The sequence below is a fragment of the Coturnix japonica genome, chromosome 4 (genome assembly GCF_054131305.1).
Source record: "Coturnix japonica strain WE chromosome 4, WE-NBRP24, whole genome shotgun sequence".
Classification (NCBI taxonomy): Eukaryota; Metazoa; Chordata; class Aves; order Galliformes; family Phasianidae; genus Coturnix; species Coturnix japonica.
Window position 1 is genome coordinate 60,421,549 of NC_140666.1, and position 60,948 is coordinate 60,482,496.

At 39.0% G+C, this 60,948-nt stretch overlaps 1 protein-coding gene across 1 annotated transcript; it reads right to left on the reverse strand.

Moving 5' to 3' along the window:
• Positions 1 to 4,088: 4,088 nt before the first annotated feature.
• On the reverse strand, positions 4,089 to 40,879 carry ENPEP (glutamyl aminopeptidase). The gene is made up of 20 exons (XM_015861991.3): positions 36,375 to 40,879; positions 31,815 to 31,956; positions 29,310 to 29,441; positions 25,947 to 26,067; positions 23,765 to 23,919; positions 23,015 to 23,128; positions 21,356 to 21,490; positions 18,002 to 18,067; positions 16,085 to 16,150; positions 14,754 to 14,905; positions 11,151 to 11,230; positions 10,690 to 10,817; positions 10,489 to 10,544; positions 9,534 to 9,684; positions 8,691 to 8,764; positions 8,487 to 8,588; positions 8,212 to 8,382; positions 6,285 to 6,425; positions 5,211 to 5,289; positions 4,089 to 4,996 (listed from the first exon to the last, which is right to left on the reverse strand). Exons 1-20 carry the CDS (start codon positions 36,989 to 36,991, stop codon positions 4,847 to 4,849), a joined length of 2,832 nt encoding a protein of 943 aa, XP_015717477.2. The 5' UTR covers positions 36,992 to 40,879; the 3' UTR covers positions 4,089 to 4,846.
• Positions 40,880 to 60,948: the final 20,069 nt, after the last annotated feature.

Genomic DNA, 60,948 nt, shown 5'->3' on the forward strand with positions numbered 1-60,948 from the left:
CTGTGATTTTGTACTTTTAAGCACACAGTGTTTTCTCCATCTGAAGTTGCTTAACAGATGTGGGTGGGCCTTAATTTCAGTTTGATGAAAGAGACTATTTGCTAAAATAAATGAATCAATCTGCTTTTGGCTACCCACCAGACACCTGCAAAATTTGCTTCCTAGATTGCCACAACGACTATTTCAGCTCATGTGAACTTGACCAGTGGCATAACAAGTTCTTATAATGATGTTGTGAAACTTTTGCTCTGGCTGATGGCTACACTGTTTTCTGGAGAGCACCCTGCTCAAGGTGCAGACCTGCTACAGATATGAGACCTGTAGCTCTGGGGTATGTAGTCCCTGGTTGGATTGACTTCTTCACCAAAATGCAGTTTGCGAGTTCACCTAACAGCAGACAACACAGAATGGGAACGTTGTTGTGACAGGACCGCATATGCACTTGGCCTTGCACTCCCTGGAAGAAAATATATCCGCGATCAATTTCTTGCTCACTTCAAACTGCTTAAAAAACCCAAAAGTGCTGGAAAGGATTCTTAGAGGCCATTTCATCCATCTTCAAAGCAAAGCTAGCATGGATGGTTAAGTTCGAGTGAAAGTTGTATCACATATACAACTGCAGCATCTATTTCAAATTGAGGTTTCATTCTTACTAAGAAGATAAATCCTATACCCTTAGCCTTTCTCTTGCAGAGTTAGGCTCCAATCTTCTCTCATGTCTGGATCTCTTCCTTTCCCTGCCTGCCTGTTCTTTAGATGACCTGTACACATTGCTTCAGCATCATTATATCATCTGTAGGCAGGTGTTAGCTGACAGCAATCCCTGGACATCAATGTGTGAAGAAGAGAGTTGATATGGAGAGGTTTTCTGTATGTGAGGGATTACTAAAACAACTACTTAGGAGCAGGATTTCTCAGACAGTACATCACGACTGTGTTTTTCAGGGTTTGTTCCTCACTTACAACTTGGAATATATTCCAGGAATCCAAAACCTCTCTGACAAACTTTCATAGTGAACACACATAGCACAAGATGAAGTCTTAGCTTGGAAGTATAGTATTGCTGCTAATAGCAATGGCATGAGGCCCCGTCCTTCTGACCCTGCTGGGCTGGTCTCTCCTTTGCCTGCTATGAACTGATTTCCACCTTAAATCCTCAAAGCTGCTGGAAGATGCCATCACCCAAAACAGGGTTAGGTAGGAAATAGCTCTGATCGCTATAGGATTATTGTAGGGATACTTCCTAATAATGTCCTATTTCAACAGTGAGACATAGGTATATGATATTTCTTTCTGTCTGAACACATTGTAGAGATCTTAACTGCTGTCTTGGAAATGGCTTAGCTGAGGAGTTGTAGACCTCATGGAATTTTCATCGTTGCTATTCATTTTATGTTTTCTTCTGTGAGGTAATATAATTCTGTGGGGTTTCAGTTATTTCTTTACCTGAATCATCAAGATAGAGCATTTTCCTGTGCCTATCATGTTTATGGTCTCTTGAGGTCACAGGCTTTATAGGACACGCAGCTGTAGCTGATAGGAAAAAGATTTGCAAGGCTGGGGTAAGGCAACACTGGAACAGTCACAACAGTGGCCCCTCTTAAACTCCACATCGCACTTAGGTTACTCAAAGCATTTCTCTACTTCTCTGTGTGCAATAGTTTTCACTCTGGTACAACAGGAGCAGCAGAGCCTCCAAAAGCTGTGTGGGTCTAAGGGGCCAGCCAGTTCTGCATTCCCTCACTTGACTTTATCAGTGGAAATTCCTTCCTTGCTGATCGAATGACCAAGGCAAAATTATCTCTTTTTAAAACAGTTCACATTTCTTTGGATTCAGTTTCAAATTGGCATTCTTAAGCTTATCACAGACCATTTGTAAATGCACTAGTTCCTGACCGAAAGATTTAGCATGTACCAGATTTGTTATCCATCTAGGACAAACAGTCTGAAAGAGACACATGCCATACAGAACATTCTCCATGAACCATTTAGAGGTAGCAACAGCACCGCATAATCTAGAGAACATTATTTAAAATTGACAGGATCTTTATCCTGCTGTAAAAGCAGCCTTCTTCTGGGGCTTTTGGATTTGCTTCCACATTCACCTACCCACTTAAGATCAATGCAGACATCCAACAAACCTTTCTGTAACATCAAAAGCAGCCAAGTACTTGCCTAACATCTCTCTGATCCAGCACCACTCAGACACAAACACTGCACATGGTCCTCTTGTTCTCTTGAGTAGAGCAGGACTCTAAAGATGGGAGGCCATTGCTTAGTCTGGTACTTTAAATCCCCTTCTCCCTTTCAACACAGCAAGGTCATATGCTCAGTACTTGCTCAGGCTTGTCCTCAGCTCCCTGCTCCCAATTTGCCTTGGTGGTATTTTTCTGTCTTTCCAATTGACTTTTTTTTATTGTTGTTCTTTCCTTTTTTTTTTTTTTTTGTTTCCTACAACAGTGATACATAATACTGCCAATATGTGCCCAGTGGTATGTCTGTGGGATTTGCTTGAAGGCTTCTTTTGCTGGAGCTTTCCAGCACTGCAGTAAATCTTCCTGACTGCTTTCCCTGATGACAGCTTCCTACTGTAGCTAACGAGGTTGGCAAGCTTGATCCTACTCCATGGTAGTAGGATCTACATATAACAAAGGACAGAAATCTTTGGAAGTAACTATTTAATCTTACCTAATTCCCATAGTATCTCATACATTTCTTCCTATAGGGAATTGTGGCAAAAGCATAGGGAAGGCTGTAGGATCAGTCATTTCTGTCAAATTTCATTGTCTTTACTTAAAGGGGAAACTACTGATTTACATGCTTGAGCATCTTCATCTCAGTTCTGTATTATTACATGTCATGCTTGGCTGGAGTTAAAAACCTGCAGTCAAAGCATACAGCGCTGGTAGTACAAAGGAAATTTCTGTTAGCTGATCATACACTCTGCTGTAGAGTCACAACCTTGCAACATGCCAATAGCATTACAATGTGGGGCAACCAAACCCGTTTGTGACCTTGAAACCAAGAGAGGTGCCTTCTGTTGTTTCAATTCACTCCCTGGAAGAAGGAAACGATGAAAGTGAATTGCCATGTCTCTTCTGGAGCAGGTAGCTGAACAGGGCCAGCCCTCTCCCTACATCCTGACCTGCTGGTAGCTTGCATCTAGGTAGCTGCTTCACTCACGGTTCTCTACGTGTCAGAGTGAGCTGTTACAAAAGCTGGAAGAAATTGCTTGGCCCTTTGCTGACTCTTTGCCAGAGAAAAGAAGCTGGCGTTTACATTAAGTTGTTACTGTTCTTAGTCAACACCCTTTTGTATTTTGTTTACATTAGGTAAATGGCTACTGACATTTTCCTTTCACAGAATAACTGGCTTGGTCACCAGGTCTGTCTGGACTTGTCACAGCTGTTTGAGTATCTTGGGAGAGGCCCAAATCTATACCAGCCTGAAATCTCCTGGAGGAGTGGGGTGAAGTCTTTCCATCTGGGCCTATATATGCTTCTCTTGTACCCCAGAATTTCTTTACATTAGAGCCATCTCTTCAGTGCTATCCCTTGGAATGGAAAAAGGAAAGACAAGTGTTATTCCATGCTTCTATCATCCCATCCCCCCATAGTTTCCAGACAGCTGTGCCTCACCTCTCTCAGATCTATGAAAAGGAAGATACTTACAGGCCTGCTCCCAGGGCACTCAGACAGGGGCCAACTCAAGCTGGCTCACTCCTGCTGCTTCTTTCCACTCAGAAGAGCAGGGAAGAAGGCCATGAAGATGGTGCTGATGCTGATGTGTGCTACTTGTGCCATGTCAGAACACAACCCAGGGCAGGCAGGCAGAGATGCCCCTGTGCCTTCTCCAGACTAGCAGTTGACAGAGGGACTGGGAATGGAGAGTCATTTGTTTGCTTCCTTTGCTTCTGCAGTGGACTGAATTGCTCCCCCTACCTCATTTTGCTGTATTTACAGTTCTTCAGAGACAATAATTTTTTCCCCCTTTAAAGTCACTACAGCTGTATGTATCATAAGCTGGGCTATGAAACAGTTGCTTTTCTGCATGCTTTTCCTATTATTAGAAAAAGGCAAAATTCTGGATAGATTTTTAAATTTTATTTTTCCTTAAGAAAAGAGACAAAGTACCATCTATCTTGTTTGCAGTAATGGCTGCCACAAGTTTTTTTTAACAAGACTTAGAAATAAGACAAAAATAACCAAGACAACTGCTTCCCTAAGCTACAGAATTTCAACTAATAACATTGAAAAAGAAGCTGATAATATTGATCATTTGTGTACCTGTAGTTAAACTTCCAAAATTGGTGGAGGAGGAAGCTTAACTGGCCCTTCTGTAGTATAAGAAGGCAGAGCTAAATTCCAAATGCAAAATTTGTATGGATATAAATATAGGGGATGATTTTCAAGCGAAGTTAATATTGCTGCTTAATATCCAAAGGTCCCACAAGGTGCATTTGGAAAGGAATCCCTGAGTGTAGTAGATAAACTTCTGTATGAACCAAGAAGTAGATTTTCAGAGTGGTTCATGGAAGGTCTGAGACCAGCTTGATCAGCAAGGACCCCTTGCTGCCATCACTTCTGCCTTGAATAACTCGAAATATTTGTCCTATTTGTTCTGGAAAATTGATATCTCAAAATATAAAGGTATTCATGTGCACAAGTACTGGCAGGATCCAGGATCAGCAGCTATACAAACACTGCTCTGGCAGTGGTCTCCTGAGTGTCTGTAGAAAAAATAATAGACCTTGGTCCTCTAAGTTGCCTAGTTGAGAAATCCACATTGCTAAATATCTGAGGATCTGCATGCCCAGAATGAGTGCCTGATGTTTTTAACAAAGACTTCAAGGGCCTGTCCATGCCTCCAGCCACATTTGTATCTCCTCCTTGTTTTCTTTCAGCCACTGAATATTGTTCTTGACCTGCTCGATTGATTGACTCCTGGGCAATTCTCCTGCCCCAGCATTAGGATATTTCTCAAAGAAATTTTCCATCTGGAAAAGAGAGAGAAAAAGAACTGACATGAAGAAAATCATACTACTGTTGGGCAAGTAGGTTTTGGCTAAGTGAAATATTGAAGCTCAGGCTTGTAATACTGGATATAATTCATACTGCTGTACACACTTAGTGGATAAAAAAATCAAGCTTTCCAACTAGTAGGTTTCAAAATATGCCTTCGTAAAACTGAGAGAAATGCTGGCACCGTACCTGCCAAAGCTGGAGGTCAGTGTTGAAGTTCTGGCTGATAGTTACTATGCGGCCAAGGTTTCTATCATTGATAGTGAATCTAGGAAAACAGAACAAAACATCAAACAACATTTGATGCAAAACTGTTCAAGATAAATGGCACAATCAGTTATCCGAAGCTTAAACTTCTAAATGCAATATAACAGAACATGCACCCAAATTTTGGTATTTTTGGAAATACTTGAAAAATGGTGCTCCTACAGAATACCTGTACTGTTCTGAAATATGTCAACTAATGGAATGATCTTTTCTGTTTGTTTTATTTTGTTTTCTTTTTAATTTTACAGCCAGTAGCTTATTGTTTCACATTGGAAATTGTGTGTTTAAAGACTTTTTTTTCCTCTCAGGACTTCCCACTGTTTTGGAACCAAACTGCTGAGCAGCAGAAATGCAGTCAGGTTCACAGCTCTAGGCTGGCAGGTGTGTTTGGCTTCTGTGCCTTCACACATTGTTTAAAAGGGGAAGGAAGGAGAGTGAAGAGCAAAACTAAATGGTTCACTCGTAATTCAGCTGCTCATCTTTACCTATGCTGCTTGCTATCACCATCAGGAGGAATTTTAATATTACCTCTCTGTACACCATCTTCTTGTTATGAAATTTATAAAAAGAAAACTCTACATCAGCGTGAACACATGACTATTGCAGAGTATTTCTGTCCAATTGCAAGATTTCTACACACTGGTAGAACTTTCTATACTTTTTTAATCACTGCTTCTTGATAGCGGTTATTTAGGGAAATAATGGATTCTAAGCTAGCAACAAAATATTTTTTCATAGCAGGTGGCTACAATTATGTTGCATATGCTTTTTGGTTTCCATAATAAATAGGAGCTGACTATAAGAATCATTTGCTTTTATAGAAATTAAAGAACAATGTCAAACTTTGTCTTTCCATAAATAAATAAATAAATAAATAAATAAATAAATAAATAAAAGAAGGCAGTGATTATAGCTGTATAGCTGAAAATATAGAGTGGCCTGGCATATGAGAAGATGCACAAGTGAATGTAGATCCAAATGAGTTCCTTCACATACCTGCCAACTAAGTATTCCCAGTTAAGACGAATCCAGTCCCAGGCCATTGTTTTTCCATACATGTTATAGGAAATGTATCTCAGAACTGTGAACACATCTTGGCTTTTGATAAGGCTGGAGTTGTAGACGTATTTCAGATACCTAAGAGAAATCCCATAAGGATCAGTGTGAACCTTTTGTGAACGCCCAGGGAAAGCAAGTAGTAACTTAACACTTTCAATGGAGACTTAGCTGAGGAGAATGAAAAATAATGCAATGTTAGTATCTACATCTGCCAAGTTTTTGCCACCTCATTCAACAGCTTGTTTACAAGTAGTGATACTATTTTTGTCTAGAGCATCTGAAAGTTGAACTATGCTAATCTAAAATGTAACTATCTATATGTTGAGAACTGTATAATGAGATAATAGTATACTGAAAGAAACCTGAAGAATTAGACATCTCTTTAGGAAAGAAGCAGAACTTATACATCTTAAGCTTCTTTGAAATACCTAAAATCCAGTAGTATTTCAGTATTTTAATCATGTAGTGAAAACAATGTTGGAGCAGTCAGCAGCCCATCCAAACATCAAAAGTAGAATCACAGAATCATAGAATTACCCAGGTTGGAAAAGACCACAAAGATCATCAAGTCCAACCACAGCCTAACCATAGTACCCTAACAAAATGTAGCAGTCCAGGCTATAAAGATCTTTTAGGAACATGAGGACATGTGCTCATGCTGAAATCTGGGCTGTTGCTTTGTTTCTGAAATCCTTATTTACACAAATGAATTAGTCTGGGCACAGCCTGTCTGCATGTGCTGCAGTTATTCTCCCACTCACAGCACAAATAATTCTGGCTGGCAGAGGAGGGGGCCCTTACCATGCACATGTGCAGGGTGATAAGGACCATGGTCTTAGCTTCACAGTGGCAGCTATAGAAGATCACCCTTTGGCTGTTATGTGCTGGGATTAAGGCTGTTTTTTTTTTCTTTCCTATTTGCTAATAGGAAAGGCACAATTTTATCAACCTGTTTGCTCTGTTTCCCTCCTTTACTGTTTTAATAGTAAATTAATATATACATTCTCCCTAATTTAGGAGCAGGTCTTTATTTTCAGCAAATTTAGGTTGATATAGATTATTAATTTATATCCTCATCATGACAGTGATTAGTTATCAGTTGCATTTAGGTTGTGGCTGTTCTGGCTACAAAAATTATGAATAGAGTTGCATCCTACCACTATTCTAATTATCTTTTATATTAACTATTCCTGTATCTCCTATATTTTCTTATTCCATCTTGTCTGAACTTTCAAGCAGACTGCTCCATTTCATGATATTTAAACAAGGCTCCAACAAAGTGGTAAATGGCTTCAGTGAGGACATTTGCCAGCAGATCTGCTCTATGGTGCAACTACATGCCAAATTGTGAGATACACTTAAAGGAGTTGGTGCATCCCAGCAGAGTGGCAGGCTGGGGAGATGCTCGCTTGGTCTGACAGCTGCACAGACCAGTATATCCAGATTCCCCACTGCTGAATGAAGTTTTTCCCACTGATGGGAACCCATACCTGGCCTGGGATGAACAGTCATGTCTTTCTTTTCAGATTATAGAGGAAATGTAGAATAGGAATCTTCTCCTGATGCCTCACTATTAGGCAGCTAAAATTACACAAGGTAAAGGTACTGATGGAAAAGCTGAAGGCTTTTGATTGTTTGCAGAAACTACCGTGTGTTCATTATCTGTCCACTAAAGTAGCAAGGCTTTTTTCTCCTATAATGCAATCTCAGAGGTGGGTGTTAAATAAATGTTCTAGAGAATGTGTTGCATTCTGCATATTGTAATCTGACAAAGATGACTGCACAGGAAAGAAGAGAAATGAAAGAGTAAACAGTGAATAGTTGCAGCTCTAGGGAAAGAATAATCTTTGTGTATAGAAATCACCTGTCCAAAAGGGTGATGTTAGTCACTGATGCCAGGCCATACAGGAGTTTTTCTTTTTCTTGTGCTAATGGAGTTTCCTGGTATTTCTCAAACATGTAATTCCATGATGACTCATTGCCTGAATTCTGCATCCCATAGCGATATACCAGGAGTCTGAGATTTACAGCAATGCTAGGAAAAAAAAAAAGTGTTCCAATATTTTTCCCACTTTTCCTGATGGAGATTTGTGACCAAGTCACACGCAGTGTCCTTTGCCAGGACACATGAGAACTCACGTTTGTCCTTGTAGCCATTGCTCGAATTGTTGAGAAGCATTTTTAAGAGATTCTGCATCATTCATACTGCACGCAAAGTCTAGAACAGATGCACGAAGAAGCCTTTAAAAGAGGGGGGAAGAGAGATAGAAAGATTTCCCTTCTGCTTAGCACTCCTTGAATCCAACAATTATATGATCAAGAAAAGTAAAAAGATTGTTCAACCTGTCCAGATGGCTTCCAGTATCACTCCAGCTCAGTTTATTCACAATGGGTTTTACTAGATAGCGAAAGTATTCCTGGGGTAGAAAAAGAGATGGTTGTTTGTATAGATTTCATTAAATGGCAGTATATTTACATTTATAATTTATTTCCTTTCATTTTCCAAGAACTACCATATCTTAAACGAACAGGGATATAAACATGCACACACACACGATCTTTCCAGCTCACCATGACACGTCAAATCTGAACGTGTTCATGCATTTTTTCTTGTAACACTGATATGCTGGTAGAACAAAAGCCAGCTTGCTTCTTTCCAGCTTTGTCTTTGCCCCAGAATGGAAGCCAGCGTATAGCAAGGGCACACTGCCATAACTTTTTCCCAAAGGTAAACTTGACTTGAGGACATAGTTATTTTAGTGACCATTAAATCATGTTCAGCTTCAGGTCAACTGTCAAATCTTCTGACTGCCATATTGAGATACAGTCATCCTTCGTGCTGAGGACAGGTGTCAGAGCTCTTGCTGCCCTGTACGTACTTATTTGTTGTATGCAGGGCAGCCTTGACAAACAAATCTCTGTACTGTGACTTATGGTGGTTGATTATAAGAGTAAGCAGGCATAATTTATTTCCTCCAAATACAAAGACCTGAATTGGCAGTTCAGATAATTCAGAAATCAGTGCTAAGCAGTTTTTAGCATTTGTTTAAGAGTACAGTAACAAAAACAAATTACTGATAGCTCAGCAACACTGAAAATCAATCAAACTTCAATATTATTGCCATTACAGATTCTCAACTGTCAGATCCACTGATCCCATGCAGGAATGTATTTTTGCTTCATCACCTGAAACCGGAGATAGAGATTTGTATCATCTTCAAGCATGTCTGCAATGTAAGTCACAGCTGATATAGCTCGGTGCCAAGGTAAATAATGTGTTTCATTTATTAGGTATCTTGTGAGATCCAGGGGAACAGAGTAATCCACAAGTCCAGCTCTGAGAAGTGAGAAAACAGAACTTCTTTTATTTTAATGGATTTGGAGAACTTGCTTCTTTAAAGATGCTAAAACATTACTCACTTTAGAATGTCTGAAATAATAAATTTTAGGAGGGGGAAAATAGTCTGGAATGGAATCTAGAGGTCTTTTCCAAAGACACCACTGAGAATCGCTGTTGGTCAGTGTCTAATTGCAGAAGCTCTTGCTGTAATGAGGAAGTTGCCCATATTATATGGGTCCAGAGCTCCCAGAATTGAGTAGCCCTTAACTGACTACATTAACACCAGCCATATAGAAGAAATTGCTAGTTCTGTAGACATCCCGAAGTGCTGAGGAGCTTCAGACTTAGTAGTTGTTAACATTGCTCACCCAAAGTTTATCTGCATCAGTGAGGCCAGGTACAAGAGCTAGGAGTTTCCAAGCATGATTCTAAGGAAGATAGCTTATGTGGTGGTAAGTTCCTAATGTCAATCTATGTGTTCTAGGCATGCTTCTGATATTCTGGATACATAGCATCTTCTGAAGTACTTCTATAATCATTTCCTACATGATAAAAGTACCCCTTTCTGAAACCTCTGCAATTAAAGACATCTTTTTTCCTCCACTGAGTAGAGAGGGAGCATTGCTCTTGACTATATTGACACTGCAAGTTACTCTTATTTGCTCCTTTGAAAGGGAAACATAAGGTAAAAAGCAATTAAGAGCAATTCAGAAAATTTCTTTTAGCCACTCAAGTCAATTCTAGTTAATGAAAAATGGAAACTGAAAAACATCTGCTGGACTCTGCAGGGAATTAGTTTACCTTGCTAAGGAAAAGGCATCATCCAAAATCCCTGCACGGTCAGCAGCTGAAAAAGTCTGTACAGAAAGAGGATGAGAGTCATCAAAAATACATGGATTATTTGCAGAACTCCCCCTTTCCCTCCCCCCCCCAAAAAAAGAAGCCTGCCTTTATAAACCTCTGTTAGAGACAGACCAGACAGGTTAATACTGTCACACTCACTTCATGGTTGTTGACCAGACTTGTGCTTAATGTGGCCCAATTTTGACTATCGTATTTCACACGATAGAATCCAATGTGGTCTGGATTAACGTTCAGAAAGGAATTAGCAGTTGATGTTATTGTAATTCCTGAAAACAAACAAACAGTGATTAGTTGGTGCATCTTAAATAACACAGAACTCACTGGAGATGCCTTAATTCCAAAAGTAATATTTGGTTTTAATGAGTATCAAAACAAGATCCAAGTCTCAACTTAGTTATTTTTTTTCTTAAGTGGCTTTGAGTCTTTATGAGTTAGTGTGGGCATTATGGACTGGATACCGGCACTTGTGTTAAAATGATGAGTTACACTGGGGCAGCTGGTTTGTTAAATTTAAAATGGAGACCTCTGTGATTAGGCTGAAAAATGATACTGAAAATCTTTATTTATTTATTACTCATAAAAGAATCAAGGAAGTTTACCTGCAGAATCAGAGGTGTTGTAGAACATGTAATTTGTTGAATTCCCCAGTCCCCATTTCACTGGTATATTCCATTTGTAGCTGAAATTATTTAAAGGGAAAAATAATCAAATTATATTTGAAAGCAAAAGCTAAAAATAAAACTCCAGCGTATACTTGTATTGGGCTAAATGTGTACATCATGTCTTATGAAGCAACATATTCATCTACTAAATATCTCTCATAACTTGCCCTCCCAAGCATTTTACCATTAGCTGTTGTCTATGTTACAAAGACATTTCTGTACTGTGATAGTCTATTCAGAGAACAAAATGTCAGACATTGCTGTGGTATGATTGGGGCAGTTATACTCCCTGAAAAGCAAACTAAAAAGCATGAAATGTCTGAGTGTGTTCATGTTCTAGAGATGGAGAATAAAAAATAGCTTCTCTTTGTATTTATAGAAAGTTCTCAAAATGCGACTGGTGAACTAAGAAAGAGAGTAGAGTAAGGTTTTGTCCAGAGTCCAACGTTGATGTGTTAGTCTAAGTTACTATGGTATGTTGTTGATTATATGTCTACAGAGAATCATTTCTTTTTTTATTTTTAGAAAATCAGTATAAGCGTTAGGGCCATATCCTTCTGAATACAGCCTCCCCCTCTTGGTGACTATGCTGGAGAGGGTAATTACCCACAATCAGAGACTGTGCAGATGAATTTCTGGTGTGTTATGCTGTGTAGCTTATTACCATAACACTGGAACGTGCAGCTCTTTTAAGTACCATCTTCATGTCATGTCAGATAATAACAAGGAGTACAGCAATTAATTTAGTAAAAGATGATTGTACGTGGATGATTCATGTCAGTGTTAATATGTCCAGGGCTCTGTGCAGACACCAGTTAATCTTCACAGTGCTCACTTGAAACAAGTGGCTAAGTGTTATTAACAAGTGGTTAAGTGTTATTAAACCTTTTTAACAGATGAGAAAACTGAAATACCAAATGCGACCTTACTTCTCACTCCTTACATGCACGAGTAGCCACAGTGGCTAGATGCGGGCTTCTCAGTCTGGGCTGTGTCCCATAACCAACTGTGTTGAGAACAGTCTGGAGGTTAGACAATAGGGCTGTAAGAGAGCCACAGCACAGTCTGACCAAGACTGTGAAGGGTCAGTCAGGGGGACAGGATGGCAGAGCATGCTGTGAGCATACTTGCACAACAACCTACGTAGTGCTGCTGAAATTAAGCCCTTTTGAGTAATCATCTGCTGTTCCATGTTAGCATATTACAGTCCAACTCAGGGAGACTTTTCTATATAAACACCTTTGTGACAAGTGCTATAGGAGAACTTGCTTACAACTCTGTATTAAATGATTGGTTGTTAATTTTCAGGAAATGCCAAAATGAAGGTAATTGTATGTCTTGTCTCCAGGAAGAAACATCAGCTAATGTTTCGTATCTTCTAAAAAATATTTAATGGGACTTTTTGAGTTTTTATGAGTCCTTTTCTGGAGCTTATTCCCATAAAATTTAGAGAGGTTATTGTTTGGCCAGAATCCATAGTATTGTGTTTCCTCGAGAAAAAGCACATAAAAGATTATTTTTTTAAGTGGCTTTTAAATGCATTTAATGGGGGAGAGGAGAGGGATTTTATTTGGTTTTCATTATGTGGTCTTGGGATTGCACACAGAAATGCTTTTTCCGAGCGTCAGATATAATATCTGTGTTCTCCCAACTGTGCGTGTTGTGCTCACGTTCCTGATGTGCTATACTGCAGCTATATATTTGCTCAGTAGCACTATTTTAAGAGCACAAGGTTTCAACCTTCTTTTTCTTTCGAGTGTCAGCATTCAGGGGAGGACTCTTTCAAGCCAAACAAGCTTGAAACAAGCAGGCAGATCAGGGTACTGCACATGAAGTTTTCAGAGGATAAAGCATATACAAGACTTAAGAGTTTTCACTGCTTAAATCAAAACCCAGAATCCAGACAAATAAGTGGGCCTGTCCCATTTTTGGGGTAGAATCTCTTCAGGACCTTCCTCATTCCTTCATCTGTGAGGCTGGAAGTGGGAGGTACTTGCTTTTAGGCAAGAGATTAAGCCTGTCCCGAGATAGATAATATCAGTATTATGATATATATCATTACAGTTTCTTTTGAAGCCATTTATAAACATTGCACAGTCAAAACCAAATTCCGAGCTCACTTTAGGAATGGCAGGTACAGTACAAAGCTCAGCTTCCTGATAGGTTAAAGCAGGAAACATGTTGGGATTTCTACTCAACAAATGACAAGGCATTCCAAGTCTTGAAGTCAGGCAAAAGTAGGATTCCTGAGTCTACTCTCTCAGATCTTAGTGCAGTAAGTCAAGATTTTAACACAAAGAAGTATTGTTTGCCTGTGTAGTCTGCAACACCACTCTTCATATGGCACAAGACTGGAGTCTGCAGCTTCAAAACACTGCAATTTTTTTTGCTTATGTTGGGAGAAGAACAACATCATAAATACTTGGGTAATAATCTCATCCTAACTCTTTTCATGTCTGTCCAAAACCGCCAATACTGGGGGACTTCTATTGCTTAAGTACTTTCTTTTTCATAAAAAAAAACAAACAAAAAAACCCCACAACTGTTTCTTCATTTTCTCCTTGTTCCTGCTCTTTATGTAAAAATAGCTAGCAGCAGGTAGTGGGAAGGTGTATTTGGACAGACTTAATTGCTGTCCATACAGGCAAGTTTTACTGATTTTGTTCTATCAGTCTGACTGAAGGAATTAAACCTTCCTAATACGGGTTAATTTCAATACCTTTTGCTAACTACTAGAAAAATTGTGCTGCCTAAAAATTGGGACTAAGAATAAATAGAGTTATTCACTTTTCAGTGCTGTCTCTCCAATCCCCAGGCAGGATTAATCTCCCTGTAAATTAATAATCTGATAACCAATACACTTTCCTATAGTATCCCACCTGTTCTGAATAGATGATAAGTGTCTACATCTGGTTGTCTGGCTACATATGAGCCTGAGATGTCTACCCTTGTTTCTTTCAGATGGCTGTTTGACACTTAGCCTGAGCTAAACAGGAAAAAAACAACTCTGGATAAGACTCAGTATTACTTATTAATGACTAATTATTTCACAGTGATTTGTGCTTTTAAGAGATGTAGAGAATACCCTGTATTGTATTACGTTATACATCCTACATCATGTAGGAAAAGGAATAAGTTTATGTAGTACAAAATATCTGGATCATGATATCTGATTTCTGGGTAGAGACAATTTTTGTGGCAGTTTTCTTAATTCTGACAGACTGTAATTTGTAGTTATTCAGCAGATGCTTTGCAATCATCTGAGCTGTCTGAGTATGGAAATGAAGTCTTGTGAGAGACCCTGTCCAATTTCATTCTGTGGTGATTGATGATGAAGCCCTGAGACAAAGGGCTGAGGCTGTCCTAAATTTGTAATATTTGCATCTAAATTCCTGCTTTATTTATTTATTTATTTTAAACATGCACTGGGAGTAAGTTTACCAAGAGGGAGAATAATGCTGCCTATTTGTATGTCAGTAAGAGAGGGTATCTGTACAGGATTTCTACCTGGTTTGGACAGATATTTACAGAGGGTCTTACCCGAGATCAGAAGGAGGAGAAGAAATATCTGCATTGGGATCCAAGAGAAAACGTTTCTGTGTGAATACTGAATTATTTCCCATCTCCAAAACAGGGTAGCCCATCTGCCTTGTCCATGTGTCCATGACTTCACTTACAGGTTTATTACTTGCCTGTGAATGATGGGAGAAGGTTGCAGGGCAAAAGCAAACTCATGACCAAGAGAAAAACAACAACAACAAAATAATTTTAATAGAAAGAATTATCTAGAAACTTGAACTCAGACAGAGGAAATAAGAATTATGTGGGAAGGAGAATGGCTGGTAACATGGGCAAGAAATACTGAGGGTTCTTTGAGGGGGGCACCTTGCATGCTGCAAGCTAGCACTCTTTTTTTATTTAAAGAAAGTGATAGAACAGGACAGGAAGAATGTAAAAAGACTTCTCAAAGCTAGAAGTTGCATTGCAGCATGCTTTGTTTCAACTGTAAATGGGGAGCCGCTGTTATCACCCGCAACTAAACTAATGTAAAATTGGTCTCTTCTGTGGATCAGGAATTTCTGTTCTAAAGGCGGAAGCTGGAGAAAGTTGCTTCTATCTCCTTGGACTGCTGAGTGTGAGGGAAGGATTATGCTCTGCATACTTTTTCAGATAAAGCCGGTGATGTGAAGATGCAGAGAACCAGAGAGAGGACATAGCTGAGGAGGAAGAAGCATGACATCAAGGAGAAAAAGGGAACTATAAAGGGAACACCTGGGTGCAACTTGGGTTGGATGAGTGTGCACCCTGAGGGAAGGGAAGGGAATCAATAGCATTAGGGAAGAACCTGGTCATATCTATGTGGGCTTCTAGAGGATAATGAGATAGGAAGAAACAGGTCTGCCATAAAGAAAGGGAAAGATCAGAAAGTGGTGTGGCATGGAACAAGCCTGCTGAAAATTGGAAAACAGAGCTTTATAATATTGAGAGCTTTCAAACATACGAAATTGGTTAGAGATGACTGAGAGTGTGGTGTGTGTGTGGTGAATGAGGAGTGTTTTCACCCATCAAGTGAGTTTGGAGGGCAGAAGGGATGTTTCAGAAGCAGGTTATTTGTTAACAAGGCCTCCTTTTCTTTTTTCTTTCTTTTTTTTTTTTTTTTTTTTTTCTTATTCCACTCCCCACACTCTTCTGCAAAAAAATGAAGAAATAATATAAAGTTTCAAGAAAGAAGTGATGTTGTAATATTCTGGGAGGCTGCCGAGCTTATGATCTCTTGTTGACAGAATAGCTATAGAATATAAAATGTTTAGGAAACTGAAATCAGTAGAGTGAGAACTGAAACTTGTGTAGGTGACAGCATGGGTACGTACCATTTCCAGAGCTTCCCAAAAATGTTGTGTCTTGGCATTCTGGAAATGGTGGTTCTTCAAATATGCCTAGAAAAGGTAGAAGACTGTAAAAATATGATCTTTTTTTTTAAATTGTTGCCTGTGAAAACAGTACATGTATTCAAGTAGGATCGGTTGCGTGGAGTATCTGTGGGTGACATTTTATTGAATCTGGAGGGACTTTGAGCAATTTGTACACTGGTCTATTTCTCCATCTTTACAGGCAGCATTTACCACAACACTGTTCTAGTACAATGCCCCAGGAATGTTTTAATCTGTTCTAAAAAAGGAGATCTGTTGCCTTAATTTCATGAGTACAGGATACAAACAGTTGCTCTAAGCAATGCTTCTAGCTTTGCCTAAGGTGAAAATGTGGAGAGGTTCCTCAGAAATACTGAAAAGGTCTGTTAAATAAAAAAGAAGCATTTTCTAGTGATAACGTTGTAGGTGGGAAAGTACTGAAATACTTTAAATCACTCATAAAACATTATGATTATCTATATACACACACCTACACATATATCTACATATATTTTCCAGATGAGAACTTTGCATCTTATGAACAACTGTGTTAAGTGTATCCGTCTCAAGGAGAAAGCCAGCAAAGTCAAAAAATAGCATTAGGGAAAATAAAGTTGCTCACTGAAGATATGTTTCTGAGCATAAAGGTCCCTGATACATCTATCTTGTATTAACACAATTAAATGAGTCCATATTCATCTGATAAACTTCCTTTGTATGTATCCCATAACGCTGAAAGTCAGCAGGTTTGTGTGTTCTTTGTATTTCATTTGAATGGACAGCAGCATGTGCTAGTGCAGTTTTCTGTATAATGAAAGAGGTTGTTATAATAGGGAAGTTATTTCAGGAGATTTAACTGGCTGTGGAAGCAGGGAATCCTGGTCACCTCTAAGATGTGATCAAAATGGTATAGTAAAAATAGCGTTATAAGAAATAATGGTATGTCTGCCTGCTTTAAACACTGCTCCTGTCCTGCATGTTTTTTATCAGTTTAATTTGTGCTTCCCTACCCTGTTAACTGGACCTGGTGAGGTTTAGTCAGTAGATGGTGCTGTTTGTCTCATTGTTGGCTACAGCTACCTAATTTGTTGTTTTGAAACCTCTGAGTAAAGAAGCAGCATTTATCTTTTGTGGACAAGGTGGTTTTCCTATATTGTAGGACTGTCCTGATTGAATATATGGAAGGAAAAAACGAGGAAAATACGACTTTCCTGTAGCTGCTCATAAATGTGCTTTCTAGAAGAGGAAGAACTAAGTGCATTTGGTAAATCTCCACTGTAACTTTCCAGAGACATCAGATATTGATTCAGAGGAAAGAGCAGATAACTTTATTTCTGGATGGTGTCCTCTATGCTATTTTCCATTTTTGTAGCTTAGTAGTACCACATTTTTTTCCTTCAAGAGAGAAAACTATGAACTAGACAATGTCTCCCTTTTCTACTCCCAGTTACCTCTGCTCCCTTATGCTGGTGCTCCAGCATCAGGTCATCTTAGGGCACGGAGCAGCTTACATCTGTAAGAATTTCCCTGCAAAGCTGGCTGGGTTCAGTTGGTCGCATAAAGCTGCCGACATGCTTTACAGCTGAAAGAGGGAATTCTAGCTAACAACAGGATGAACTCCACAGTCTAAGAGGCTTCTTTGCTATCAGTCATAAATTTTGGTCCTCATTGGCAAACTATCAAATGTTGCTGCAGTTTGCATTCCTGTTTTGTGGGAGAGTGGAACTTTTCCTTGAAACTGTCCACTCAGCACTGAAATAAGCTGAATGTTTCTCCTATTAATAGCAGATTTTTTTATATTCACTTTTTGAATAATGGCTTTGCTCCTGCCCCATGAGGAAGGGCTGCCCTCCTGGCATGTTTTGGTGCCGCTCATACCTGACACCCTTTCTGGAAAAGTTCTGGTGTAATCCAGTCTCGAAGCATCCTGAGAATCGATGCACCCTGAAGGGAAAGGAAAGAAGGTCATTTCACACTGTTTTAGTATTTCTTTAGTATTTCTATTCATCTGAAAAGCAACGTATGAATGAATATTTTAGAAAGCAAAAGTAGAAACTATCCATCTGATAAAGGAAGTGTTTTATCTCATTCCTTTGCAGCATTGCCTGCACAAACCTGATTGAGCGTGTGAGAGTTGGTCTTTAGTATTGATCAGATTCCTACTGCTGGGGGTGACTCTCTCACCACTCTGCCAGTTCATACAGGTGGGGCTCCCTGTTGAACTTCAAACAGGAGCCAGTCTCATCCAGCCCAGCAGCTTGAGTAAGGAAGCGAGGGAAGTTCTATTCAATGCCTAGCAGGTAGGGAACTAGAACACTGCAAGTCTGGGAGCATCACATATTGGGGGTGTCAGCTCCGTGTTCAGAATGAGTTTTGCTGATCACTGATGTAAGAGCTTTAGTATCAGAAGCAGGATAGGACTGGGATCAGAGGAGTAACTGACTCTGGTGTCACAGAAATAACTAGAACCTCAAAAGAAGAAAGGAACAAAGGGAATACAGATAAGAGAGACAGAGAACAGTGAGGGTCGAAGAACAGTGTAGGCAAAAAATTAGGAAAGCAAAAAGCAATGCAACACAAATCTAAAATGCAAAATATGATTTGGGGATCAGTGCATTTTCATTTTCCCAACTCAATCAAAGGGCAGCTGAAAGCCTAATTCTATGAATGGTTTCAAAATCCAGTTGTCCCATGAAAACACAATGTTATATGAGTTCCTGGTCAATCTTATCTCCCTTATTTACGTGCCTGAGAATAAAAACTTGGCTGCAAATATTTCAGGAGAGTAACTGAAGAGATATGCCTTAGAATGCTTTCCAGCTATTGTTGTGAAGTCAGGGTGGTTAGTAGATGACACTTTCTGATATAGTAACTTAATATACTTTATGTCAAATAGATTCAGTAAATGGTTGAATAAAACTTAACTTCTAATGGATGTCTGTTCTATCATAAGGCCACCAATGATTAACAGTGATCAAAAGGCTGTGTGTACAGTAGGGTATCTCACCTTTATCAGCTGCTTCTTATGTGATATAACCTCTTATCCCCCTCCCATTTATATTAAAAATCAGAGGAGAATTATGCACTCGTGCAAATATTTGGGCCAGTGGAGTTTTATTTTCCTTTAAATTGTAATGTGTAGTTAGTTGCTGTATCTTAATGCAGTTACTTTCCAGTCTTTTCTCATTTCCATCCTTTAAAGTTAATAACAGAGTGCATTTGAGGAAAAACCCATGCTAACAAAATTACTAGTTATAGGAACCCCAGTGTTTTCTGAACTTCTCTGTATTTCAAATATTTAGGCAGATTCAGAGAACAGCCTTAACTTGAATATCTGACATCTGATGATGTCTCTGCTTCTTTGATAGAGTTGGAGTGATTGCCAAATGTATGGTTGGACTACATATAGTGGAAATGTGGAACTTTTAATCCTAGGCTTCTTTGGCTGGGAGGTTCTAAAACTGTGGGGCTCCCACAGAACTCTTAAGTATTTGTTTTCTAGAAAGGTAATCAATACTTGAATTACAAAGGTTTTTTTTTTTTTTAAATAATTATTTTAACACAGTCTTCTGCATTAAGAGTGATGATTAAACTGGAATGCAATTATTTGTATTCAGCATTCACCTGGCTCTGTTCTAGTATGGTTTTCCCAGTGCATAATACTGTCCTGATCATGCAGCAGCTAGAAGTTCATTTACAGAACAGACTGCAATGGCTCCACAGACCCTGAGGCATTTCATTAGACTTCTAGGATCGCATAAGCCTTGTAATTGCTCTGGTAAAACCCAGAGAACATTCCAAGTTATGCTTTATTTGTTTATTGATGTATATTATCACGAGGAGATTGTTTTTCTAAGAAAAATGCTAAATAGAAGCCAAAATAAGACCAAAAAGAAACAAGTTAATTTTGCCACGCATTTATATATAAATACCAACAGTAATTTGAGCTAAATCTAAGTGAAGTCTTTCTCATTCAAGCCAAATTATATCCCAAGCCAAATTATATCCTAAGCAGACTGTTCCCAAACAATGCATGAGTCCTCAAGTGTTTTTGCTATAAAAATTATAAAATAAAATTTCATGTAGCAATTATCTGGGCACAAAGAGATGAGTTAAAGCTATGATTTTTTTTCTCCATTGTGGTCTTTTTTTTTTTTTTTTTTTCAGACTGCACAAAAATGTGCCTCTTGCTTAGGCAATAAAATGCATTTTGGTCCAGTGTATTTGATATAACTCTGGATGTTTTCTTGACTTTCGTTAGCTTGATTTAAGAACATCAGTGTTGCACAACACAGGTTTTCATATGGTTTATGATTTGAGTGTGAGGAATTTATGATGCAATAAATACTGATTGTATTGTTGGATAGAGGATTTAACAGTTGAAAACAGAAAACTGATGGAAATGGATGGATCAAGTCTAGCTAATAAAAGTAATACCTACAGCTATAGATTTCAGCTGAAGCACGAGTAAGCTAAGATCAATGAAATGCATTCTGTGATTCTGTGATACTTTTTCTCTAGTTAGTAAAGAGTACTTGCAGAGAAACAAGTAGGATTTAATAGTGGTGGATTTTGCATGTTCAGTGAAAACATCAGATAAAAACCACAGACAGTCATAAGGAAGCTGTCAGTACAACCATGTTTTTCAGCATCATATGCAACACGGTATGGGAGATGGCTGGCTGAGCTCCACAACGCTCAATGGGCTGTGAATTTAACATCTTCCAGTTTAGAGACAATGCTTTTAGGGTCTGGGGATAACCCATATTTGTTCAGACTTCTAGGGTGCCTGGGATCTTTTGAGTAACACAAGATAAAAAATTACTTTCCTGCTTTCACTGCTTGATTCCCTTCCTTGCTTCCTAAAAATAGAAGTTACGATGTCCCAAAGTTGCCCTAGGTAAGATAGTGGACACGTGGACATCTGCCCTTGTATTATACTGTATCTTAACTGGGCTGCATCAACACACAAGGTGATGGGAGAAAAAGCTGCTTAGTGACCGGCTTAATATAATTATTACTAGTAGCAGATACTGCTAGTATCAGTGGCTACTCTCACCATCACTTTTGATTAAATCATCAGTGACAGCAGGAAATATCCCACAGAAAAGTTTTGAGCAAACACAACCCCCGCTGGCTTAGGAACTCTGGCATGAACTCCTCCGACTTTTATCTCCCCTCCTAAGCCTCCACTTCCTTTGCAGCTGAAGTCACTGCAGGAGGATGTCTTACCTTACTGTAGGATATCCCATCAAACACAGAGGTAATTTCAGCTGGGGTTGATACGTCAACCACAATTGGGTGGGAAGAAAGCAAAGAGTCATCCTTCATTACAGGAAGCACATCATCAATTAAAACCTGTTCAAGCTGAAAAAGAGAAAATGTTAAGAAATGAACAAAGCAGGACTGTATACTTCAAAACAGAAGTAGTTTGAGCTGCAGCTTCTCTACGGGGAGGCATTTGGAATTGGAATGAAATGTCACATCCTTTAAAGAGGACTTGCAAATTCATACTTCACCTCTGAGATGGCAGGGATATATTTTTTTTCCTTAACTATGATAAATCACCTTTTGCAAATCCTATTTCCCATGTGAATCATACAACAGTAAAGCTCCCAGTAGGCATAAAAAGTCTCTGTTACGGATTTGAGCAGTGTGACGGTATCTTAAAGCATTAGGGGTTCCTCTTGCAAAAATGGAGCTGGGAGGGAAGCAGGCTTCTCCATTGTGCTAGTGATGATCATTTCATTAAGATAAAGTAACCTGCAAGCAAAATCCCCTTACTTCTTAACTGATATTGGTACAGGACTAAATTTCAAATTGGTTTTCCTCTTTCAGTGCTCAGTAGGATGAAAATGTTGAAATGGTGCTCAGTCTTAAATGAGCATGACATCTGCATATGAAAAGGGCTGTTGAATTCTAGGCTCAGTAATGAATTTTTTTTTTCTTACAAAAGCAGAACAACAGATCTCTTACTTCAAAGTTCAAAAGAAGTGCAAGAATGATTTTTGTCCTCACTCTCATATAATTCAATAAGAAGATATATTTGTGGAGTAGCAGGTAGATGCTGCCTGCTCCAAACATCACTAGTCTTGATGATTGTCTCAACCTCTGCAGCACCTACCCAAGTTCCTTACAGGGTATGTGTTGTTCCTTTTCTAGTATCTGGAATGTCATTGCTCCTGGATGACTTAGGGGGATCTTTGAACAACCTTAAACCAGTTCTGAGGCTCTGCATAGAATCTACCTAGGTATTGTCTGCCATAATAATAACTAAATACTTTGCTCACTTGTTGAAAGGAAATAACAGTTCCCAGTGGACTAAAATTTTACAAAGTTTATATTGATTAATTTCAGACTATAATGTGGGGAGGTAGAAAAGTAGTATCCAACTTGTTCTCTTTATTGCAACAACATTGCATTGTTGTTATGTTTTTGTTTTAATCAATGTATTTTAAGTCCTCATCATTGTTGCCTAATTTTTATGCTGTGGTGGAAACCCCAAGTCATGGCTTGAAACAGTGACTGAGCATCTGGTGGGAAGGCAGGGCCAACCCATGGGAGCTCAGGTGCAAGCAGTGCACCTGAATGACCAGAATGGGTGGAGCCAGGATCCACCTCTTCCCAGATCTCATTTAAGGGTTGGCAGTGGAGGGATGGGTGTTCTGCTGGAGGTCCTTGCCTACCAGGGGCCTTCTAAGGGTAAGCAGATTCTTTCCTTTGTTTCTGTTTCCATGTCTGCTGCATTTGAGCACATCTTCACTTGCTGTAGCCTAGGACTTTGCTGCTCTGTTATCGTTGATGTGCTTTCCATTGCATTATAGCGTTATGTGCACCCTTCCAAAATGCTCCCCCACCCTTGCCAACCCCCTACAAGACAGAAATAATTACCATCTGCCAATCTGGTTCTGAAGCATTTACTCCCAAGTACTCAAAGTAGCTGGCAAATCCTTCATTTAACCACAAGTCATCCCACCAGTCCATTGTCACAATATTTCCAAACCACTGTAATTATAAACATTGAAAGAAATAGTTTTAGCTGAGTAGTAAGTGTGCGTTTCTGTATTTCATGTCTTCCCATAGCATATTTGTTTACATTTCTTGCTGTTGCCAGATGAAAATTATCCTAATTCTAGGCTTTAAATTGGAATTCAGTCCCTGCCTGATGTTAAAATTTTTACTTTTTAATATAAAATTACATATTGCTGGGGAGATCACTAATGATTCATATGCCACTGAAAATATTTTTAGTTTCTTCCTCTTGATTTGATGATTTGTGCTTGTACAGATATGTTTTCAGACAGCCTTCAGAGTGTATAGTTGTTCCTATTTGCTTGCCCAAAAGAGACATCTGCACATGCAAATTAGTTCATTTAAGACATTTCCAACAGATTTTCATAAGCTGGCTCACCGTATGGACCCAAGCATCTAATTTCCTGAGAAAAATTCAAAGGCATTATAGTAGTTCTGGCAACGTGAAGTTCTATCAGGGAGTGGTTTTAACATGATATTTGCAATCAAAGCACAAGCACACACAGAGTATCCTGAGATGTGACCAATTAATGCAATTTTCCCAATAAAAAAATTGCTACTATATATTTAAAACACTTTAAAAAAAATGAACTGTGTTCTGAAACATACCTGATGAACGAGCTCATGGGCTACCACAGCTGCCACTCTCTGTTGGTTGGAACTGGCAGACTCATTGGGATCATAAAGTAAGTTTGTTTCTCTGTATGTGATCAGCCCCCAGTTCTCCATAGCACCTGTTCCAAAATCTGGAATAGCTATTTTGTCTGTATGGAAAGAAAGAGAATCTGATTACTACTCTTAATTTTAAGCCAGCTGAATTACGCTCTATCTGCTTTTTCATAGCCTGTTCTGCCTGCCATACGTGGTTCTGGCTTACTGTTGTGGACTGCATTCCAAACCTTTGCTCAAGAAGCACAGGACTGGCCTATAGAAACTGACAACAGGTGCCTGAGTTCTTCTGGGGTTAACAGAGCTACAATCAGTTGCACTAGCTGAGGATATGTCTTGAGACAGGATGCTGTGTCACCTCCTGAGAGCATGCATATCATACGTTACTTAATTTTGGCTCCAGAAATTAATAGTATTATCTGGGGATGTGCTGTAGGCAATAAACCACCTGAAACTATCTGTAGCATAATGAGGCATGTCATTGTTTGTCACTCTGTTGTATTAAAAATATTTATTGATGTGTTAACTGAAGTAAATCCCGCATGCAGTGAACAACATCTGCTTCTACTCCTGGCAATTTGTGAGGGTCATTTCTTCATGGTCAGTAATCAATACAGGTTTAAATGAGAATTGTGAATTAAATTGCACTGGCATTTTCTTCTGCAAATAATGACTACAACTCCTATTCAAGTAAGTGAAAAAGTACAGATGGATTTAAAACTGAATAGAACAAACAGCCATCTCTCCACCCTAATAGAACACAAAAATTAGTAATTTTAATTTAAACAATTTGATTATAGAATCAAAGGCAATAGTCTGTCAGGGGGTCCACAGAGTGTCAAAATGAGCATTGCAATGAGAATAGCAATTCCAGAAGCCATAACTCAGGGGAAATATCTCAAGCATTTTGCAGAAACAAATTTGGTTCATCAGGTTTGATCCAGATGACTTGTAATACTGAGGGAACAATGTAGTAAGTTGAAAATTGTGATACAATGAATAAGATATTCTGAGAAAAATAATATAAAAATTACAAGAGTATTTACCCTCTGATACTGCTGACTTGGTGTTTCCAGCCTTGGAATGCAGACAGATCTCTAATCACATGCTGATGTGCAAAATCATCAGGCATTTATGAAAATGAAAGCTTGGGTATGCAGCATGAGAGAGAGATATATAGTCCTACCTATTAGTAGGGATTGGTGTGTAAAATGACATCATATTGTACTAGCTTTCCTAATTCACTTTTGTTGAAATGCAAATGGATATTTCCAGTAAACTCCTCCAATATTTTGAAAGGAGGTAAGTATCTATCACTGAAGTAATGTAAGTTAGACTGTTAGATGTGTTTATTTGTAGTTAAGAGGCTAGGGGATAAAATGTTTATTAACATGATTGAATTACCTCTTTGGAGGCTTTAGGATGGGATGTTTCCAGTGCATTTTCACAACTCAGATTCCATTCCTGACTTTATTACTTCAAACTGCATAAATCAGATCCACAGTCCAGATATAGCCCAAGTTAAATAATGCCCAACGGTACTTTATTTTTTGTCTTATTTTGTCATCATGGGCATCATCTACCTGCTCTTGTTTTGCTCTGTCTTTTGTCAGTCCAGCAGTAGCAACTGCTGTAGAATTATATGCTGAACTACAATCATCTTTTTAAGATGTGATTACACACCAAGTTTGCAAAGAGAGTAGTAAATAGTATGACATTCTCTCTGGCAGTTTATATTTTTACTTATCGCATGGCTGACTTTTTTCCAGAAGTCCTTATGGAAGTGATACATGTTTTTCTCAAACTTAATCTGGCTTTATTTTAGCTCATCATGTTCCTCTGCTGATGTCACCAATGATTCCTCTTATTTTCCACGTCACTCTAAATAAACTGTGCCAGGATCAGTTCATGTGGGAACTGCTAGCTGACCTGTTACTGAGACCAGCTCTCTCACCATGACATTCAAGAACCACATGGGTATGATTTTTACATCCTGAAAGAATATTAGTAGGTAGCAACCAAACACTTTAATGCTCTTCTTTCTACCAAAGCACAGGGAACAGTAGGAGAAATATAATGTCAGTAAACTAACAAAATGAAAAATGTAAGTTCTAATAATCACCTAATTTTGGAAGAGAGTAACTCAAATTAAAGTACTCTTCAAAGTAGTCAAACACCTTTTTTGTTACATTTGCCGCGTATTCTGCTGTGTGTAGTTGCTGTGGCTGGGCGTAGACTCTCAGCTGTAAAATAGAGAGAGACAATTAGAGTAGTCTTCAATTAAGAGGAACCAGCACGTTGCAAGCATTGAAAATTAATTTAACATGCACACCTATAACACTGCAGGTTTTTTTTAAGAGACTGTCCTGAATACTGAATTCTATTCCCTGATAGATCTCATCTCTTTCAGGAGGCACATCTTTTAGCTCTGTGCGCAATGGTGATCATTTCCATGCTTCTTTTGCATATCTGAACTTGCATTTTTTGATGAAGGCAAAAAATGGTGACTTGAGTGCTGGCTTTTCTACCCTTGGGTTTGGTGTCTGGGGCTGCTTTGACTGTTACTGTCAAATAATAGGAAACCTTGAGCCCAGGAGTCCTTATGATATTCATCATTACGATTAATAGTCCTATAGTGTGAAAAGGCCTTTTGAGACACTATCTCCGCATTGTAAAGGCAAAGTTTCCCTTCAGATCTTGAGACTTTTTTTTTTCCTCTCCATCTCTTTGTCCCAGTACTCCTAGGTATATAACCTGTGCTGTGCTTGCAGGATCTCTTCCCTGTTCCTGAATGTTTGTGGTGTTGAGTGAATTTTCTGGCTTTGGGATAGCTGGTCCATCTTTTTATAGGCTCTGTGTCTCTTATGAATGGGCCACATTTTTTCTGGCTGTGTTGGTGTGGCTTGTTACTCCTCAGTCCTGTTTTACAGCTTGGCATTTAGGATCCAAACTGAGCAAAGGAGCTGCCCTACACTAGGAGCATTCTTTGAGCCTGACAAGACATTGGTTTCAATACCATGAAATTACACTTCCTCCAGCAAAAGGGGAGGATGGGAAAGTGATCAGAAATAAGAAAGGAATAAAAAAAAGAAACAAAAAAAAGCTTATGAAATTCAATTGGGAATCCATCCCAGCCAAGGGATTTCCCTCAGGGTTGGTTTGCAATTACAATCTGTAATTTCTACTTTAGTAAGCTCTTTACCCAATTTAGCAGTCTTCAGTCCACTAGCTGATCCATATTAATGGGTTCCAAAACCTTCAGTGTGCACTAGAACTGACTTAGAGTTTCAAATCTCTTCTTGTAATCTCTTCTGTGATTTTTCCAAAGCAGACATTTGGTACCTGACAGGTAATTAGATCAGAAGAGTTGTTCCAGCTGTGGGCATGTTTTCCACCATGGATTCTGTTAAGGTCTTTGCTAGGGTAATGATTTTCAGGGCTGATGTCAGAGGTTTTAAATAATGCATTGTGAGTTAGTTGCATGCAGTTGCTGTGGTTTATTACAGAAATATATGGATCATGTGGATACTTTCCATTGGGTAATTTATTGCTAACAATTTATATAGCAAACTACGGAATATTGTTCTCAACAATCAACAGTTCTCAATATCTCATTGCTCAGCTAAGAAAATCCATAATCTAGAATGTGGCACAGATGAGTAGTTATTAAGTGAATTTCTATAACTAGAAAGCAATGTTTTCTGCCTTCTTCAGCATTTATGTCTTCAACAGTTCTTTTTTACATGGTGTTTTGTTTTTTCCTACAGCATTTCTACAAAAGTTCTTTCAGTTTTCTTCCAGGTGACAAAGGATAGGACACAAGGAGATGGTTTCAAGTTGCACCAGGAATGGTTTAGATTGGGAATTAGGAAGAATTTCTTCAGGGAGTGTGGTCAAGTGTTGGGATGGGCTGCCTGGGGAAGAGATAGAGGCCTCATCCTTGGAGGTATTTGGGATCTATAGGGGAATGGTTTAGTGATGGTAGGTCAGGTTGATGGTTGAACTTGGTGATCTCAAGGGTCTTTTCCAGTCCAAATAATGCTATGACTCTACAGCTGCACAACTTCTTTTTGAAATAACTAAACTCTAGAGGATGTCTATTGAGGCGAAAGAATCAAAGTCCTTTTCCTGACAATGACTGGAGCAGCCAAGCCAAAAAGCATCTTGTTAACAAAACCATGCTGCTTAACATCCTAAAACTTTCTCTTATTTTGCAAACTAAACCAAATAGCAGGTATCTAAGAATATTGCATCACTATCTCAAGGCAGACTCCATTTCTTTGGTTAAGTATAATTTGGCTTCAGTTCATTTGTCAAGAATTAAAATAAGTTTACAGCATGATGTTAGCAGAGGTGCTGAGGATGGAGACCTCAGTACAGTGCTATGCCAGGAAGTCTTTACTGAGAGCTGGCTCAGCACTCTAGTGCTTTGACAAGGCAAATTTTCATATCAGTGGACAACCTGAATTGCCATCCTTCTGGGATGTTTGCTAAGGGAGGAGTGACATGGCTGGGGCTCTATGCTCTATCTTCCACATCCATTAGCATCCTCCAGAAAAGGGAAGAGCTATCAGCTGAACTAAAGGAGCATATGTCACACTGTTGAGGGGAGAGGACGGAAAGCATTCAAAGCACACAGCTCTAGCATCACCCTCTGTCTCATGAAGAAAAGCAAGAAACCTATAAATAACCAACAGTGGGCTGAGCAAACCAGACTAGTTTTAGGCTAAATAAGGAGTTTAAGTTGAGGAGCAAATTCTTTCTGCGCTGTCATGTTGAGATTCAAACCTATCTGCTTATTCCTGATCAGCTGCACCTTCAGAAGATTGTTACCAAATCCAAGCTAGAACTAGATTGAAACAGTCGTGTCTGTTGCATCTAAATCAAGATGCTTGAGTTTTATGGATTCAGATTCAAACACATCATTAGGGTACCTGCTGAATACCCAGGTGCTGTCACTTCTGTATGTTTTTGTACTTGCACTGTGGCAGCTACCTTTAGCTAATGTTGCATAATGGAGAACATTGTAGCCAACATGCAATTGCACATAGCATGGTAGTTCTATGCCACCATCACTGTAAATAGGGTAGACATCGCATTTAGTGTGTATTCATACATCCTAAGCTTCTAAAAACTACAGAGTGTTTGCATCTCTGTGTATCTCTTGCATCCTTGGGTTTGTACCTTCCCTCTGCTTCTGGGCTTCAAGTCAAGGATGAGATTGGAACACTAGTGTTCCTTCCTCCCCTGTGTGCCTCTATGAGAGGTACTAGCTGGGACCTCACTGAGATGGGAGACTGAAAAATAGTGAGTGTAGAGAAGACTGGAGGGATCACTGTGAACACTTAGTTTGATCTGCCATGTAAAATACTGGAAAGGAAAGAATCCTGCTTACGTTATAAAAAGAGCCGATTGATTAAAAATAAAAGTGCAAATTAGAGTACATCTGTCATCTGAATTGTGCTTGGTCTGTAATGAAACTTACAGGTATTCCGCTAGCAGATGTTCTCTCTACCCACTGAAACTGGTGCACTGCAAAGCATACCAAGTAAGTGCTCATGGGAACTGACTTCTGAAAAGTTGTCCGATTCCAGCCATTACCCAGTGATACAGTTTCCTGCAGAAATGAAGGAAGAATTGATTTTGAAATTGCAAATATATGCAAAAGAGGGTATAATATTTTTATGAGGGGTAAGACTACATAGATATGATAAATCACCTCTCCAGATTTACCTCTTTTGGCATCCCATTGCTAGTGGCAAGAGAACAGACAAAATAAACAAGAGTAGACTTTGTTTTTCACCATTAAATAAGTTTACCTGGTTCTAATTTTGCAACAAGGATTTGAAATCATTCATATGCATAGGAATTTTGCCAGCAGGAGTTTTCCACTGTATTTCAATGTATTTTGTTCTTGAAATAGTTTCATAAAATAATATCCCTGTGGACAGGTCAGAGGAAAAGCTGGATTCTGTCCTCTTTTAAGTCTGTGCAACACGTAGGTGTCAGGGAGTGCAAAGATGTTAGGCTAAGGACTTCACTAATAATTCTATCTTGAACTTGTTAGTACTGATAATTGATGGGATGTTTAAGAAATGAAGCTGATTGTAGCTTTTATTTTGCATATTAATTTAAAAGCACTCTAGGTTTTCTCAGCTGATCTACATGAAGAAATTAGAAAGTATTTTTATGCGATTCATCCTTTGAATACTAATTTCTGCTATCCATTAACCACAATTAACAGTCTGATAATTTTTTGAGCTTCTGCCTGGATGAATAAAATAGGAGAAAGATAAACAGTGTATAAAGACACTAATCTTCTACTAGAGATTCAGTACTTTATGAGGTTCCATTTTTTAAAAAATAAATACAGTGTAAATAAAGCATACATATTGGATGTTACCACTAATATGATTTCATGAGTAAAATTTTTTTCACAGATATATTCACAATCTACTTTCCCGCAATTTGATTCTAATTTACTTTATTTTGTGCCTTCAACAAAGTTGGAATCTCACTGAAAAAAAGTTAAACAAAATTTACTCCAGTGAAAAATGAAAACGAATTGTACATGGTTCTGACACTGCTGAGTTGATTTTTGCCATGTGGATTATAAGGCTCCACACCACCAAAGCTGCTATAGAATATGTAACACATAATGTGTCCTGCATTTACAAACTACTGCTACGTCCATTGAATTGATTCCCCAGAGATCCCTCACTGCAAAGAACAGAGCAACTGACCTTGTAATCTCAACAAATGAAAAGTGGTCCTTCTGTTGTCTCTTAGTCAAACCCTAGGGTGAACCCAGCATCATGTTTCCCTGCCTATATTTGGATTTTAACAAATTAATTAGCAAGTGGTGCCTAGCCCTTTGAAAGCTTAATTTTAATGTTTGTACTGGAGACACGATCCACACTTTAAGATTTAAAGTGAATCTCAAAAGCTACTGAACCTTGATAACATCTGGCTTTACCTCCTCACCTCCCATACTGGTACCCTCACTTATATGAGGTCTTTAAGGAAAACTGCTGCACATGCTCTCCTTTCATGTGTGCTGTTTACCAAAGCACCTGCTTCTCTTATATGTATCTTAAAAATATTTTTAAATAACAGTAGGTTGGAGATTTAAATTTGCCAGAGGTCTGTGAGTCTGCTGCGTCAGATTGCAGCTACACTGCAAGTACACAGTTCGGGCAGCTCCTTAAGTAAAATAGTATGTAGCAAAGCAGACCTTTGTTTATTATCTCCCACTTCAGAACACACTCATTAGAAATTAGACACTGAACTACACATTTAGTTAAGCTATTCTTTTGAAGCTGTCTCTGCTGTAAGCCATTCAGTCTTCTTCCAGAGTGCCCAGGGATAGATAACTGATGCAGCTGTGTTTCATTCCAAACTTGGAACTGGATGCAGCAGTTCCAGAAGTAGGTTTTTTAGAAAATTACAGTTGGTGTGGACTGACAAGTGTCAATAGCCCTGAGCTGACATAGGGATCTTTAGATTCTGTGGTATTACGTGTAATAGTGCTAGAATTTCCTGCTAGCAGTTTCCTTTGCAATTAGATTGTGATCAGCAAGTTCTTGCTTTGTAACACTACATATTTAGTGATTATTATGAGACTCCCCACTGAGGAAGCAGTTGTATTCCAGAGTATTTCTTCTCAGAGTCCACCTGGTTTGACCAAAGAACCTGCCACTACCTGCGTTTGGATAGTAGGGGATACTCATCTAGACCATTTGAGGAAAGGGCCAGCTAGCTAATGACAAGATATATGTCGTGTCTGCTTTGAATTTGGCTCTGTACTGTTATGTTGTGCACTAACTGGCCACTGGGATTTCTAACCAAACAACCAGTTGTATTTTGTAGAATATTTATTAACCGTTAGTTTTACAGTGTCTAAGTGGAAGAGTCTGTAAGCATACAAGGACTAAATGCACTGGCTTTACAGAACGATTCCCCGTAGGCAGTAGAGTTGGGAAATACTTACCTGTACTGGCATGTTTGAAAGTGCTCCATACTTATCTTGATGGACGATTGATATACTGTAAGTTGCTTTTTTGTTGGGTTCGTCAAAGCAAGGAAATGATTTCCGTGCATCTGTTGGCTCATGATCAGTAGCTGCAATGCTCCTTAAACAAACAACAGATTGGCAGATTGATCTAAGCCTTCGCTGCATACTTTTTGAATTTTATCTGCACTGCATAAGTATTTTGCAACTTCATGAACTAAAATCAAGTACAAATATTTTTGAGTACTTTTCCATTCATAAAAATAGGTGATATCAGAAACGCACAAGTTAACATTATATAGGCTCGTGGAATATGTGTATCACAAAATCTGGAAAAAAATGAAGTGAAGGTTGTGAAAGCTCATGTTGTATGCTTGCTTCTCACAGTGGCATTAGACTCCCCCATTAATGTACTGTTCAGTGGCAGAGCGTATTCTCCAGTGATTAATGGTGAAAGAGAGCGCAGATGCTCCTTCAATTAATCTGGAATGTTGGGCATTTTCTGACAGCACTTCTACAGCTGCTCCGAATATGTTAAGGTAGTTTTTCTTTCCAAAAAGTAATTAAAAGTGTACATCATAAATTACAGGTCTGCAGTAAGCCTACAAGCTCCCTTGACAACCAAGTTTTCAATGTTTCTGTTGGCTTTTCTTTCTGTTGCTTAAATACTAAACTGGTCATTAGGAACTTAGAGCAACGAGGTTCCTTTACAAGCCCATTGGAGATAAAATGTCTGCATTTTCACCATTTATGCTCACTGGAGTACTAACTCTAAAGTTAATGGTCAGAAAGCATAATGAATATTAACCTTAACTTCAGGCTTAATTGAATTTCATTTGCTTGGTAAACTGTTTGATCTCTCTCTTAACTTTTGGTTGCATTTGAGAGCTATTTCACAATGAAGTTAACTGCCAAGTCCTCAGGGCAACACTTCACATCTATTGCTTAAAAATTGGGCTATATATTTTGACACATTTATATCTTGTTCCTAAAGACTGATATCAGTACGATAGCTTTTTTTTAAGCTGGAATGGGATTATCTATTCTCATATGTTTATAGAGGCAAACAGATATCAGGAGTGCAAAATCTCAGCACTGCCATTTCTATATGAGAAATCCAGGGTATGGCCTGCACAAAAGTAACACTAGAAACATAAGATGTAATTTCCTTTCAAGCTGTGTTATGTAGATTTTAGATAAGATTTTCTTCACTGCCTGTTGGTTTCCACCCTTCTACTTGCTTTTGATATTCAGAACTTTAAATATGAACTAGAGGTAGCAGTTGTAAATACCGTAGTAATAAGGAGTGAAGATCTGGCTGAGATTGCATCCAGCTGTTGTTCCCAAAATAGAGCAGTGCTGCATTTAGAACTATGATTAATATCCTTTTCTTTTCTTTTTTTTTCTTTCTTCCTTTCTTTTTTTTTTTTTTCTTACAAAACACAAAGTTCAAGCATAAAAAGCGCTCCCCTTAAGCTAAATGAGGTGTGTTTTTTTTTTTCTACCAGCCATTCCTTACATTCATATTCATTGCTTCTTTCGAGAAAATATTGCTCCTGAGCTAAAGTCAGGAGTGTAACTTCCTTACAACAACAACAACTAAATATTGCCTTTCTCTAATCAATAAAGTTCTAAATGCAGATCTTCTCATATGTTATAGACATGCCCAACTGAGTATTCATTTACAGGCCTCTTGTTCCACTCTTATGGAGGATAGATAGAATTCCTATAAAAGGGAAACCATACATTCCCACAAATAGCAATATAAAATCATAATCAGATGTCTTGACATATTTCTATTATCTGTTTTCTATGCAAAAATAGTGGAAGATTTTAGCACATTCATTGCCAGGAGCTGAAGAGTTAAAAGAATCAATAATACTAGGAAAAAACTATTATGCCTTTCTCCAGTATCTGAAAACAACACAACTGTGATATACTCACTGCATTATTTATAATAGGGGAAGACTGTTATTCCCCTTTCATCACTGGGGAATGAAGTGCCCAGAGACAGAGGAGTAGCATTAGGAGAAGATTTCAGTGCTTACAGCTGGATTCAGGTACCCTCAGGAGAATCTAGGCAGGTCTATGCCTAAAACCTTCATTCTCAAGGTTTCTGCTTTCCTGTTACCTACCCGCTTTTCCACATTAATTTAAGCAGCTGTGTTCCCAAGGTATCTGCAAATTCACTTCTGAGTATATCCAAAAATATCCCTGTCCTAATGGGGACAGTACAATCTCTCTGAACAGAATTGGTGAACAAGGTGCTCTTCTCTCTAAGCCTCCCAAGGTTCTTGGACTTGCAGGCACTCCATCACAGATCTACATGTTTTCCACGAAACATGGTGGGAGATTTGAATCTAAGCAACGGAAGAACCTGGACTTCTGCCCACTTTGTAAACAAAAGGCATTACAGCAATTCTGTGGCAGACCTTTGCCCTTACAAATAGATAGCTCTATCCTGGAAGCTGACTTCCGGGGCCATTAATTTTCTCAAAAGGTCCCACTGCTTCTAATACTACCCAGAAGGGCTGGGGGCATAGGTCAAGTACAAATGGGCTCTCATTTTTACATCAGCTCCCTTCTCTCTTGCATCCAATATTAATAGACTTCCCTGACATTTGCTATTACCTGATCTGATCTGTCCCCATTTGGGTTGAAATTTTGCAAGGGTAATATCTGCCTCAGGCAAATGTCAAGAAAAATTTAATGCTAAAACCAGCACTGGTTTTGAGCAGAAAGCCAAGGCAAAACACGTTTTTAATATGTGAGAAAACATTTTCCTCACCGTCCTTCCTTAAACTGTCATGGAATCATAGAATCATTTAGACAGGAGGAAACTTCTAAGATCTTCAAGTCTAACCCTCGTGCCAAATAGCAGCAGCTTGAAATCTGGCTGGTGGTTGCTTTCATTTCAATGCTGTATTACCGCTCTGATGTACATTGTCTCTTCTGCCCCACAGACAGTCTACCTAAACTTAACCATGTTGAAAGCATCTCAGAAATCATCATTCAGTCATTCTTATTAGAGCCCTTCTCAAGCCTAAGAAACAAACTCACCTTCATTTTGTCTTGAGTACTTTCAGACTGCTTGCTAAGGTCAAGGACTAGGAACTCAATGAAGTACACTCACATTGTAAGATTTTTTTAGACTATTAAATTCTCCTTTCTTCCTACCCTTAGATGCTTGGACCTTGTCTTTCTACACTGTCTGAGGAACAGCAGTTTCTTCTCCTGCACTGTGACTCAGGAGACCTGTGTTCTGGTCCTGCTGTTCTGTTGTTGTGACAAACATGGGTTAATTCACCTAATATCGGGGTTTCCTTCACCAACCAGATGGAAGTAGCATACTGTAATTTATAAAAATTCTAACAGGTTACTCTTTAAAACTGCTGTGAAGGTGTTAGTTGCTCACTGTATAAAATCAAGGCACCTTTGAATCAGAGCAACACTGAGGTATTAGTTGGAGGAGAAAGAGAAGAATTGGTGGGGTTTCATGCTGTTCTCCATGTGGTTGCTTTCCAGATCTGATAAGCATATTTACATACAAAAAATGAGTGCTTGTTTTTTCCTCTTCCTCTTGGATTTGCTGCTGCTGGTGCCTATCATTGCTGCTGCTTCCAGCATTGCCTGCCAGTGGCTGTATGGAGCTGATGCAACTCTCACACATGACACCATTGTCCCAGGAGGGCAAACAAGTGTCTGGAAAACAGACCAAGGTTTGGCTTGCTACAGTGCCCTAGGAGACTCCAGCCAAGTTTATCTTCTAAATGTAAAGGCTGGAATAAATCACGTCAGAAATGCAAATATTGTAAAATGGATGGCATTGTGTCCCCTCTGTACACTAACTGAGAAGGACTGCCTCAGCATGTACAATGGCTTTTTCAGGCTCCCCCTGAAACAGTACAAATCTGGGAAGTTAAATGAGGTTAAATGAGCCTAACTGTTCAGTAACTATTGATATGTTAAAACAAAACAAAACAAACAAACAAAAAATGGGATCTGGAGCACAGAAACTCCAAGTCAAGGATAATCTTCATAGTTTGGATCTCCCTAACTCATAATTTAAACCAGCTGCAGGAGTGACAGAATTCGGACATTCCTCAGGCTTGCAACATCAAGGAAGCACAGTGTCAGGAGAACTATCACAAGAGTGTTTCACACCAAAACTATTACCTTGGGGAGTGACAGGAGAGAGTGGTGAGAGCCATATTCTCTTTATTGGACTACAGAGATAAAAACCAGGCCTCAGTGCCTCCAAAGGAGCCTTCTGCAAAGCTCAAGCACAACCTGGGACTAGTAGAGTTTGGAAAAGATTTTCAAAATAATAAATAAAGCCCTCAACATTCTTGCCCACTCTTGTCAACAGCCAAAAGGTTTTAAATACAACATCTTCCTTAGGGGAATGAGAAAGAACAGCTCAGAAACGTCAGCAAGTTGGTGAGAGACAAGTCTGCAAAGCTGACACAGGAAAAGAGCAGGTCTTAGAAAGCAGGAATAGAGAATATAGTTTAATAAATAAAATAAAATCAGATTTACTTAGTCACTCCTTTCTCAGTGTAGGTCGTCCTATAAAAGCCAACCAGGGAACCATTCAGCCAGCCTTGAAACTTCAGGGTGAGTATATAAGGATCACTTTCATCGGTGACGGTAAGTGCTGCTTCTGCCTTCATCACTATGTACTCTTGTGCCTTATATTCAAAACAGTCAGTCAGAGCAATTTGCTGTCCTGAGGATTTCCTGAGTGTAGGCATTTCTGTAATTTTGGTCTCCCTCAGATGGAGCCACAGGTGGCTGGTAGATTGTCCCAAGGCAATAGAAATATTGACTGTCCCAGTGTAAATATCTGTGTCCATCTCAGGCTTCACTTCCAGGTCATAGTGGATAGGCTTCACATAGGTGGGCAGCCTGAAATTTCTCCAGTCTCCAGAGTCATCACTTTTAGCAGGACAGGGACCTGCATTCACTGTGGGAGGAGAAGTTGCTGGCTGATCCGGCTGGTCTGAGTACTCTGGAGATGGCTGGCGTTTACTCAATCCCACACCAAGACCCACAGCAAGACCTACAACAGCAACAACGCCACAGATGATAGCCACATGCTTTGTCTTGATGCAGTACTTCTTGGACTTCTTATCCTCAAAATCCATGTCTTCCATCTCAGCTCCCAGATCTGTTCTCAGTGCAAAACATGAACCATGTAAAGCTTATAAGTCACTTCAGCACTTACTTTCAGTAAACTCAGCAGACTTGGTTTGCACATTAATTGTGTAGCTGTAGCTGTTCTCTGTCTCCCCCACCTTGCTTTCCACAAGGCACTCAATTAATTAAAGATAACATGCATTTAGAGGAAACATGAATGATCAAAAGGCGTGCAGCTGGGCAGAGAGACTGAGGGAACCAACACAGAAGAACATTGTTCCCGCTGCGCTCCCCTTTTAAGCAACTCAACCCCACCCCCAGCCCCTCCTGCTCTGGCCTGAGTTAAATATAAAACAGTGCTATGTTAATCAGCAGTTAGGAGATGATCAGATGCCAAAGCTCTGTCAGCAGCTTTCTGAAGGAGTTCACAGATAGAGGTGTAACTGCTCCAAAGTCTCAACCTTTGCCACTACCTCTTTTTTTACCTCTTTTTTTTTTCTTCTTTTTTTTTTTCCTTTTTTTTTTTTTTTTCTTTTTTTTCTTCTGAGCAGGGTCTTGTTTGGGGTTTTGAGATTAGGTCCTTTTTTTCCTTTTTCCTTTACTAGCAAAGATTTCCTTGAACTTCCCCCTAATAGTTTGTGAAATGACATCTCCAAGGTCTCAAAAATCCAGCAGAATCACATATATCTTTCAAGGTAGTTTCAACCAATTCCCCTCTTTCTAGGCTCATTTACCTTTCCTGAGTAATTTGAGGCAGTCATGGGCAGAAGAATGCACAGTGGGATTGTAAATCTTGATCATTGACTTTAAAGTTTAAAATATATCCAATTCTTCTCCTTGTCTCCTATGTCCACTTCTCCAGAAGACTGCTCATAGCTATGCACGTACGCAGGCAGGCTGGAACGTGGCTGGTCAGTGCAATTGTGGTGCTGCCTGTGAACCCTTGCTGAGAGGGACACCTTTAAATTTGCAGTTGTGTGATTTATTCACTGAAGATCTAATTCAGCATTTACTGCATGCCATCATAGCATAGTGCCTTGTTGAAACAAACTAATTGGATAGAGCCCAGTTCTGCCTGGAAAACCACGTTATAAGGAATGCCTTGCTAAGCCTGCAAGCAAGGTGTTGCTAATGCAACACCAAACTGCGTAGGCAATACTCTTGACCTTGTTTGACACTGGACAGAAGGAGAACAAAGGAGAACAGAAACTTCAGTCTTCTTAACCCTTTTTATCCACTTACAGAACCCATTTCAGAAGATTTTAAACCAGGCGCATCTGTTTGGCTTCATGTCTTGTGTTCTAGTTTGTAAAGGGGCAGATAACATTGCTCTTCATATCAGTTACAATTCTCTGACTACTTAGAGTCTTTTTTGTTTCTCTTTCTTTTCCTTCCCTCCTTCCCTGTTTCCTCCCTTCCTTCCCTCCTTTCCTTCTTCCCTCCTTCTCTCCCTCCTTCCTTTCTTCCATCCTTCCTTGCCTCCTTCCTTCCTAGATGGATAAGTTTTCACCTGCACAGGGAGATTCAGGACCCGGACTCAGTGAACGCACAACACACATTCCCAGGGAGATAAACTAGCTCAGGAAAGAAACCTTTCCAGGCTAGAAAGTCTATAGTTTTTTTAGAAATGAATCTTCTCACAAGCTTTGTAAGTCTCCCTTTGAAATATTGCCAGCCACCACCAGGAACTTTAGCCACCCAATCCACATCAGCACTCTTATAGCACACTACTATTTATATAGCTCCTTGTTTTAAAGGCGGAGTTTTCCATCGGGAATTGAGCAAAGGTCTTTATTTTATTTATTTATTTCTCCAGACCATCAAGTTAACTCTTACTCAGATATTTTCAAAAGTGAAAAACCAATAAAAGAAAATGAAAATAAAATTTAAAAAATAAGCGGAAAGCTGAAAATCTGTTTCTTATTACATCTGGTTTTATTGTTTCCCATTTCTTTCTCATGATCAAAACTAGATATGACAAGGGAAACCAATGCCCTTTAATGGATTGGGTAAGAATTTAACTTCTAGCAACGAAGCCAGCTCTGAAGATCATGATCTTAACATTTAAAACAATTTCTGCCTTTGTTTTGTTCTGATTGAAAATGACATGGAAACAGAACAAGAATAGATTTTAAATAAGACATCTTAAGCCAAAACAGACTGTAAATGATGAGATATTAAATGCGTCTTGATTTCAAGCATACTTTTTACATCAATCTGATTTTTTTCCTCCATAGTCAAGAGATTTTCTGTTACATTTTTAATTTGAAGATTAAAAATGCTGTCTAAGCCTATGGGTTGCAGAACAAGTTATTTATTTTAATTATGAAGAGTCTTGCAGTTTTCTTCACTGTTAAAAATTACATCCCTCAGGGAAGCGCTAGGAAACATATCTGGATGAGTTGCTCCTAAGTAGCAAAAATATATGTATTTTCCATCCTAAGCCTTAAAAAAACCCGGTAGCAGTAAAAGCTATTACAAGCTAATGAGGAGTGACAAATGTATTAGCTCAACAAGTAGCACAGATTATTGGTGTCTTTTGCCAACTGAGAGCAATAGCAGTTATGCACACACTCAGTATTGATCTCTTTATAAAAACTGAGATTCAAGCCTGGTTGCAGCCAAAAACAAGCGTAATGCATTTCTGATAGTGGTAGTTTAAGTGTAGGCTGATCCCTCCTGTGTTGGAAATATGCTTTGTTCTTAGCTGACAGTAAGGTGCAGAGTGAGGGAAGGAACAGCAAGCAGCTGTGCTAAGAAGCTGTGTAGATGCCAAGAAATCTAGGTAGCAATAACCCAATACACATTTCCAAGGATGAATGAGGCTTGAACTGTCAGTTCCACAGCAGCAATAAAGGACAGAGTGCCCAAAGGAAGTGCCAGTGCTCCAGGCTTGGCTTACCCTATCTGGATGGGGGCAAGGAGCCTCTCCAGAGAGTACATTGTGCAGATGAGCACCATGGCCCCTCATCTAAAAGCTTAAGATATTTTTACTTATCTAAGATGATAAATATGGAAAGTGACAAGAAAGATCACCCCGAGCCACTTCTGCATAAACCACTAGCATGTCTATTTCAAAACTAGCAAGTGCTGGTTAAGGCTGGGGGGCTACAAATTGGTTTAGTTTAATTTCTAGACAACTGGAAAGGCTTTAAAGCAATGTTATCAGTCACCTAGACAGTACTAATGCCTAGCATTATTTATTTCATGTTGATCTATTTATTTATTTATTTATTTATTTTTGTGATCCTGTGATTTTTAATTGAAGCAATTTCACCTTGAGTTAGGATTTAGTTCTCCATCTGAACTGGAATTACTGCAGAAGTTTATCCCAGCCCTTTTGGCTACCTGAAAAGGAGGAGTATAAGGTTACCCTGCTCTGTCTTGACATTGCTGATGGGGACATGTACATGCCTCTAGGAGCAACATCCAAACATCTTTTCAGACAACTGCCAAGAATGTAAATGCATCCTAAATTTTTTCCCCTAAATGGTAAGCTTCTCTTTTCCAAGAGCATTTCCAATTGTAAGACTAGAAAATGGAATAAGATTTCTTCAGGTGACAGCCAAGAGCAGCACTAGCATGAGCCTCCTGAAAGCTTTCAGGGAGAAATGACACAGGCCCAGGAAATCCTTGACTGAAACTAACGACGAGCAAAGAGCTGCTCTGGAACGCGTCAAAGATGTGGAAATAAACCAAGTATATTTAAAATAATACTAAAAATCAAATTCTACAACAAATCACAACAAATGAAACTCCCCCAAGCCAAATCCATCCTTGGAATTACACAAAGTACTTACTGGGACCATGCCAAAGATGTCTTGGCTCCCTGCATCCAGAGACATTAAGACAATATGAGGGCAGCAGAATCAAAGGACCTCTGGTTTCCTGCCTGTCCCTGAGCTACCCCAGCTATGAAATTATGGGTTGCTGTAATAAATGGAGCCCCTCTGCCTCCATCAGGAGCAATTTGGCTCTCTTTATACTAAACCAACACTCTTCATTAAATCCGTGGTTGCAGAAAAAAAGAAAGCATGAAGCAATCTCCTTCAGTGACTGCTTTCTGGCAGAACTGCACTTGTAAACTTCTCCCCTGTGGCTTTCTATCCCCAGAAACATTTAAAACATGAGAGATGTGAAACTGCGATGTTCCATCAGGTCACAAGTGAATTGTACCAGAAGTAATTCCCTTGTGCTATATTTTCCTATGCCTGTAATGGTTGATCTTGTCTCCATATTCAGCTCTGAATATCATCTAGCAATTATGAACCCCCCAGAAAGTTCTCTGGTCTTAGAGACTTCTGGCTTAGAATGATCTTTGCTTTACTCAGTCTTTCTGTTGACAGTTTTTAACTCTTGGGTTTGTGTTGTATGGAAATACAAATGTTTCAAGCTGGTTTGAGAGGTACATTTGGGTTTTCTTCAGTTACAGCTGTTTCCCCCAGTAAAATTTTTGACAGCTGGACTTGGTTGTGCCATATTGACAGCTGTGGAGCCTCAGAAGGACAGCGTTACCCCCTGCTGCAGTCTGACGAGCTTTGCATATAATACTTTCAGTCTCACCATTCCTTCTGCTGGCTTCCCCTAGCAGGCTGGTGATGGATGTGTTACTTCTCACTTGTATCAAGGCTGAAAGGATTTATCTGGATGCCCTTTCACAAGGAAGTACTGTGAGTTATGTTTTTTCCTCCCTCTTTTCTGTTTCAAATTCCTGGATTTGTTTTCTGTGTCCTGAAGCATGAACATCATCCTATACTCTCTGTGTTCAGAAAGGAGCTGAGACTCTTAATTTGCTTTGCTCTGAAGTGTTATTTAATCATCTACTGCCTTGCTGCCAAGGCGAGCTTGCTTGGGTTCTTTCATTCAAATTGTTAATCTCTAATACAAAGCCACAACATAACATGGGATTCTGATAAATGTGAATACTCCTTATTTGTTCCATCGTGTTTTATTACAGTTACCTTTTACAACTGTATTTCTTATCAGCACTGGCTATTAAATGAGTTACAGGTTATGGCTCTGCACTTGAAAGGCTAGCTTCCAGTGGGAAGTTTCCTTTTTAAAAATGGACCTGACAAATAGGCCTATCTGGACATTTTTCTCAACCTGTCTCATTAGAGCATTTTCCTGCCATTTAATACATCCTGTTTAACAAATTCCTAATTAATAAGAAAAAAATGAGAAAAGAAACAAGCAGTTGCAGTGTTTACGTAGCTGGTAGAGTGTGCTGGGAGACTGGTAGGCCCACATGAAAATGTGAAACTTTCAGTAGGAAATTCCCAGATGAACTTGTGCAGTCCTTTTATCCACCTAGCATTAGGAACTTACTTCCTTTTCCTTTCTTTGTGAGTGAGTGAAGGTGATACCTTAGACTTTCTCCCTCCACGTGCAGCTCAGGGCAATACTTGTAATCTATATCATAGGAGTTGCTGTTCCCTGAGATGCCACCTCTGCCCTTGAACATTGCTGTGTCATCTAACACAGCACTATTGATCTGTTTGTATGTCTAGATAGCAGGGTGTTAGAAGAAAAGGACTTTTAATGGAGCAGAGATATAAATTCCCTTCCTACCTTGACTGGCCACAGCTTGTAACTATTAACCATTATGACAGGCTCCTTTGTACGGCTCCCTCTTCTAGAAGCAGTGGGAGTTTGGAGGCCAAATAAGTAGAAAAGTTTTAACCAGATCTGTAAGGATGTCTGTTCAGCATGCAGTGATAGTTCTAAACCCAAGTAATATGCTAGCAGGTGATGGAATCTACTGTATTATCTACTGTATAATGTATTATCAGCTGGTGATGTGTTTTAACATACAGCAAATTAATGGTTTCTCATTTTACTGAAAAAAAACCACACACATGGAAACAAAAGAAATCACAGGATGTCTTAGGTTGGAGGGGATCTTAAAAAAAAGCATTAAGCTAACTGGCATGACAGAGTAGAAGGATGAACTATTCTTCTACTCACTAGAAGAGATTAAAACACAGAACCGTGCTCTTAATAGCTTTGTGCACTTGGAACAATTATCTCAAAGTCAGTATGAAAGTGCTTGAAAGTCTGCTAAAAGAACAATAGGATATGATAATTGTAAAAATAGTAGATGGCTTAGATTAAGATAATTTGACTATTCCATAGCATGTAGGAGACTTACACAACTTTCAAAGGCAGTGGGTTTGATGTAGATTAGAAGAAAATCTTTCCTAGTAATTTTGCATCACACCTGTGGCATTCATAGTGAGGGGTCACAGATGCTGTTCCTGAAGGCTCTCATGCAAGCCATTGTACACATAACAGTGAACTGATAAGGCCCGATCTCTTCCGCTGCATAGATTCATGTGGCTCTTTGCAGCTGAAGAGGCATCAGAAATTGCTCCAAGTCATGGAAAAATTGCTGGTGTGACTTCTGGTACAAAAGGATTGTTGTAAAAGGAATCAAATTAATGGTAGAGAAAACAACTGTTAAAATTTTTAATCAGTTGGAGATATAATGTCAGAGGAATTCTCTGTCTGTGTGTACTTTGGGTACTTGCAAGCCTGTTACATCTGCATTTGTCCTTGGTTTCATTTTCTTGGCCAGGGCAATGAAACTGATAAAAGAAAACAATTGCAATAGCATGAACTTTCATTTGGCTATCGTATTAAAAAATAATAATCCTTTTTCTCCTTTGTAAACAGGATTGCAGTTATATTAAGGTATTTGAAAATGAATTGAGATTAGAGGATGAAAGAAAGTAAAAAATTAAATATATATTTATCTTCCCTTCTTCCCCTTGAAATATATCTATTTGTCATCAAAATGGAAATAGAAAAAGCTGTATCTTTGGAGCTTCAATCACGTTTACTCAATCTGCATAGAATTCTGCATAGAATCTTTCTCTCAAGAACTAGCTTAATTTTCATCAGTCCTTGCCTTCCTGCTACTATGGAGGTTGAGTAGAGCATGAGATAGAGATCCATCCCTTATGTCACATGGGTGGAGTACTGGGAGCACCTAAAATGATGGGGAGAAGAGTGCAAGGGTAAAAAGCAAGATGTTAATTGCTGAAGTTTGTTTGAAGTAGATATAAGAACAGATAGAGAATATTTATGTAGGAAACCTTTTTCTTTGAAAGGCTTAAATCTCTACAGTTAAATGAGTTTCTCTGTATTAAATTTGGCTTCTAACTGATCATCCACCTCATTTTATTCTGAATGAATGCAGAACTATGTAGAGTCCTTCATCAAGATTGTCACTCATTGTTGGTGTCACTTGTATAGATGGGATGCATACAATCTGTTCATGCAGTGAAGTAACAAAATCACCAACATCAATATATATTTGTCTTCTGGGGGTTGTGAAAATTAAGCTCCTTGTGAGGTTGTGAAGTGCTTGACTTTCTGGAAGCTGCAAACTCTGTTTGTAAACTACAGGTCAAGGAGTAAAGGTGGGATCTTTAGGGCAAATGGATGTTACAAGGCAGAGGTGGGAATTCCAAAGAAAAAAAAAAAAAGATTGGCTCTGAAGAGCCCAAAGACATTGTACCAGAGTAAGAAGATGTATTAAAGTAAAAGGTTTACATGGGTATATGACATATATATGACCTACCTAGTCATATAATTATTTAGTATTTTTATCTCTAAAACTTTGTAATTCCATACTGCTCTGAAGTTAAAATATTCCAGAGGCTGGGAACCTGAAGATACGGGCATTAATTCCTCAGCCCAATCTTAGAATAGCAGATGGCTTCAAAACTAGTATTAGAGTAGATTGACTGATTCCCAAGTTCCAAAATTACTCAGCTTCACAAACTGGTGAGGGATGATGAAGTACATGCACTAAAGGGCTAGTTAGAAAGCTTGCCTGAAAGGGGGTGTCGTGTTAGGAGGAGGGATTTGACATGAGTAATACTTATTTTTATCTTGGTATTATTTGAGAGTCGTGGCCTTCACAGCAATGACTAGCCAGACTTTTTCACACAGAAATGTTCTAAAATAGTTCTACTTTATCAGACCCAGGCTAACCTGGGAGTACAATTTCATTGGCCAACAACTAATTCCTCACATCTGAATTGATCCTTTTACTATAAGCAACAGCATCCAAAGTAGTATTAGTTTCTACACAAGGATAAAGACAGCTTAATTCTTCAGACTTATAACATTTGGGCTTGTATGCAGCAGTACAGCTTGCCAAGAGCATAAAATAACAGGCAGGCAAAATTTAGTACTTGGTAAAGATTACACAGAAAAAAAAAATAAATAGCAAAAGCGATGAAATCCTGGAATCCCATATCTCACAGATGATCAAAATACTCTGTCTTCTAAAACCAGTTAAGGATTGGCATATTTTTTGGCTCTGTTTGGTGTTGAATATAGAGGCTTAGACTTGGAAATCACCAAATAGTGTCTTTTTCTATCTGAATCCAGTTCAAGATTTTAATCCATTGTCCAGAATCTTCTCCACTGATAATCAGAGCTGATAATCAGAGCTTGGGGGAGTTTAGGGTTTATGTACCCATTCAATTTTAAATTTATTAGATTGCTGTCTCCACTTTTCCTGGAGGAGTTGAAGTATTGGTGTTTTATAGGATGGACTATTGTTGTACAGCCAAGTATTTCCTGCAAAGTCTTTCCTTTCTCATTTGAATTCACTCTTCCCCTCAAACTTCAGAGTGTGGATTTTGTGGGGTTTTTTGTTTGTTTGTTTGTTTTACCTCTAGAAGAAATTTTGCTTTCCTAGAAGTTCTGACAACAGAAGCCACATAAATGCCAACAAGCATGATAGAAGAAAATAGATATTAAAGACAACTTCTCAGCCTATGTCCTTTAGAAACTGTCTTTTAGGAACACATAGTAGTAATATTCGTATATACTGTTTTCAACCTAATTCTGAATTCAATAATGTTTCCATCCTCTTCAGAGGGACCAAGAAGTAAAGCAAGGAATTTCAGGCTTATGTTTATTGCCAAGTCTGAGGGGAAGATTTAGACACAGGATGATTGACATTTCTTCCTACAGAATATTTGTCTATTTATATGCTTGCATTCAAAAGCAGCCTAATGGTTTTAGGGTAGAAATTAAGTCCTTACCCAGAGAGTACATTTGTTGGTATTAGACATGTCAAAAAGTAGGGCACTAACAAATGAGAAGGAAGAATGCTTTGATGTGATAGAACAGTTAAGCCAGCATAGCTGTATAGGCAGGTAGATATGTACTATTTTTCTTGGTTGTTTGTTCATTAATTCATATAATATGCAATTCTTTATTTCATGGCAGTCTCTTATTGTGTTGGTGAGCATCTCATGACGACAGAAGCCTTTAAATGAAGCTTTTAAAAAAGATAAAATAATTCCACCGAAATATCTGCTTATCTGAGAAGAGCACTTACTGAACTCTCAGAGCTGAATTATCAGAGCTGATAATTCCAGCTGAATTATCAGAACTCATATCTATGGTGCAATCAAAAGCATTCTTTAGTTGTGCTGAGCCAGACTCAAGATCAAAAAAATCAAAGGGCAATTTGCTTGGCATAATTTTACAGTGATCATACCTAATTTTTTCAAGAAAACAATTGTGTATTAAATATATGAATAAAGCAATAACATGAGGTTCAATCTGTTTAATTCCCTTCTTCTAAGTTTATATAAAAATTATACATCAAATTAACTATTATAGAAGGGCATCTCTGCACAAGTTCTGAAGTCTGAGTCACCTCACTACAGTTGGAGGTTCAGTACGTGTTTTCCAGAAGCTATGCAGCCTCCTTCCATCTAATTTGGTCTGAAATGTATCTGTTATTGACACAGATGTTCAAGTATTCAGATATGGCCAGCAGGAGAGGAAGAAAATTAAGAAGGTGTGAAAGATGATCACAAATCAGAGAGGCTCAAATCAGCATTGTCACTGTAGCTACTTGTCAACACAAAGATGCCAAAACCTATTTCTATCCACCAGACCTTCCTGCTTATTCTAGTTGGCCACAATCCTGGACCAGGACCAATAACCCAAACTGCTGATATTCTGGGCTTTTTTTTGTGTGTGTGTGTCTAGATTGTTATGTGGAACATTTCAATAATGTTGTTTTAACGATACCAAGTGAAAACCAAAATATTCTTGATACAGCAATAGAAGTAGCTTTTTCTGCTTTACTGAGATGGAGGATTATTTTCCTGAGTCATATTTTCCTTCAAGGAATAACTGTACATTTAGTGCTGGAGAGAATGTGGTGTTCGTAGCCTTGCTTTCAGGCAGACTTGCTACAGTTTAACATGCTGCACAGGCTGTTCCCTATTGTTCTGTGGCAATGTTTTGGCATACACTCAGCTCAGGCTCTCAGATTCATGTGGAGCATTTCAGCAAGTGGCCCAGTTTTTTGAGTGCTTGCTTGTGAATCTAAGCACTTAATTTAGCTCTGAGTCTTTGGGAAATAAAAACAAAACAAACATTTAGACTTAATAGTTTTGCAAAGAAAACCAGGATTTTTTTAAAATTAAGTAGATAATTTTCAGTACCTGCTTTCCTTTACAAGGTTTTACTGAAGGTTTATATGTGGTACATGTTATACTTCTGGGTTCCTGGGGACTACTAAAGAGTTATAATTTATCTGTTCTATATCTGTACTTGCAGAGAGAAATACAGCCTCATCTTAATAAAGAGATGAGTTCTGGTTATGCTTGTCTGATCACTCGGATTATTGCCATTTTCACACTGAGATGGGTGTCTGTGCTCACATCATATCAGCCCTTCCCTGAAGTGCAGCAGCAGTCAAGACTTTGTCTCCTGCAATACACTGAAGGAGTACTGGAGAGAGGAAAGCTTTTAGGTTCCTTCAGGTAATGCACGTGACAAGCACTAATGTCCCAGCAAATTCTTTCTATGGCGTGCTGGTGCTTTATATCTGACTATATTCTTTATATTCTCCTGTGCAGTGAATGTCCTGAGTCCAGCCCTGAATCACAGCTTCTTTGAGCAGTCAAGTGGGACAGCCAAGTCCCAACAGCCAGCCATGAGTTAGCTCCGTTCAGGCGGATCATCGCTTCTGCTGTATCAAATTCATTTCTGTTTCTGAGTGCAAAATACATCTCCTCAAAACTTTTGAGTTCTTCTCCTGTGTGTGGCATAGACTCTTGCCCATCAATGTCTTTTTGAGGGGAAAATTCTAAAAATCAGATACTTGGATGAATTCCAGACATGTCTGCAATTTTAGGAGTGTCAGAAATTACTGTCACAGGGGAAAGAAAATGCTTTTATGCAGCAAATCACTAAAGCTGCCTTCCCTCTGGGGACACGATAAACTGGTCTCTTAAATACAACTCCAAATCCCCTGATCTGCTGGGATTTACTGGCCTCACCCAGAAAGTGAGGGGTGAAGCCAGGCAATGACCAGGAAGCAGAGGAAACTGCCTTAAGCGCTCTGCATTAAAGCAGGCTGCAAGAAAGTGGCCAAAGGGTGATGAAAGAAGCCTGCTTTCTGAGATGCAGCCTCATGATCCAGTGAGATTTCTGTATAGCTGCTGTCAGGGATTGATACACCTATGGAGAAATCTACCCTGGACAGACAGTCATTGAGGCTTGTTCATTATCTTATAACTCAGTGACAGATGTGTAACACTTCAGGTTTCTGTTCCCGATGCTTGTGTTACATGCGCAGTACCTCCTGTCCATTTGCCATTGGCCTAAGAACAGGCAGGACTAGACCTGTGTTTATTCTGGCTCCCAAAGCTCTGTGGTTATTTCTATACTTTTAGTAATAGAATTTCAACAAACTTAATCCAAAGGACCTATAAGCAATGGAAAAATGGGTTTGAGGTTTTTTTGTTTGTTTGTTTTTAATTTTTAAATCAGATTTTGATTTACTTTGCAGTTCCAGCAAGTGGAAACCCATTCAGCTTTCCTGTGCTACCTATCTTGGAAAAGTTTGCTGTTCTCAGGACTACAGGCTTCCATTGTCTCACTCTGTGGCAATTTCATTGCTCATTCATAAACAGGAACAGATTTTTCACTCACAAAAATGAAGAACAGGTGTGGAGAGTGAAATTATTTTCTCCTGATTTAATGTTGTTTCACTTCCTTCTCACTAGCTTCTCTGTGAGAATAATCCATCTCCCTGCTGCCCAGCCACTCAGGCTGGAGTGGAAGACCTGGAGTAGGCATGCTCCTCCCTTACTGCCCTGAGAACATCTGGATTCAATACTCCTGTTCTCCCCAGTGCTCAGAAGTACAAAACAGATGGGATTTTTGTTGCATCTGTGTGAAAGTGGCAGTGAGGGAACCTGAGTGAATATACCTGATGACACAGATGGTGTCAAGGCACTGTCCAGCTTCTTTATTGTTAGACATGAGAGTACAGGTAGCCGTGGCTGTTGCTTAAATGGAAACTGGTTCTTCCTGTGGTAGTAAGAGGTTAGCTGTTTGCTCAGAACTCATCAGTTCATTTTTAAATGATGTAGAAATTGTTCTGACTTGTTACATGTTGTCAGACTTTACTACCAATATAAAATACTGGTATGATTGTTTATTACTGGAGGCTGATTTTAAATAGTGAATTTGAGTTGAGGGGAAAAACTGCAAAATTGTATGAACAAGACCTTTAAGTTTAAAACCACTAGTTTTTTGGGGAGATTACTAAGTACATGACTGTTAAGATCTGTGCTTTGGGTGTGTTCTTTGCTGATCACTTTTCTTAAAAAGGAGCCATAAGGCTAAAAGGGCACTTACAGCATCTATAGGATTTTCCTCTACTTGTACAATCAGCACAATGATGTTTCCCTGCCATCTCATTCTAAAGTTAGATGCATAATATTGCTAAAACAGTGCACACAGTCATTCTGATTCTGAATTGTCCATTTATGAATTGAACTGTACTATTTTTTTACAACACAGTTGTTCCTAAAACCAGTTCCTAACACTTTGTTACTGAAGAACTTAAACTGTGTCCTTGCTAGTGCATAATAGATTTAAGTTATTTCTCTGGAATTGAAAAGGAACTAGTGTAATTTAAGTGAAAATGCTGACATACACAGCATTCATTTGCAAGACAATATGCATGCTTAGTTATACTGATCTTCCAGATCAGTTCTGGTGCCATCCAAAAGCAGTGCTGGGCTTTCTAAGATAACTGATGTTTCAGTTCATACTTCTCTGGTACTGCTCTTGTTGCAGCCGCTTTTCCATATCTGCAGGAGTTACACTTGAATCAATTAGTCTCTCATCTGATTTGAAGTCATCCTTCTCAACTCCATCACACTATGACTGTCTTGGAAACCTGGTCAACAATATATTTGTAGTACTTCTGGTTGAGGCTTTTGTTTTGTCTTTCTTGGTATTTTCTAGTATGCAATGGTAATATTTCTTCTAAGAGCTATGGGAGGGAACAGTTTCTACAGGAGAAATGTTTGGAAGCATTTCTCCCTGACCATGGCTGAAGTACTAACTCTAGTAGCATTTCCAGTGTAGCATACCGTAAAATGAAAAGGATTGTATTCTTTAGTGAAGAAACGGGATGAAATGCCTGCAGATTTTTTGTTTCTGACTACATAGCAGGTAGAACAGATTGCTCTGGTGTAAGATGCTGAGCTGCAAGCTTGTAAAGCATGCTGGTTCTCTGGGTTAGAAAATGAAAACTATCATAAATAGATTAATTTTTTCAAGGGGGCAATAAGATGTTGAATGAAGAAAGATTCATTTAGGAGCAACATTAAACCTCTTGGCATAGACTGATTTAAAGAAAGAGTAAAGCTGCTAGATGTATCATTTGTTCTACCATTATGCTGATGATTAATAGAAGTTTCACATTTCATTAATACAACTTTTCACGTATTCTGGAGTCTTCAGTGCAAAGAGAAAAAGTCAGCTTACTGTAAGAATGTTGATTGTTATTAAACAAGTATCGACAATTCCAGAGACCTGAATACAGTAACCTCTTAAAAATCAAATTCAGTGCTTCTGTAATATTCTTCTGTCATTACCATCTTTGGGTTCAAGATGTGATACAAGACTTCAGTTTCTATGGCCAGAAAGTTTCTGGATTAGTATTTAATTTCTGTCCAACCCCTTCACTGCCAAACTTTGTGTTGCAAAGAAGCAAACCAGAGCTCACTCTCATTAACAGCATAAAATGGAGGAGTCAGCATTCTTTGAGGCACTTGTAAAATTGGTACAAAGATGCGACTTTCAAATACTTCTTTCCACAATATTTGCAGCAGCTTCATGAGATGTGGCACCTATTGCTGGTGGCCTGCAGTTCACCAGGATTCTGCTGACTGAATTAAAATAATAAAATGTTTTATTGTACAATAAAATGAATTATAAGAGCATAGCCTTGGAGTTTGATTTCAGGCAATCATTGCTGAAAACATTTTTTCAACTTGGAGACATCCTAGATTTAAGATTGGAATTCTCCTTGCCTATTTCATCTCCAATAGAAGGCTTACAAAATTGTGCACAGCCACAAAACATCTACACAGTCTCCCAAATAGCTCTTTCTTCAAACCCTAGTTATTTCATTTGCTTTCATTTTGGATTCAGGAGTAGCTTGCTGTTGATGTGAAGGAAGAAGCTGTCTTTCCTGAAGAGGAAATGGGGCCACAGTCCTCTTGAACAGCACGAAAATCTCAGCATCCCTTGGAAGAAAGTATTTCCCTTAAGTGATATTTGTGATAGAGCACTGGGGCCACCTGCTTTTTTTTCCTTCCTTTTTTTTACTGTGGATTTAAAGATGTTAATTAGGTGCTTGCTTCATGTCCATCTTATCTGTAGGGCTGTCTCCTCCTAGAGTTCGATGCTGAGCTACTTAAATGGAATAGAAGCAGCAAGGGAGACAAGACTTGTCCTCCACATCCTCACTAGCTCGCTCACATGGCAGGTGAGCCTGGCCTTTATTACCTGCCTACTACTTAATAGTAGCAGTCCCTTCTATCAAAGTTACTGGTTTTCATTCTCACCTATTTCCTGTTTTTTTGTTTGTTTGTTTGTTTTTGCTTGCTTGTCAGAATTATTTCATGAGCTGGAATATACAAGCCTAGCTTTGCTCAGTTTGCAAATGCTTCAGCATCTGTGCCTTCCCTACTGAATGGGCAGAGATGCATTGGAAGTGAAGTGCTGATGCTATGGTTTGGTTCCAGGTCTTCTGAGCAAAGAAATTTGAACAGTGGGGTTCTGACATATTAGCAAGAGTAGGATTTTATGTTCTGAAAGTGCTGGCATCAGGAGAATCCTGCTGTCTATTTCTGGTGACAAACTACTTTTCTTACTGCGTATACAGAAGATCTCATCTTCTACCTTCTGTGTTTTGTTCTGACCTTGCATATATTTGCTTTCATTTAATTATTTTATTTAAACAATCCTCCCTAACAGTAATTCCCACACTTCTAAGATACAGCAGCACTGCAAAAATTCATCATATACCATAAAACCTAACAATGCAGATTACCTCTGAGCAAAAGGCACCTGAAGATGTCTTAAAATTGCATTTTTTATCTTGTGACTGCAATAAAAACAGGTCAGAAGCTGTCATAAGTTGCATCATTTGGGACGTCAAGAACATAGAACAATAAACATGAAGTTCCTGTTGAAGTGCAGTACTGTCAAGGAGAGAAAAAGCTAGAACCAATACTTCTATTCAAAAAAAGAGATGTAGGTTCTTCACTGAAACTGATATGATTTAACGTTATGAATCAATGGGACCTTCACCAGTCTACAAGTTGTTAAAAGCAATAGAAATGTTTATTTGTTGTTTGCTGTCCAGAGGCAACAGTTCCGGTATGCTAATATTGCTGAAGTTTGCTCCAAGGTGCCTGGGAGCACGTTTATCAGTTAGGGTTTTCTGAAAAGTAGTTACATAATCGTATAAATCTCATGACTGCTATTTTGCTTTGATACTGCAGTGAAGAATTTGTTATGGTACCGCTCCATTGGGCATACCTGTTTTCAAACAACATTGTTCTATCTCTATCCAATGAATGACAATACCTTTGTGACCTCGAAGTTTAGACTATTGATACTACACACCTTTACATTTGATTGATTTCCTTTACTGTTGAACCTGTGAAAAAACTTAAAGATAACCATAAAATCTTGCTTGTAAGACGGTTCAGGAGGTGACCAAGAAATACAAATAGAATAGTAGGATTTAGATGAGAAATCTGCATGTGTTCTGTAACTTGCTGCTGACATCGACTGGCAGGGAGATAATCATTAACAGAATTAATACAGTGAATGTTATACCATTTACATGATTTATTTATTTATTTTATTATTGCTCTGTCCTCACAACCTTTATCCAGTTTTCCTTGGTGAAGGCTGATTTCGATAACAGGAAGATTACATGAAGTATTGAGGCATGGGTCAATTTCTTTGTCAATCCGCTTTCATCCTTATCTCTGATTTTTACAGCCTAAAGCAGAGCTAACATATGCATCTTTCACACCACTTACGGTGTAGTGTACGATGCCCTCCATGCAGTGATAGCCTGGCACTGCGACAACAACTCTTACCGTCAGTAGTGATCTAAAATGCTAGAAACCCAGTCACAGTGGCATGATAGGGTCAGAGGACAAATCATGAGTAAACATTCTTGTTTGTGTTTCTAGAGTCCTCAGTAAAAAATGTTCACTTTACCTTCAAAAGGATTATTAACTGTTTCTCAGTTTCCACATCTTCAGTAGGTATCCCAGACATTAAGAACTCCCAGAGGGTGCTGTTGAAACAAGCACTGCTGTGACTTGCCAGGTCTTCTAAACATTGAGGAGCAGCCAAAAACTGAGTTTGTAATGGAACTGAGGAGGTAGAGAATGCCATTCTCAGCACCAAGCTGCAGCTGACAACCACGCATGAGATCAATTTCTAAAGGGTCTATTATTGCAACAATAGAACTGTTACATTTCTAAAGCTCAGGGTGTGGAGTTCATTGCACTCTATGGTGGATTGACTGTTAGACAGGAAATTCACTTGAAGACAGCCTTTTTAATCTACAGCCACACAAATGCGATGAAATTTTTTTCTGAGCACTTTAAATGGCACAGAAAAACCACAGTGCTCTTGTTATAGATAACATGTTTTCCTTCAGACTGACAACAAGAATGGCCTCAAGTAACCCTGTGTAGTGCACAGTGATAGTTGCAGACTGACGTATCCTGGCAGTCTGTGGTCTGCAGGGCATTACAGAGCCATGGGAGTTCTCATGGATGGGCTGCGCAGCTGTATACCTGGAGGCAGATTAATAAGAATGATTTGTAATAAATATTGTGGCCACAATTACAATGGAAGGTGCTGAGTTTTTCCTTACCACTTATGCAGAATAGGTTGGTCAGAGACATTTTATGGTCAGTACACTTCTAATCTTATGTATCTTGCTATAATTGCAACATGAATATTTAAGAAACTATTTTCCTTTGGTATTGTATGACATTTGCATAATCATCACTGCAATTCCTGTCAGATTCAAACTGTCAAGTCTGTGTACATTGCAGTGGAAAAGTATTTACTGATCCACACAAATGTTACATTTGCATTTGTAACAGAAAAAACATACCTTCTCAGTTTGCTAATGAGAAAAATTATACATCTGGCTAAAGGAACTCTGTCAGAGGCAGAGTTGGCATTTCCTATATGTCATTAATATATGGATATACTTCTTTTCCCCCTGGAATTTCAGTCAACTGTGAGAACATATTATTGAGGAAATGTTTCCTGGAAGACCAACAGTATCCTGGGCTGCATCCAAAGAGGGGTGGCAGCAGGGAGAAGAAGGTGATTGTCCCCCCTCTAGTCTACTCTTCTCAGACCCCATCTGGAGTAATGCTTCCAAGCCTGGAGCCCCCAGTACAGGAAGGATGCGGAGCTGTTGGAGTGGGTCCAGAGGAGGCCACAAAGGTAATCAAAGGGCTGGAGCACTTCTCCTGTGAAGAAAAGTTGAAAGAGCTGGGCTTGTTTGGCTTAGAGAAAACTCCAATTAGACCTCATTGCTGCATTCTAGTACTTGAAGGGAGCTTACAAGCAGTAGGGAGAGTGACTTTTTACATGATCTGATAGAGATAGGACAAGGAAAAATGGGTTTAAACTAGAAGAGTAGAGGTTAAGGTTGGATGTTTCGAATAAATTTTTACACTGAGGGTAGCAAGGTGCTGGAAAAGGCTGCCTAGAGGATTTGTGACTGCCCCATCTCTGGTGGTGTTCAAGGCCAGGTTGGATGGGATCATGGGCAACCTCATCTAGTGGCTGACAACCCTGTCCATAGCAGGGGGTTGGAACTATATGATCTGTAAGGTCCCCTTGAAAGACTTTCTATGAATGTATGGAATTAAGTGGCACCAGAATTTATAGGAAGTATTAAACCCCAAGCTTTGGAGCTGCTGACTTATAATATTCACAGCCTCATTTGGCTGGCCAATCAACAAATACAGCATTAACACTGGATATAAAAGGCCAGTGAGGAGGTGATGAGTACTGGATAGGATTCCATACCGGAACACAGCTCACCACTGCAGCTAGTAAACCCTGGATAATTAAACTAGCTGCAAACCTGCAAGCAGACTTCGTGTGAAGCATCTCAGTTTCATCTGGGCTTATCAGCTACTGAATGAAGTGACTCTGGTCTACAGCTGGGTTCAGTGTGGTTTTGTGCAGTGATTATGTGTCTTCGTCTTTGCTCTGCGCTTACATTCACTGAACCGAGAAGTAACCAGATTAGTTGCCTCAGCACTAGTGCAAGTTAGTGTTGCCTTAACTCAGCCTCCTGAGTGAAGGAGGAAACTGAAGCCCTCTGGACACCGCAAAAGAATCTGATAAGGAAGATGAATTACATGAATTATCCAGAAGTATAAAAAGTTCAGATATCAGGGGTCAGGTTCCAACCTGCACCAAAAAGTGTAGAATTTTAAGATATGTTCTCTTCATCTTTAGACACTTATGTATGCACATGAAGTTCTAGACATGTCTATTGAATAAGAAAAACAGCTGAACTTGACATTCCTGTTAGCAAGAGCTGAGACACAAGCACATTTGTGATCACTGAAATAAGACCAGCACTGCATCCAGTCCAACTGATGACCCTGTTCAGTCCTGGAATACTATCTCTACTGTTTGTCTACACTAAGGGATTTTTAACTGGAAAATCAAATATATTTATCAAAAAGCCTTGCCCTGCTAACACAGGAGGTGTGGTAGATATCAGCTATGAATGCACCTTTGCCATTGAGCTGCTTGTGAAAAACATAATTCTTTAGATTGTTTCCAACACTTGTTTGTAGATGTAGATGTACAACATCTAACTTAAAATGTCCAAGAAATGAATAACCAAACTGCAAAGGATGTCTTTGTATTGAGCAGAGAAGGATGAAGCTGTTGCTTGACACAAACATGTTTCTTCCTTCTGTGGCTCTTCCCTTCAGCAACTGCAGCTACTTTATTATAGCCATTGAAAACTAGAGGGAATCATTAGATCTTTTCTGTACAGGAATGAATTAGATTTGTCTTTACCTACCTATGAAGAGTTACAAAATTAGTTTCTTCATGCCTTGGGTAACCAGGGTTTTAAGTTCTCATGTCATTGGCATGATACACCACTGTTTTGGGTTTATTTTTAATTAATTATTTATTTATTTTTAAGCAGTGCCCATTAAATTATGTATCATCCATAAGAATTGCCTCTGAAATATTTCCCCAAGGTTAAAGCAGAGGCATTTCTCCTCTGTAGCCATATTCACCCAAGTAGCCTATTTTGTTGAAATGTTAAAGTCTTCCTTCAAAAGACTTTTTACTTAATGCATGTTCTACTTACATCTTTATTTGGCACTAGCCTTCATTTATGTAATTTGAGCATGTGCTCAAGTTAGACTGACCTAACATTTATAATCTTGGTCTGACTTTAAGAAATCTTTAAAGGTGGATCCAGTGTTTTGGTTTGTGGCCCCGGTAGTTCAAATGGGAACTCTGATGTTAAATCTCTGCATTTCTTCCACTTTATAAAAGAAGCATTGTATTTCACTTATCTATGTAGCAAATGGGAACATATCTCTGGGTGTTCTTTGTTTTTTGAGGGAAAGCCTTTATCAAAATCTGTTTCACAAGGTATTTTGTTCTGAGTGCATGTACTTCAGAGTCTCTAGTCAGTGGCAGCCTCTCCCTCCATGACACAAAAATCCTGTGAAATTTAACTTCACAGAAATAAACTGAATCTCTGGCTCAAAGGTTATGGGGCTATTGAAGTAGAGTATTTCTGTGCAATGTCTGAAGCTAGAGATGAGAGAACAAATGACACAAAAAGAGAAGCATGTAATGATGGGTTTTTCATAGCAAACCTTGACGTGTCCTTGAAGGTCAACACCTGACTTTGTGTTTAGTGTGGGGAGCTGAACAGGACCTGAGGATGGATGAAATGTGGCAGGTGACAGACTGAGGTGCGCACAGTATATCTTTCAAAAACATGTGTCTGTTCTACTGGAACCTTAAAAACAAACCTCTTCCATTTGGTTGTGTCTGATTTATATAAACAACCGAAGGACATTAAAGAACATTTCCAGGTCTTCAGGGCTCCTCATATGATCCTAAAACTTCCCAATAGCATATCACTGAAGGATTCAAAATCCTTTTTTTTTTTTTTTTTTTTTAGTATTTTTTTTTTCTTTTTCATTTGCAGTGCCAGTATTAATGCCATCCAGCACTAGACTCCAAAAAGAAGTACATTTTAAGAGGAAAAAAAGTAAAAAGTAGTTTCAGAAATTTCTGGTTCTAGAGAAATATGCTCCGGGAAGAAAACTTATCTTCAGGTTACAGAGCAAGGTTTGCTTTAATTAACCCTGTAGTAATTTTCCTTTGGTCATGGAAACCTTCAACATCAAACCAGACATGATCTGAGGTGTTTGAAAGCAACCAAAGCTCACTAATGGAACCTTGTGGTGTGCAGAACAACTGTGGTTATATCATTTGTGTCCCTCTTAATCAGAGATACAATTAGCCATGCTGCATACAACACTATTTGTGAGTTACAGTGAGAATGCTCCAGTCTTTCCATTAGTTGATTGAGTTCCAGATGTTTCAACATATGAGGGGTTGACCAACATGGAGGAATAGACAGAATGTAAGGTCTAGGTTGAAAATACTTAAGCTTTTAAATTCAAATATCCTTTCCCCGTGCTTTTAAAATGTTGTGGGTTTATTGTTTATTTTTTTAAACCACTTAATACATTTGTCCAAGCTGGATTCCAAGGATTTTTTTTATTCTTTTTTTAATGATTTTTTTCTAGTACTAAATGTAGAAAACAAAGAACACAAGTTTAGGTTACTAATGCTGCTATTTACGTTTAGATGCTGTTGTACTTCTGCGAATGTAAATTTGTGAAAATACTAAACCACAATCACATTAAATGAGTAAAATGTATGAGAGCTACTGGGGAAGTAATGCCTCTTATCTTATTAGAGTTGGCCCTCAGCGTCAGAGGTGGATGTTGTTGGTCCCACAGCTGGAATGCAACCTTCCCCACAATGTTTTGTTACATTTTGTTACTGTGTGACAGATGCCGGCAGGGGGGCAGTCTGGCTGGTTAATGTCTGATGTGGAAGTGTGTGTGAAGCAAAGGCGCGCTGCTGAATTCCTCCATGCTGATAAAATGGTGCCCACTGACATTCATCAATGCTTGCTGAACGCTGCTGGAGATCAGACAGTGGGTGTGAGTACAGTGCAGTGATGGGGGTGTGTTTCAGCAGTGATCAGAGCTCCAATGGGTCACCTCTGCTGGTGAAGATTTTTACAGGAGTGACATGCAGGCTCTTGTTCATTGCTGGTAAAAATACATAGCTAATAGTGGAGACTAAAAACACAGTGGTTTGTAGCTGAGAATTTTCTCTATCAAATAGGGCTATTGTGCTCTTTATATCTGTTGCAGTTTCTATGGAAATAAATAAGAGGCATTACTTTCAGAGCGAACTATGTCTTTGTATGCATATAACACACTTCTATACATAAATTTTCTCAGATCAGTTTTTTTCTTTGTTGGTTTTTTTTTTTTTCTAACCTGTGGTACAAATCAGCAAAACTTTTTACTAAAACTTGTCAGGGAGCAGCCATACCAATGTAAACAAGTTTTAACTACTTTAAGATGCTTAAGGCAAAACCCCTAATTACAAAAATGCAAGAATAAAATGGTCTGAAAGTAGTGAGTAATGACTTTGAGCTTAAGTCCAATAATTGTGTTTTTGACAATGAGCGAAATGCATATAATCTACTAAAAGTGGAGCAATTAAGTTTTACATCAAGGAGCATGTTCAGTTACCACTACCAATTAATTCCAGAGCAGCTTTCTCACTGCTGCTTAATTTGCTGAGTGCAGCTATTTAAGATTCCTTGCTTTTCAGCTATTCAAACTGCTTAATGGGAATAGCAGACATATCCATTTCTTCCCTATATAAGCTGGCTGTGTACTCCAAACCCAAAGACGAGCAGGTTCGGTCACCCTTTCACAGGTTAACAGAATTCTTTCCCAACTGTTGGAGCATGTAAGAGTACAGCAGCGCATTAACAAGAGAACAGATCCCATATTGTCAGAAGTGCAGAGCTTGGTCGCTCTGCTGCCTGAAAAGCAATTAATGTTTTCATAATCTCACACTTCTTACTTTTACTTTTTACAGCGGCCCAAATTATGACTGAAATGTTATTGAGATGAAGTCATGCGGGCATAATATGGCTGTGCAGAAATATGATCTTTACAGGGTGATTTGGGCTCTGCTGATGAATTACAAATTTAAAATATCAACAGGAATGCACCCCTACTGTGAGATGGGGGCCACCTCTTACATATGTTGCTGCATTAAACGTAATTTTCTTGTGACCTGAGAATCTTAGGATGGCTTGGTTTGGAAGAGACCACAAAGATCACTTAGGTCCAGCTACTCCTGGGCAATATGTCTTTGAATTCTCTTCAAATACACATTGCCATGAAGACTTTGAGGCAAGCATTGCTGTATTTTGTTTCTTAGGCCTTGGAGAGCAACAACCTTCCATCCTTCAAACTCAGACAGTGGCTGTCAAGTGCTGCCTGAGGTGAACCCCAGCCTGGGGTCCTTGCCAACTGGGACATACTGAACCAGTGTCACCCTTGCTCTATCACCTGCCGGTCCTTCTGCCAGATTCTAAGTCTCCTAGCAGCATAATACTCCGGGAGTGACAGGTCTGCTGCCCTCTGTCCCCTCTGACTGCTCACCATTCGGTGCTTGCTACACAGACAGTGCCTGGATGATGCCTACAGCCTGAACTGCTGCTTCTCCTCTGGCCAAGCCCTCAGCACAGGTGGCCTCACAGCTGCATCTTTCAGAAGAGTAGCTGCTTGGAGCAGTGCAGAGCTTTCCTATGTCAGCAGGGGTGTGCACTGAGTGCAAGAAGTGCCCTGACGTGAGGCTTAGTTTGACCTGCAAGCGGCAGTATATGGCTGAAAAAGCTGTCTTCTTCCTCTCGTCCAGCTTGAGGGCATTCAAAGGCAAGGATAATCAGAGGACTGCCTGAATCCTGCTACTAGGGTCTTACTTACACAACAGTTTTCTGAATGGTGCCACACAGCTTTCTGTTATTCCTAATGCTGCTCAAGTATACGGAGAAATTTTCAATCACTTTCTTTTCTCAAGACACTTTAAAGCTGCTTTGCATAGCGATCAGACTTCCTTCCCTGCATATATTTACTTCCTTTTACCTATGCAGACTTCAAAATAGCATGATATAGCTAACTCCTATACAGTACTTGAGTGGCAATATAAATATATATTGAGAAGTAAGTGCATTCAGGCAATGAAACAATCTTAATTTGCATGTGGGATATCCTTTGGGAAGCTGATGTTAAAACTGTTTCATTGTTGTTGTTTTGTTTTGTTTTGTTTGAGAGAGCAAAAATAAACTTTTTGCATTACTGTAACCTTCCCAAGACTTTCTGCTGACTCAACATGACAGCAATAGGCACTAGTCAGATTCCATGGCAATAAGCAGACATTGCTCTCTGCCTTGTGGCAAGGCATG

What these genes read in the sequence shown, in the direction of transcription:
- ENPEP (XM_015861991.3), bottom strand. Translation starts at nt 36,991, where the DNA reads ATGGAAGACATGGATTTTGAGGATAAGAAGTCCAAGAAGTACTGCATC. An exon ending in TTTTCCAGAAAGGGTGTCAG is followed by an intron (nt 16,151 to 18,001) that starts GTATGAGCGGCA and finishes TACCTTTTCTAG; the next exon opens with GCATATTTGAAGAACCACCA. An exon ending in TCTCCTCCTTCTGATCTCGG is followed by an intron (nt 11,231 to 14,753) that starts GTAAGACCCTCT and finishes AAATAATTTCAG; the next exon opens with CTACAAATGGAATATACCAG.